The 72,089-nt window shown below is 38.5% G+C and overlaps 1 protein-coding gene and 1 long non-coding RNA gene across 18 annotated transcripts in view; both read left to right on the top strand.

Annotated features, from left to right (window-relative positions):
- The window catches only part of ARID1B (AT-rich interaction domain 1B), a 257,557-nt gene extending 249,221 nt beyond the window's left edge, over nucleotides 1-8,336 (top strand). For 12 of the 15 annotated variants that reach the window (XM_026088579.1, XM_026088580.1, XM_026088568.1 and 9 more), the window contains 3 exons: nucleotides 1,683-2,472; nucleotides 3,372-3,502; nucleotides 5,260-8,336. In XM_026088579.1, the coding sequence (XP_025944364.1) occupies nucleotides 1,683-2,472; nucleotides 3,372-3,502; nucleotides 5,260-6,972 (2,634 nt within the window). In that variant the 3' untranslated portion in view covers nucleotides 6,973-8,336. The remainder of the gene's footprint in view (nucleotides 1-1,682; nucleotides 2,473-3,371; nucleotides 3,503-5,259) is intronic. The other 3 variants (XM_026088578.1, XM_026088574.1, XM_026088572.1) reach the window with 1 other exon arrangement.
- An 8,681-nt stretch (nucleotides 8,337-17,017) lies between these two features.
- Nucleotides 17,018-71,712, top strand: LOC112976868. Of its 3 annotated transcripts, XR_003257199.1 has the most exons (5): nucleotides 17,018-17,246; nucleotides 18,621-22,238; nucleotides 22,319-22,375; nucleotides 68,816-68,898; nucleotides 71,355-71,712. It is a non-coding gene; the product is annotated as an uncharacterized LOC112976868 (long non-coding RNA). The 3 variants fall into 3 exon arrangements; XR_003257197.1 differs by lacking the exon at nucleotides 18,621-22,238; XR_003257198.1 differs by lacking the exon at nucleotides 17,018-17,246 and having other exon boundaries at nucleotides 17,280-22,238.
- Nucleotides 71,713-72,089: the final 377 nt, after the last annotated feature.

Genomic DNA, 72,089 nt, shown 5'->3' with positions numbered 1-72,089 from the left:
TGTCTTTCTGTCCTCTATGAAGTCTCCTAATTCCACTTTGCAGGTAGAGAGAAATGTATAGTGTGCAGTCCTCTGTCACCTGCCGAAGCTTTACACAGGAGGGGGAGGGAGTTCAAATGTATCACTGTGCTCAGCATTTCCCGTTGGTTACCATTGGGCATATTGCCACTACATATACAAGGACACTGAATTGCTCTTTAAAAAAGGCACGTGCTTCATTCCTAAGTGTCTATTTTAAGCACTCTGAATCACTCTGGCAGAAACAGGCATCATCTTTTTAGGTGTGGCAACTCCCAAGTCAGCTCTTAATGTATAAATTGGCCATAAGTGCAGAATTTACCACAGCAAGTAGCTTATGTAGTGCTGAAAACAGGCATAGTTTTCATTTCTCAGATAGCCAGACAGGTCTATAGCAAGTTTAAAAAAAAACAAAAAAAAAAAACCTACTTTCATGCAACACGGTAGTTGTGGTTTTACGTGCACCAAAGTTGGAAGATGAGTTTATGATTCCCAGAGCTGTTTTAACTGACCCATATTGAATACATATAGGATTTTATCCGATGTTAACTTTAGTACATTAGTATACATTGTGCAATGTGACTGAGTTAAGGTTTCTGGGGGAGCCATAACTTTGAATTTACCGTAGATCGTATATTCAAAAATTGCACATTTAATGCACGTTTTTTGCTTCAGAGCACTCAGTGTGGTTTGAACTGTGGAACAAACTCCCACAGGAACTAAGGACCATCGCGAATCTCACCACCTTCTCCTCAGACCACAAGATGTCTTTTCTGTCCTACCTTCTTAAACACAAATACATACAAGCTTATACGATTTAAAAACAACTCACCTCCCCACAGAGTAAAACAGCTCACCTCACGCAACGTTCCCCCTTTTGGGAGGGTGAGAAAGAAAGAGGGAATAAACCATACGTGGCAGCTGCTAGTTGCATTGCTTAATTCATTATCAGCAGTGCAAGTGTGTGTATAAACGGGAGCAGAATATTTGGGTTTGACCATTTCTTAAAATAATCTCATATTAAATCAAATGTGATTAGGGGAATTTGGGGAGAGGGATGGTTGCCCAAGCAGGACCATGTTTCTGGCAAGTACACAAAGAGTAGCAAACATAGCAGAATGTTTTCTCCTACTAGTAAATTTATTTTGTGTAGCTTATGCTCTGTTGTAACATCCAGTGTTTCAGACATGTATGCTTGCAGCATATCTTGGTGTGTTAAGAGTTTATTCAGTGCTTGTCCCTGAAAAAGATTAAGTCACTGAGTGGTTTTAAATTGTTTTTTAGGGGACTAAGCATAAAAAAGAAGTGAAAACATCTTAGTTGCTGAGGACCATTGCCTTTTCATGCATGTCATAAGTGACAAACAGAATTTTTTCTGACAGATAGGAACAGAAAGGGAAAGGGAGAAAATGAGAGCAAGCATAAGAAAATTTAGCCCAAGGATAAGTTTCCTTTTAATATTAAGTTATAAGCACAGAAAAACAGAGGCTTAAAAAGAAGGCACTGGATCAAGCCTAACCATAGCAGTGCGAGCCTGACTCTGGAATCAGCACACTCCCTTCAGAACTAAGACCCTTCAGCTTTTTAAATGAGCTTTCAGCCAGTGTATTTATATTTTATGTGGAGTGAAAGTGACAAATCTTCTTTCCAAAAATTCTTTTCAGAACTATAAGCGACACATGGATGGCATGTATGGGCCTCCAGCCAAACGCCACGAAGGGGATGTGTATAACATGCAGTATGGCAACCAGCAGCAGGAAATGTATAACCAGTACAGCAATGCTTACACTGGGCCCGACAGGAGGCCCATGCAGGGACAGTATCCATATCCATATAACCGGGAGAGGATGCAGGGCCCAGGACAAATGCAGCAGCATGGAATACCTCCCCAGATGATTGGTGGCCCCATGCAGTCGTCATCCTCCAGCGAAGGTCCTCAGCAGAACATGTGGCCAACACGAAATGATATGCCTTATCCTTACCAGAATAGGCAAGGTCCAGGAGGCCCTGCACAGGCCCCACCGTATCCAGGGATGAATCGCACTGATGATATGATGGTACCTGACCAGAGAATAAACCACGAAAGTCAGTGGCCTTCTCATGTCAACCAACGTCAGCCTTCTTATATGTCATCCTCAGCCTCCATGCAGCCTATCACTAGACCTCCTCAGTCATCCTACCAGACACCACCCTCTATGCCAAACCACATTTCTAGAGCTCCAAGTCCAGCATCCTTCCAGCGCTCTCTGGAAAACCGTATGTCTCCAAGCAAGTCTCCTTTCCTACCCTCCATGAAGATGCAGAAGGTTATACCCACAGTTCCAGTGTCACAGGTCACAGGACCTCCACCCCAGCCACCACCAATTAGGCGCGAAATTACCTTCCCCCCAGGCTCTGTAGAAGCATCGCAACCAGTCTTAAAACCAAGACGAAAGATTACCTCAAAAGATATTGGTAAGTGTCAAAACAAAAGTCAAATACAGAAATAGGCGGGGAGAAAAGGACTTCAATTTTGATTTCCTTTTTACGCTGGAAAAGTATTTTGACAAATAGTTAACTTTGGTAACTATAATGTGATTGTGTTCAGTAAAAATGTAGTAACGTCTGCATCGGTGAGGATGATGGGTAAAACTCAGCCCAGCAGATCTGACATGAAATGAAAGCAATATTTTATATGGAGACCTGAGGTCTCCAAAAATGCACATTTGCATAAAGATCAAGCTTGTTTCAGACTTTCAAATTTCATGTGTTGAAAGGTCCTTCAGAAAGTCTGTTCAGTTGGCAATACAACATTTATTTGAGCAAAGTTTTCTATGTTCTTGTTCCATAGAAGTTCACAAAGGATAATACTGTTCTGTTGTATACTTACAGTCTCTGCCTGCTTTGAATGGCCCATTTATTCATTCAGTATTATCTGTCATGTTTGTTTCTCCCCATATTCTTTCCCAAGTATCTTCCTATCTTGAATTCCTGTTACCATGTGTCATAGTTCCAAGCTTCCATACTTCTGACAGAATATTCTGCTTTTATTTATGGACTGTTTGTTTTGCTTAACTTCTCAGAAGTTTGTAAGAACTTTATTTCAGCTTCTGCAAAGCCAGGAAGAATGGCCCTGTTCAGATACTCCCCAAATTTAAGGCAAAGCAGCAGTTTTTCTAGAAAAACTGCACAGGGCTAAGTGAAACCATGAAACCACGGTCTTGAACAAGCAGTGTTTATGAACACTGCATAACTGAAACAACTTCATTTATATTCTGCATCCTCAGCATGTCATAGCTTATTCTTTGAAAACTCATTAATGGTCTCCTAGCATGTACTAATGCTGTTTTACTTTCCCTCCTTTCTTTCTCCAGTAACTCCTGAGGCCTGGAGAGTGATGATGTCTCTCAAATCTGGTCTTTTGGCCGAAAGTACCTGGGCGCTAGACACTATTAATATTCTTCTGTATGATGACAGCACCGTTGCTACTTTCAACCTCTCTCAGGTAGGTGGGAAAGCAGTATACCTCTCAACCTTCCAAGGAAAGAAAATGGAAATAAGATACATGAGAAAATGCTGAACTCTCTTAAAATTGATCATCATTAATATAAATTTGAATATCGTAAAACTTCCATTTTTAATGATAACAGTGAGCAACAAGAGATAGCTTTGGGATGTAATAGTGGAAATAATAAGTTTAAAATAAGGGTGTCTCTTGTGAAAAGGACCATGCAGGAGTATCAGAATTTCAGCAGTAGCAAAAGGCTAATGTGTTAAGTCCACATTTGTTATAGTACGAGCCCAATCCTAAAAAAACAGCAATATGTTAATAATTTAGTTTAACTGGCTTTTCCAAAAAGGGCTTTTCAAAATGTTGGTTTGAGACTGTCTTTGGGTCACTACTTGTCATATTTCACTAGTCCAACAGTAGGCTGCTGTAGTTTCTTAATTGCATATGTTTTGTTTGGTTTCTCCTTCCAGTAAATTAACTTTGCACAGAAATATCAGATTGACAATTTGAAGGCTAAACTCTACTGTCTATCCACAGGACACAAGTAATATAGGATTTAACTGTGTATGCTTTTGCCTCACTACTTGCCAGCATTTCTCAGCCCTGCTCTAACCATTGGCTGTTAAGTGGTAGTAATAAATAGTATGGTAATATAATGTGCATAATATAAAAATTGTACAAACTGAATATTCAATTTATCTGCTCCATTCATTCTTTAGTTACTAATAGTGTAACTCACAGCTTTTTTTTAGGTATAATGACCTTTTTTTTTTTTAAGGTAGACACAAATTGTACATTTCATCCCACCTATTTTTAGAAATGGAGATATCTATAGCATGATTCATCTCATCCTAAAGTAGAGATCTAAAATAGGTCAGGTGAATCATACCCTAGAAATGGCCTATAAAAGGCCATTGATTATAAAATGAATCCAGACAATTAGGTTGGGTGTGCAACTGTTGCAGGTGTCTGAAGCTGTGAGGTGTATCTCCTGCAAATTCTACTAGAAATTGCATTAATGCATCCTCTGTAAGTCGCACAGAATACCAGCCTTTAGATTTTTTTGGTTACTTTTGTCTTGAACTTGATTTGCACTGGAAGCAGGACTCTGTATGATGATTGATAATTCTTGCAGTTTATAAATGTAAGTTTGTTCTTAATTCTTTTGGAGTTTGGCAGTCATAAGAGAATACAGAACATAGACACGATCATCTAACTAAGGAAAACAAAAGAACTGTATGAAATATGATTTAAATTAACTTTGGGTGTAAGGACAAAAGGATATGTTTTGCTGAACACCTATTAGCCCACAATTAAAACAACCATTAAAAGCCAGACAATCAGGCTGAATATAGTAACAGCAAAGCATCTTTAATAATAAAGCCACAGAGGGTAAATTAGTATCAAGTCCAACCATTGTCTTTCAGTAAGAAAGTCATTACAAGTTAATTAAGAGGATTAAGCCCAAATGAAAACTGTTTCTGAAGGGTGACTTACAGCACCATGCTCCAATAACAATTTTTAAATATTGACAGCATGAAGAAAACTATTCCAACAGAGATGGACTATTAGTCTAGGATGTCAGAAAATAGAAAAATTTCTTTTGATTAGCTTTTGCCAGGCAGGATCTAGTGTTAAGTCCAAAGCAGGAGGAGGGAAATATGCACAGATGTATGTTTCCCTGTTCCTAATAAAATTCCATGCAGTCAAAAATATTTATCTGATTTTTATGTTCTTTCTTCTCCCCTCAGTTGTCTGGATTTCTTGAGCTTTTGGTAGAATATTTTAGAAAATGCCTGATTGACATTTTTGGAATCCTTATGGAATATGAAGTGGGAGATCCAGGTCACAAAGCACTTGATCACAAAGCAGCCAAGAAAGATGATAGCCAGTCCTTGGCAGAGGATACTGGGAAAGAGGAGAACGATGAATGTATTGACTATTTTGATGAAGATGAGGAGGAGGGGGAGGATGAAAAGGTAGAAGGAGAAGAAAAGAGCATTGTTTTTTCCACTCCTGGTGCCATTGCTGATCCAAGTGAGAGGCCAAAACAAGCCAGTAAATTTGACAAGCTGCCAATAAAGATTGTAAAGAAAAATAATCTGTTTGTTGTTGACCGATCTGACAAACTTGGACGTGTTCAGGAATTTGATAGTGGACTTCTCCACTGGCAGCTTGGTGGTGGTGACACGACTGAGCACATCCAGACTCACTTTGAAAGCAAGATGGAGATTCCTCCACGCAGGAAAGCCCCTCCTCCCTTGAATTCTCCAAGCAAAAAGAAGGACCTCGAGGGGAAAGGTGAATCTGAGGAACAACAAGAAAAAAGTATAACAGCTACCATTGATGATGTCCTCTCAGCTCGGCCAGGAGCATTGCCTGAAGACTCAAACCCTGGTTCCCAAGCAGAGAGCAGTAAATTTCCCTTTGGGATCCATCAAGCCAAAAGCCACCGGAATATTAAACTGCTAGAGGATGAGCCAAGGAGCCGGGATGAGACTCCTCTATGCACCATAACCCACTGGCAAGACTCCTTGGCCAAACGCTGCATCTGTGTGTCAAATATCGTCCGTAGCTTGTCTTTTGTGCCTGGCAATGACACCGAAATGTCCAAACATCCAGGCTTGGTGCTGATCCTGGGAAAGTTGATCCTTCTTCACCATGAGCATCCAGAAAGAAAGCGAGCGCCACAGACATATGAGAAAGAGGAAGAGGAGGACAAAGGGGTGGCCTGCAGCAAGGATGAATGGTGGTGGGACTGCCTCGAGGTCTTGAGGGATAATACATTGGTCACATTAGCCAACATTTCTGGGCAGCTAGACTTGTCTGCTTACACAGAAAGCATCTGTTTGCCAATTTTGGATGGCTTGCTGCACTGGATGGTGTGCCCATCTGCAGAGGCACAGGATCCTTTTCCAACCGTGGGGCCCAACTCAGTTCTTTCGCCTCAGAGACTTGTGCTGGAGACCCTGTGTAAGCTCAGTATCCAGGACAATAATGTGGACCTTATCTTGGCCACACCCCCCTTCAGTCGTCAGGAGAAACTCTACGCTACTTTAGTTAGGTACGTTGGGGACCGCAAAAACCCGGTCTGCCGAGAAATGTCCATGGCGCTCTTATCGAACCTTGCCCAGGGGGACACATTAGCAGCAAGGGCAATAGCTGTGCAGAAGGGAAGCATCGGAAACTTGATAAGCTTCCTGGAGGATGGGGTCACTATGGCCCAGTACCAGCAGAGCCAGCATAACCTCATGCACATGCAGCCTCCACCTCTGGAGCCACCTAGCGTAGACATGATGTGCAGGGCAGCCAAGGCCTTGCTGGCCATGGCTAGAGTGGACGAGAACCGCTCAGAGTTCCTTTTGCACGAGGGTCGTTTGCTGGATATCTCAATATCTGCTGTCCTGAACTCTCTGGTTGCATCTGTCATCTGTGATGTACTTTTTCAGATTGGGCAGTTATGACATAAGTGAGAAGCCAAGCATGTGTGAGTGGAGATTAGAGGGTCACATATAACTGGCTGTTTTCTGTTCTTGTTTATCCAAGGTAGGAAGAAGGTAAAAAAAAGAATCTTTGCTCCTCTGCCCCATTCACTATTTACCAATTGGGAATTAAAGAAATTATTAATTTGAACAGTTATGAAATTAATATTTGCTGTCTATGTGTATAAGTACATCTTTTTATTTTATTTTTTTTAACCAAAGTTGCTGTCTAGTACATTCAAAGGTCACACTTTTTTTTTTCCATAGATTATCCTTTTCAATGTTCTTTTCCATGTTTGTATTGCATATTTTTTGGGAAGCGAACTAGTGACTTTTTAAAAAAAATGTTATGGCAAACCATTGTATGATGGAAAAAAAATTTCACCACTTTGAAACGAAAAGGTGACAAATTACCAACATACCAAGTTCCTGTGTGTTTTATTTTTTCAAATAAGGAAAAAATATAAAAAAACTTGTATACCATCACCCAAAGCTCTGTGCAATAGAAGATTCTAGTGATGTAGGTGTAGGGGATCAAGGAGGGTGTCAGTCAGTAGTCAAAACTATATACAAAATGATATTGGTTTCTCCACAGGAGAAATGGTTACATTAGGCTAGGAGCAAAAAAAAACAAAAAATTCAAGTTAAAAGATTTTTAAACAAAACCTGATGATAAACATCAATTGCTTCCTCACCAGAACTGTCTTGTCTACATCTGTTTTTTTGACCTTCCACAGTGACAGTTCTTCACAATTCCTTTAATCATTTTTTAAAATATTTTTTTATTGCCTAAGGGCCGTGATGTATATAGAAGTTGTACATTAAACATACCCTCATTTTTTTTTTTAGTACAAAGTTTTTAGTTTCTTTTTCATTATGTGGTATCTACAAAGTGATAGTAGAATTATTTTTTCTTTCATTTGGGCCATATCTCCAGAAAATATTAAAAAAAAAAAAAGGAAAAAAGAAAAAACCCAACACAGAAAACCAACAACTGAGGGTAATGTACAAGTTTCTGTATGTATAAAGTCATGCTCTATTTCGGGAGAGCAGCCGATCACAATTTGCTTTATAAATCAAGGTGTGGAAATGGTTACGTATGGATTGATTTAAGAAAATGGTTACCAGTCTACAGACAAAAAATATATACAGGAAAAAAAGGAAGAAACACAACTTCAAAGATTTTTCAGTGACAAGAATCTGCATTTGTATTTCAAGATAATGTAGTTAAAAAGAAAAAAACTTGATGTAAATTCCTCCTTTTCCTCTGGCTTAATGAATTTCATTTATTCAGTATAAAATCTTTATATGTTCCACATGTTAAGAATAAATGTACATTAAATCTTGTTAAGCACTGTGATGGGTGTTCTTGAATAATGTTGTAGTTGCAATGTGGGGTATCCGAAAGCAAACTAATTACAAGAAAGAGCAATAATGATTATTCTCTTTCCCCTACTTTATTATGACCTTCAAAAATACTAATCTGTTGTTCAAGTATTGCAGAAGCGTGCTCTCCTTTTAGAAAAACCTTCTCAGGTCACAGAGAAGGGTTTTGAATTATTATTTATAAAACCAGGGAACCTCAAAGGGGAGGATGTGGTTGGCAAATGATAGTTCTGACTATGCAGGTATCCAGTTTCAGTGCTATGTTTGGGGGTCTGAAGATGGATGTTAGAAAAAGTGACACAAGATTTTGTTAAAGCAATAACCCTCTTGAAGAAATTGATCTGTATTCACTACCTGTAATTCTTTGTTGGTTAAAGGTGCAAATACCCCCGTGATATGGGTATTTAGAATAAACACCCACCCGCTTCTAGATCCTGTATGTGTCATTGCATGGCCTCTCATCCTGGGATCCCCCATTAAAGTGAATCAGGCTTTAATAGAGCACATCCATCATTATAATTGGTGGGAGATGGCCGTTTCAATTTCAGGTATTATCTGGTTTCAGATACATCCACTCTCTCCCCTGCTGATATCTTGTTGCTGAATACTGTTCAAGCACTAATTTTTGCTGTTTCATCTTGGATCATTGACTTTGTTAGTGTGATCATAAAAAGCTAATAATAATCAATTTCTCTGGAATTGCCACATAATTACACTGTTAGTGAACGTTCTCCTCTCCAATCACAATGTGGAGGTACTTGAAAATTACTACCCCCCCTTTGGCATACTGCCCATCTTGTTCATATAGATTGCTACAACATTAATATATGGAAGAGAATTTCAGAGACAGGTAAAGTATATACAATTATAAGCCAAGTTTGAAACGTGACTGCCTAGTGTCACGAAAAGTAATTTTTCCTTCTAGCTTTTCTTATGCAGTAATCTCTCCACTCCCACATCACCTGCTGCAGCGGTCTTTCTTTCTCTTGCATAACAATGCATTCAGAAGTATGTGGTGAATTATAACCCACTTGTAACTCTTCATCACAAAAGGAGGCATATTTCAGGGATGATTTTTATGGCTTAATACTAGGCAGTGTAGAAGTAGTAGCCCCTACTAGACACATTTCTTACCAACATTTTACTGCTTGATTTTACCCCATGGATACAAGCAAGCTATTAAATAAACCCTCAGCTGAGCTACACTCACCACTTTCGTCAAGGACATCTTATATCTATTCTTTTTTTTCTCTTCAGTATTCAGACCCAGAGTACCTGGTGGGGGAAGCTACACCTGTGGCAAAGCAGATATGATACTGCGAGCTGCCAGAGCTTTAATGTTATTCAGGTCTGCTTTGAACCTGGCTGAGCAAACAGGGTGGGGGGAAAAAAGACACCAGGCAACCAGCCACATGATAGCCACATGTAACATTGCCACCACTTTTCCAGTTGGGCCAAGTAATAAGACTGGTTAACTGGCTGGGGAACTGGTAGAGTGGAAGAGAAAGGTTAATACAGATTCTGCCTGAATGTGATTTTTTGCTGTTCACTAGTAGCAAATGATCTAAACCGCTAATTAATGTAACAGCACATTTATCAGAAGAAAGGCAAAGCATAGAAACTCCAGTTCCCTCTCTTGTCATTGTATGATTGCACCTCTCCCACTAATGTTCTCTTAAGCCTTAAGGCAGGCTTACGCCTTAAGTAAGACTTACTAATGAGACCTGCAAACTTAGCATGTTTTGACTGAATCCTGAATAAATCTGAGCTGCACTTGGTATAGTTCCTACACCAGATATTTCTTCAGTTTAAAAAAAAGGTACATTTTCCCAATGATGTGAGCACAGATACTGTGTGGTGAATAGTACTAATGAGAAGGTGTGCAATATAGGAAATTCCAAAACCACAATGACTTATTTAGGGGAAAGCAGCCAAACAGTATTTTAGGCAATAACCAAAACCAAAAATACTTGGCTACTACATGTTAATAAGCTACCTGTTCTTTTGGCAGGCCCAAGCAAGTAATTGCTTATAGATTAAATGAGCAGCAATGAGATATATGGAGTCACTGAATCTTACTGACCTTCAGAATTGCTTCAGGAACTGAGAGGAATATCCCTTTTGGCAAGGAAAATAATCATTTTGTTCCTTGTTAACCTCATTTCCTACCTTATCCTTTGCAAAGAAAAAACATCCTGCTCAGAAATACCATGTTTTCAACTACCAGAAAGGAAGGATGCAGAAGAAAAATTCATCCACATGCTTAAAGCCTTTACACTCTCTCATCCATCTTCTTTTGCTGTTTTACACCACAATCAGTGAATTCTGTGCCATACACCACTAGTGTGGGTCCATTTTCTTTTCTGCCCTGCAGATGTCCAGAAAAGATATTTACTCATAGAAATATGCAACAAAAACGTAAACTTGCATTAATGACTCCTTCACAAGACTTTTACAGTGCAATGCAAAGTACACCTCTTATTTTGAAAATGATATAAAAACTCCTCTTAGTAACAAAGATTCAAGTGTAGCTGACATCTGTAACAAAAACACTTCCACCCAGTAAACATGCAGCCTTTACAGGGATAGGTGGAAGAGGGAGCTCATTTCAGCCTGTCTTTTAACCTATTCTCATTGCGCTTCAGTTCAGTGTTTCATTGCGAAGCTGCTGTTCAATATTACTTGGTAGCAAAGAAATAATCACCGACTAGCTCCTTCACCCGATTACAAGAGGAAGAGTTACAGGTATCCATAGTGCAGATGCCCAAGCTAACTTGAGCACTGAGAACTGAATTGAGGTTGCACATCACAACTAGTTTACCTTGTCAAAAACCTGCATGTTGGTTCATTACTTCGCAAGCAGTAGTGTACCCTAAATATGTGTGTGTACATTATATATATATATATATATATATACACACACATACACACACACACACACACACGCCTCTTGCCTAAACACTGTAGTAACTATTACTTTCACAAAAGTCAGTGTTTTATATATTTTAAGCAGGAAGCAGAGACTCAAATTTTGAAAAAAAGAATTCTCCACCTCAGAGGGAGATGATGACTGCTTTTTATCACCATAGAACTTCTGGTAATATGCTGGAACCCCCACCCACCCAGCCACTCACACAAAAAAAAAACACACACAGAAAGCAGTCCCTGCTGCAAAGCGCCTATGTGCTAAGTCATGAACAAATAACTGCGTATGGTGACAGCGGACAGGACAAAATGGCAATAAAAACAACAATAAATTAAAACAACATAAAAGACAGGAACCATTCTTGAGGCAGAATGGAATTATGAAGCGTTAGAATGTGGCCCCACATTACTTAAAAGTTTAATTTTTCTTAGGCTAGTTTGTGAAATTTCTGGGGTCTGACCCATTCTGCTTTCTCTTCCTGAAATTTTACATTCCCCACCAAGGCCACTGACTCAGCTGCTCAGCAACCACAGCTACAGAGGCACTCCCTTAACCTTCGGCTGCTTGCTTCATCACCAGCTCCCCTTGCCGAATGGCTCTTCTGGTCTACTCAAGAGTTTGTTCAGGCCATGTCCCCACTGGTATCAAAGCAGTGCCCTCTTTAATCTTGTTTCAGCTTTTCTCTACCATGGCAGTTTCTTCTCAATCTGAGAGCCCCTCATTGCAACACAGCTTGTGTAGGACACAGATGTCCCAGAAATTTCTTACTGCTATTAGAAAACCAGTGAATCCCTGTGCAGGCTGTATTCTGGCTGAAATGTGCTCCAATGAGAAGTAAAAAGGTGAAAGGAATTTTACAAACTGGCATTCCCTTAATAATCAAGCCGAGGTTCCCCCCCCCCCAACAATCCTGTCACCATTAATACAAAGTCACTGAACATCACGGGCTTTGTTTCTTCATAAAATATTATCATGATACACCTGCAGAGCCATAACCAGCCACATGTGTGGGAGCAATGAAAGAGTCCAGCTGTCACCACCTGCAGGCTCTACAGAGGGGATGCAACTGTGGCAAGCAAACACCTTGCTTAGCCCAATTTTTTTCCCTCACATCCCCCAAAGAGATTTTTCAAGGGTGCTTGAGTCTGAAGAAAGGAGAGCAGTGAGAGGGAGGAAAGGGAGAAAAGATGGGCACTTGCAGAAAGGGAGGCAGAACAGGAAGACAGAGCTGAAGAAAAAGCATCCTATGTCCCTGCTGCATTGCTCTAGTTTTACATTTGGGTCATTCCAAAGAAATTAATAATTAAACCAAGCTAGGGGAATTTGGCACTTCACTGGTAGTTGGGATAAAGAAAAGTGAAGTGAAAAGGGATTTTAAAAGGAGAAGGGGCTGGGGAAGGGAAGGGAAAGGAAAAGATGAGGCTCCACATGCAGATTGGTAAATCTAATTTTTACTTAATTATTACATTTACCTTTCAAACACCCAAAAGAGCATGAATGGGGAAGGATTAATATTGGCTTCATTGTTAAATTCACCCCCACTCATTTATTTGTATAGCACTATCAGAAATGGGTTTTCCAAGTCTGGCCACTGTTTCTGTTATTGTCAGTAACTCCGAGTACAGGAGACATCTGTTCTGGACTGCATACCAAATCCGGCTATTTACATGCCTAACTAACTGACTTGATTTCTGCCTGCAATTATTTATTCTAACAAAAGCCTAAAATGTATTTCATGTCAATGTTGTTGTACTGTGTAAAAACTGTAGGTTTGTATTTCACATTGTTTTTTAACTGGCCCAAATTAATGAGATGAAGGGGCCAGATCTTCATCTCATGCCTTCAATACCGCTCGCTACCCCATCTTGCCCTGCATTTGTTAATTTACTTAGTCTCTTCTTAATATATATTGCATTTCCATTAATTAAAGATTGTTATTTACATTGAAAGGATGATGGGGTGGAATTGCCTAGTTAGCAGGGCAAATCCCAAATGGCTCAGGCATCTCTGTAATGTTTATCCAGGTCTGCAAAGAGACTCCTGAAGGACAATCATTCTGACTTTCATTCCACTGCAGAGTATTTTTAAAAAGCAAGTTGACATATAATCATGCCAGGAGGAAGATACATGACTATCTAACATGAAACACTGTTAGTCTCATGCTAGAAAAAAGCTTACAGTATTCCATGATGCAGTTCTACTTTGCAGTTAACAATTTGCTTATCAGTTCTATGCATACATTTGCAACCAAAAAGAATAAAGAAAAAAACCCTCTACACCTAGAACATGTTTTATGTCAAATTATAACACAAAATTGCAGAGCCAACTATTAAATCTGCACTTCTCTATGAGAATTAGAAAAGAAACACTATTCCATTGGTTCTAATGGACTCCTTATAAAAGATTCTTTTTGTTTTTTTGATATGAAAGATGAAGTCACTGCACAGAATGAAACAGAGCAACTGAGAAATATCAAGACTTAGGTACAATAAGTCTTCAACAGCAGAACTAGCACTATATACTTTCTATGCTGTTACGGAAAACAGACTTGCATCAACAAGTTCTTTGGTTGCCAATATCCTGTAGCCACCTATAAAAGCGTATTTCCTCTGCTCCAACATAGAATACACACTGTGTTTGGTAGCATAGTTTAAATAAATCATGATATATTTGTAGCATGTGCCTCTATATTGTTAGTTCTGAACAGAGTTTCTCTCTTTAGCAGGTCTTTGAGGTCTGCAGGTAGGAAGCACTGTCCTGTCAAAAAAAAAAACCACAGGACTAGCGTCAGGGCTCCCTGATTCTGCAGTTTGTGTCACCGTGGGAAAGTTGCTTTGCCTCTCTGTGCCTCAGTGTCTTCATCTGCCAAATAGGCATGATGACAGTAATTCCATCCCCCACAAGCTGCTGTAGCTTTGATTAATAGCTGTAGTGTGCTTTGGTAACTTTGCATTGAAGGCATCATATCAGACAACTTTATATACTGCATAACTGTATGAAATTGTGCAGATGAAAAGCCTAATTTCAGCAAGGTTTTAGGGCACATGATCTGCATTACGTGGCCCTAGAGTACACAGACTTCCTGGATTCTGTTCACGGTATTATAGAAAAATTTGGTTAATTACCAACAATTAGTTCTGAAGTATGTGGCAGGCATTTTTAATATGAATCCTTTATATAAAAAAACATGTATCTCCATAGATTTAATGCAAAAACGTGACTTAAATGCCCTTTCCTCGTGTTCATCCTCCATTTTATGCAGTCATGAATGTTTCACTGGCATATCTCTTAACAGGGTAGTGGAGGAAAAAAACCTGCTTCTCTTTTGCTTTTTTCCCCCCTAATATTTACTCCTTAAGCCTCTGATGTTGCTTGCTTCCCTTCCCTTAAGGGTTAGTACCAAATACAGAGTCCTGGTATTTTAAATAACTGAGTACCCTGGATTTTGTCCATTACTGATACCTTTTATTATACAGCAGGATTCATTCATTGTGCCAGATTTTATAACCAGTTCTTGAGACAACAGCATCTCTTCAATGTTCCTATCCTGTAGAGAAAAGTGACTATAACCACAATGATCTCCCAGCCTTACCAGTGTGGAGGTGGCTAAGACAGCCTGTCAAGGAGAAGAAGAGAAAAAGGCTTCAAGCTATACAACTTACATTTCTACACCTCTTTAAAAGATGAGCATGCTACTTGTGGTAAGCATGACTAACCAACCTTTCCAGTCAGCAACTATAACTTCCTCAGCTTTTCTATTATAAGGTCTTTTAAGTAAAGAGAATTTGCTTTAAATATCAATAAAACTGCCAGTGTAAAAGCACTTAAATACATGACCAGTGTACCCTGAGGAAATAACATTATGTCCTCCATAATATCAGCTCAGCCACAGCTGATTCTGCATCCCAAGTGGCTCACATATATTTCTCAATGTAGCATACTCCTAGCTACCAAAATATGCCCATCTTGTCTAGAAAAGTCAAGCCACAGAGCCAAAACATTGACTAGTGGACCATCAGCTCAGACATATTTTGCTCTTTATGTATGGCACAAAGAAGAAAGTATTCCAGGATATTACGTGTATGGATCAAATCCACTAAATAGCTTCTTTTAAACAGGAGACTCTAAGCCCAGATATAGTGCTCTGAGCCACTGTGCCCATTTCTATCAGCAGAAAGAACTGTGCTTAATAATGCACAACTACAGCTGGTGTCATTATTTTGGCTTCAGGGAAGCTGCACCTAGATACACTGCCTGAAGGGCTGAAGTCAGATTTATTTGGCTAGCTGCAGGGGCCACAATCCTCAGCTAGGGTGAGTCACTGCACTCCTAGTGAAACCAGTGGAGTTAGGCTGCTTTGCACCAACAGCAGCACTTGTATCATGTACGTGTAGGGAGCTCATTTGTGTACTTACACTGGTTTTCCACCCATGCAATTTGCTTGACTCCAGCAGAGTGGTTCATGATCCACACTGCCATAAACGGTATCAGAGCACAAGCAAGTGCTCACATCAGAAATGTTTCTGTATGTGTTCTGCCTTTGATGCTCTGCAGTTAGAACTTGTCTTTTTGCAAAAAAATACTGTAATACATTTTGGCATTAATCTTGAAATAAATCCCTATTGTATCAGTTTCTCTGCTCTGTACTCCAGAAGCTTGATAGTGCGATGGAACTCAATTTTGGTATTTATTCACATAAACTGGGAAATAGCAAGAGATTTATTTTATTAGCTTATTTAATCATTAGCTGCAGTCAGACATGTTCTTCTGGCTGTGGTCTCATCAGGTGAGGAGGTTACCCTTCCTAGCCTGTTCCTCCCAGAAGTTATCACCTCTCTGCAAATCTGACAGCATTACTGCTAGTGGTATAGTTTCTAACCTAATACAGGCAAAGTGGGTTAAGCACTTAATAACACATTCAGGTTTTTGGTTTGCTTTTTTCATCCAGGGCATTTTGACAGCTACTATGACTGTACGATGAAAGCACATCTCACAGAGTTATTCACCCATTACCCTATGAAAAATGATTTGTTGCTAGCTGCATACCGTCCAGGAGCTGGTTGACTTGATTTACCTCCCAAAATATCCCAATACCCAGCATAAGAAATAGCTGGCATGCACTGGACCTTCGGCCTGACTGCACAAAGTGCTGCACAGCTTCTTACCCGAGGTACAGGCAGAGGACGTGGTGCCAGCATAACAAACTCATGCCAAAAGGGCACTATAAAATACACTGATAAATCATTATATAAGGAAATCACACAACTCCTGCTAAATCCTCCCAATATAGACAGTCTGACCTGGGCTCTGCTCGCTTGGCTTTAATGTCTGGACCTGCCATTTGTGAAACTATACTGTCTACTTGCAGGAACAGAACAAAGGCTTCTCATTCACCTAGAGAGGGCCAGCCAGTAGGCGCCACCACAGAGATAGTATTTCAGGATCTGGAAGGCCACGCACATGGTTTTGGACAGCGGCGCCATTGAGCAGGCGTGGAAAGAAGCTGATAATCCCCGAATTTCTATAAACTTGGTATTTCCTCTCCCTCAGCAGCACTTGTTTTTCCTCAGGACTGAAAGAAATTGGGGGGAAGACTGTTCCTAACTTCGAACTTTTTTAAAAAATTCTTTTCCTCCCCAAGACAGTGAAGTGGGAGATGACGAGGACACACGATGAGAAACACCCACCCTCAGTCAGAGTTGCAGGGCCCTGCTCTCTACAAGACTGCCCTGGAGAGCAGCTTTCCACCCCTCCTCCTGCACCCTGCGTGCAGGTCCCGCCAGGGCAGATGTCCCCACTAAGGGCGCCCCCTCCCCGCTCCGCGGAGGGAGGGAGGGAAGGAGGGAGTCCCCCTCGTACCGCTCCGCCCCGCGCGGCTCCCCGCGGCGGCCGTTGGGGCGCGCCTTCGGGAACGTTCTCGCCGGCAACGGCCGCGCGGGAGCAGGTAGGTGCCGGGGGGGGGGGTGGGGGGCAGCGGGCGATCCTAGACCCCGCGGTCGGGGCAGCCGCCTCATAAATAGGACAATATTTTCCTTTAAGGACCATTTCTAGGGAGCCCCTGTGGCACAGCATGGATTTTCCCCCCTCCCCCCCCCTTCGAGCACACATTTCAACTGCTCTCGAACACATAATTCAATTATCGTAAGCTCAAATTTACTGTTTAAAATGGTACTTAGGTTTAATGTTTTTCAATACATCTTTGTTATTTGAAATCAATTCATAAAACACTTTACATGTATTATTTAAATTAACTTTAATTCGAAGCCTTAGCAGAATCAATATTTAGCAGGTTTCTGCTATTTGTCCAAGTCTATTTACATAGGGAAAATACTCCTTCCACTGTTGCATTTGAGGCAGAAATGGACATAATAGATTCCAGGAGTTTTAAGAACCTGAGAGAACCGGGGTTTGGAGGTGAACAGCATGCTACTAGAGACCCAGAAGTGTTCAAGCACACACAATGCTCCACTGGATTTCTTAATACACAAGTGTTATACAACCCTTATCGACCTTTTTAATGAAATTTCATCAGCTGAGTAACATCAGTGGTTTCATGAAAAGTCAATTTTTTTCCCCCCAGCAAGAATGGCAGAATCAGGTTAGGGTAATCTTTGGTGCACTCAAAATGGGAAGGCAGGTATAAAAGCTTAGGTATATCCTTGAATTATTATTATTTTTTCCTTTCACTTTGATGTGTTTATATGACAGCTCTATTTATGGCCAAAGGTTTTGTCATCAGTGTTTTTTGGTAACCCTGCAATTAATGCACTGTGTCAGACTTGAGCACATACAAGATCAGTTTGTTCTAGTTAAATTCTTTTTGCTCATAATGAAAGAAATATGAATAGTATTCAGTCGCAGAAAGAACCACTTTATCATCCTTAAACTATATGAAATCTTCAGTCTTGACCTCATGTTTAAATGTAGCTGATAATAAAAAGGGTCTTAAAATATTATGTAAGACCCCTTCAGGATCTTAAGCGACTGATAAATTTTATTATGCAACACTCAAGATCAAACAATGATTTTACTATAGCGAATTATGAAGACTACAAGCAGAACAATCATCTAAACATAAATTTTCATTTTCTAGTTTGTTTGTAGGCAGAGGTGTTTGTTAAAGTTAATATTAGCATTATCAGCTGTAAATAATGTAGTCAAAGTTCAAAGTGTTTTATATTACTATCTTCACATTTTCCAGCCTTCTTGTAGTTTCTACGTGCTGTTTTGAAAAGAGTCAGACAAATAGTGAATCATTCTGCTGTTAATTGTATAGTAACAGATGACTTGTAATATTTTGATATTTCTATAATTCAAGGCATCAGGTGGCCACAGAGTCTTTGTCAAGCACATCTTCAGTGTTTTTGTTACTTGAAACAAAACAACTGTTGCAGCAATATACACTATTTTCCATCATTTTGTCTAAGTAAGTAAATAAAAACTTGCTACAGTAACAAAGATCTCTTGTAAAGACTCTCAGATGAGATTATAAATCAGCCTGAGTGCTTTCTATCTGAACTGCTTCCTCAGCAACTTAGTATGAGAGATTGTGCACTGATACAGGTCAGTCTTCAACTCTCTGATGGAGGTTCCTCTTAGATGTTGGCTTTCAGCCACAAGGCTTTGTATGGTCTAGCCCTCCTTATAATGCTCTTTTCTGGGCATAAAAAGGTTTGCAGCGCTCTGAGCCTCTGTGTAACTCTTCCTCTCTCTAACCTGAAAAAAAGTTGACAAGAATTTAGCAGACTTAGAGGGCATGAGCTGGTATGTGGCTTACCAGTTGCTGGTAACTGTACCTGCATTTACTCTTAGCTCAATTCCATTGTTAAATTGTGTTAACCTAAACCACCTTTGCAGGAGGCATCACACTCCCCATAAAAGTTGTGGGTATTTTGAACTTTGAATTGGATAACTCATCCATCACATTAAGAGAACTTCTGTATTTCATTAATTTGTCATGATAGTGGAGACAGCTGAATCAATCAAACTTTTTCAGAGCAACACTAAGCAAAGATAACTATACTATATTTTCAGTGCAGAAGTTTCAGTAACTGAGCTTGAAGAAAGATTTCTATGTTTTTAACTTTGTTCTCCCATATTCCAAAGAATATTTTCAAGTTTTGAAGCAAGCCTCGTATATAGGCAGAGGTTTGTTTTGTTAAGACACAAGTGGTTACTGCAAGTTCTCTTTCTTGTTTCCAATTTTGTAAGTGCTTATCTGCAATTTTGTTTTTTGTCTGAAAAACTTCAGTTTGGAACTATCAGGTTTTTTGCAATTTTGAAATACTTTTGTAAGTAAAAATACATTGCTTCAGTGTTGAATAGTAGTAGATAACAAGTCTGTAATACAATCTTAACACTGATATTTTAATGTAAAGTGAAAGATGTGAAATGAATCAAAATAGACAAAGTTATTCTGTCAAAACTAAATATTTCAAAGTTATTAAATATTCCGATATGATCAAAACAAAACAGTAAATTCAACTGGTTTGTTTTGAATTTTCCACCAATGAAAAACTATTGCTTTCAAATATATTGCAAAAACTTCTCAGTTGCAGTGAAAGTTCATTTCCTGATTGAAAAAAAAGAAACTTCCATCTCCCAAAAATGTATTGACTAGATTTCATCAGGGAAAGGAATAACAGAAGGAGATACAGGAGAAATTGCTGGAGAAGCTTACTAAAAAGTCACTGGTTCTCCCTAAACAGTGACAAACGTTATTTCAAGCAAAGAAAAGGCAAGTGAACATTACAACACTCTTGATAGAACTAAGCATACTATTGCCAGTACATCTCTTTTTTTCTAGGAATTTCTCATCAGCCGTATGAATTGTGCAAGTCATGTTAGCATAGCAGCAGGTAACCAGCCATACCTTTGCTTCAGCTAATTACAGCTTTAGGGAATTTAGAGCTTTACAATTCCCAGCTGTCAAAGGCTCTTTATCTTATTGGCACATTAACTCAGTTCTGATCTGTCATATATTTGAGTCTAGCTGACAACATTCATATGGCCATAAAAATAATCAATAGCCTCCGATTCTATTGAAGTTGTGCTAAAATATGCAACATGCCATTAGAAAGCTTCTGATATGCTACTGCCATTGAGATAGGGTGTAGGAACTTACCTTCACAGTCAAAGGTAGCATAGAAACTTCTGTACTTCTCTCTTCCATGCTGACCTGGAAATTCCTGTGCCCTAAGAAGAGACACCACAGCCATCCAGTTTGCTCTGAGGCTGCCAAACAGGGAAGGTAGCTGCCTGCTTGCCTGGTGTGGGTGCCTGCAACAGGTGAAACACATTGGGGTGAGCCAGCACTGTCCCTCAGTGTGCTGAGCAGGGTCAGCTGGGGTTGCAACTACTGTGCCAGGAGGGAGAGCTGTGGGAGTACAGCCAGCAGGGAGGGCCCAGCACAGGGTTGAGATGTGAATACAGCCAGACTTCAGTTAACCAAAAGAAATACTCCCTAAGGACCTAGGGGGACTAGTGAAATGAGTGGACAGGTGGAATTTCTGGCTATACAGGAGACCATGGAAAACTGCTGTAATGAGAGCAAAAGTGCCTGGACTTTTCCTGCATTGCTGCTTTCCTGAAAGGACCTGCTTTGCAAAGGCCCAGTGAGCATGGAAGAGCTACTTATTAATACTTTTAAAAAATTTTCTCTCCTCTAGCAGATCAGTTTTCTCTTCTCTGAAAGGTTACCCTGTTCTAATTTGGATGAGACCTGTCATTAGAGAAGCTCTTTGGGCTGTTCTGATATGTTCATTTTAAGGAAAAGGCATTGATCCATTTACCTTAAGGTGCTGACCTGCTCAGACTGCTCTCACAAATGCTGACCCTATTCTAGAAAGTTCGTTTAGGACATGTCATTCATTCCCACCTTTTAAAAGACAGTAACTTAGGAAAATAACAGAAAGCCAGACTAAGGTCCCATTTAAATTGTTATGTGATGTGGGAACATTTGCCATACCAAGCAAATGAAGGGACTAAAGTTGCTTTTCCCATAGTAAGTTTGTGTTTTCAAGGAACCAGAAATGATTTGGAAATACAGAATGGGACCTGGAAATAAACAAGACCAGAAATGTGGCATTGTGATAGATTGTTGCAGACTTAGAAGGCAACTCAGGAGAGGATCAAGCACATGCTGAAGTCATATAATTTTAAGCAGAATTTAAGCATATTTGTAAAGTTCAGCATACTGCACTTCCTTTGTGCCATCCTTTTGGATCAGAAGTTGCCCACAAGTAACAGCCACTGAACACTTCTAGACACCCTGGGTTCAGAAAATATTCTACTTTCTGAAGCTAGTTTTAAATGATTTAATATTATGAAACAGCAAAGTTATATGAGATTGATTTTTCCAGTTTTTTTACTTGTTGTTTCTGTTCTTTTTGCAGACTTTTAGAAGTAGCTACTCAAAAATGTAAAAAAATAGCAGTCTTGGTGTGGCTTACTTGCTTCTGGCTTCTTGTTTCTATCTTATTTTTATTGAAATTCAAACAAACACAGCTTTTATTTGATAAGGTACTTACCAAATAAAATAATACTGAAAGGAAAGGAAAAAATCCTTTCAACTTCAACAGAGAGGTGAGAATTTGACGTTATTTTCCTCCTTGGTTTGAAAAAAGTCTCTTAAAGGAGAGCAGAATGTCAAAGGAGATTTCAGTCTAACAAGCTTTAATTTTTTGTGGTATAAAAATAAAGTTTTCAAACCCCTTTTGTTCACAGCTAATACATTATATTTGTTTAAATATCTGAATGTATAATTAATAAACATTTTGTAAATCTTATTCTGAAAAAGTGGTGTTGAAGGGAACTCTTCTTTGAAGTGTGGATAACTTTCCCCATGGCCTCCTCACCCCACATCTTCTTCAGATCTTGCTGAACACTTTCCTCATTCCCCAGAGGCTCTTTCACTGCATTGAAGATTCTAGCTAAAGTAAATAAAGATGTTTAAATGTTTTAACTTCATTTTTGGGGTAGCACTAAATTAAAACTGTATGTCTTTTGGTTTTCCAGACTTCCATGGCTTCAAAGTTCAATTCACTAAAGAACTATTCATAATTTATAGCTTGAGTGAGTATCCCTTTTTCTTATTTGAGTTTTAGTTCTCAAGAAAGTGGAAGAGATGAATGTTATGAACAGTGTGTACATATAGGTATTGTTTGTGGAAAACACCCTGGGGCAAGGTATTCAAGCCTGACTGGTAAGTTAGTAGACTTCCATTTTGGAAAGTTCACCTGGAGACATCTGAAAGGTGTTCAGCCCTTTGGAAGTTGGACCCCTTTAAAACATTTCATATTTGGTACCTAAGAAGCTTTATGAAAATTTTGTTCTCCTGGGGAGCTAGTGCGTGTATTTATCCACAGAGCAGGGACTCTCATCATAAACACAACTGCATTAACCAATTAACGTGCTTCAGTCACAGCAGTGAAGAGTCAGTCCATAGAATAAAAATGAATTCTTCCTTTTTTTTAAATAAATTTCCTGACACTATCAGCAGTGTGACAACATGAGAAAGGGGTATGGAGGAGGAAGGAGGTGATGAGATGCGAACTCCTGTTGTTCAGGAACTAGGTTCCAATCATAAAGTTCTTGATTCTTGCAAGTAGGGCAGATACCTGCGTAAAGCCCCATTTAAGTTAATGGGATTCTATATTGGTCCATGAACCCGCATTTGTGCATCAGTATCATAGGATCGGAGTCTGACATTTCTCTTGGAGAAGAGGAGTCGAGTTGCTCTTAATGCTAACACTTCCTAGTCACTGCTGTCTAAGCCTGATTTGAACAAACTAGTGGAAAAAGATACTCTCCCCAGCTACCTAGACTCAATGACCTGTGCTTTAGAGCGCTCATGCAAATATCAGCAAGCCGAGCTTTATTATCTACTGAATTAGAATAATTAAAAAGAACAAGAAAAATATTTGTATTAAAAAAATGCCAATCTAGGAAAGCTTTTCAAAATAGTATTTATAGGAAAGTGCAGATGCATAGCATTACTGATTAGTTTAAAACACTGAGTACAATAATCTGTTATTTTAATTTGTTCTACAAACTGCTGGCAAAAATCACAGAGAGATGCTCTCTGTGGAGAAGCAAACGTTTCCTTGTAATTGTTTTGAGTTTTGTTCTAACCTTCAATGGATTTATTCTTGCAGTGACAAGAACATAATTTTTATATCTGCACTTATCTTAGGGAAGTTCACATAAAAGAACAAGGCATCTGGGAACTCAGCAGAGTTTTGCTTTGACAAATGACCTCATTGACCACGTTGACAAACACTGACTATACTGACAAATGACCAAACCGCAGATGTTCGTGTTGCAGACAGCTCTGATTTAAGCCACCACTACCCACCAACTACCTGTTGCTGCTCTTTTCCTGCAAGATGCCATTGCCACTGCTCTGCTAGGAGGTCGTTTTTGTGAGCTCTCCCTCATCTGCTTCAAGTAAAATGAGCCAGAAAAAGACACTGCATATTACAACTATTTACACTAGCCTGGCTGATATTGCCTGAATCAGATGACCAAGCTCTCATACAAACTACTGCAGCAGCAGCAGAATGACATCAGGAGGATGACATCTACTGCCAGCCTTGGTGACCATGTTGTGTTAGAGAAATTCCCTCCTGCCTGTTTCTTGTACTGACCTTGCCCTCCTCCCTCGCCCAGTAACATCCAGATACTGTTCACACTGTCTGCTTCCCTAAAGCAGAAGTTCTCAGAACTGGAGGCCGCGCACTGCTGTTGCAAAGCAGCAATGATTTGCACACTCCTCTTTTACTTCCAGGTAATGAATTGAATGGTTAGGTAACATTGTATTAAATACTGTCCTACCAATTTCTTAAAGCATTTGCTAGTGGTTACCACAGGGATAGAAACCTGTCGAAGTTACACCTACTGAGAGTATGGCATAGCAATTGGTTACCTCGTGCCTTCCCACAGATAGGTTGTGTGTATATGTACTCTACAACCTGCAGTCATAGTTCATTAGGAGGGTAGGCAGGATTTTTCTGAAGGGAGACACAGGGGTCCAGGTAACTCCTAAAGGGAAAAAGGCCTCTGTGTGTGAAGTTTCCACATCACCTGTGGAAGGAGACTGATGACTTATGAAATAGGCATTGGATCAGTTCAGGTGATGTTTGGAAATGGGATCAACAATGAGCGTTTACCAGTATTTTGATCTGAGAAGAGAGAATTTTCTAATTCCTAAAACTCACATCTTCATTTTACCACCACATCTCATGAATTTATGGAGTACAGTACAGCAGTCTTGCTTCCTCTGCTTATGGATCCTTTGATTCATCAAGTGGACTTCACCCGATGCATGGGGTAGCCGAAGAGGGGAGAGACTGTGGCGAGCACGTGCTGTTCGGTTGCAGGACAGCACTTCCTTTCCTGCGCTGTGACTGGAGGCACCAGATGCATCACCCATATAAACCGCAGTGAAAGTGTCCATGAGCAAAGAGTACTTTACTCTGAAAAGAAACAAGTGTTGGAAATGTCTTTGTGCAGCTGGTGCCTTGCGAAAGAATGATAGTGTAGCTAACATTGATCTTAAGGCAAATTCACTGAAATCTTTGCTAAGTTTCCCAATGGCTGCTTTGTGATAAAGCAAATGGTGCAGGGAAAATTCCTTTGATATTCACTTGTGCATTCATGCAAGCACCAAATGAAAGCCAGCTATTTCATGGATTTTCTCAGTTTAAATTTAGTCTCGTAATTTTAGGGCTTGGGGGAGGGGGTTTAATGCCTTCTTAAAAATTACAAATTTGCTTTGGTAAATTGTTCTTTCATATTAAAGAAGATGATGGTTTGGATATAAATGTTGCCTTGCAGGTTTCTGAGAGGCAAAAAAAAAAAGAAAAAAAAAAAGAGAGTCTAGGACTTTCCTAAGGAAGAACATTGTAGTTTATATTGTTCATAGCTTTACATTTGGAACTACATTAGGATGTTCTTCTGTTAGGCAGTTACTCTCATTTTGGTGTTAATATGGCTTTGTCCAGTTTAGCTGCACCTTTTTAGCTTAATCATTTCCCAGCAACCACAGCTAAATTGAAGAGAAGAATTCTTACACTAGATTAAATGTGCCCACATGTGGGAGGGGGAAATGGGTGGGGGAGGTAAGGAGAAAGGAGTATTATTCATATAGTTACACTGATATTTAAATGTATACCTAATGTTACAAGGAAATTTTTGCTGTGTAGATGAGGTACAAGAAAGAAATTATTGCTGTCAGGGGCTGGGGAGAGTAGAGTTCAGATGCTGTGGATGGGACACAACTAATATGGCTAGAGAGAAATGGACAGGAGGATAAATGTGTGCATGAGAGGGAAGTCTGTTTAATGTTGGTCCTGTTGGCTTTGGCCCTTGTTAATTCTCTGGAGCACTGGCTTTTTCCTCGTGCTGTTTAGTGCAAGGTCAGTGACTGCTGAAGAGCTGCATCCATGATTTTCCTGCTCAGTCCCCCATTCTCATCTCCCTCGTTGCTCCCCTTACACTCTCTGGTCTGCTCCAGCCTCCTGCCTCCTGTGTTTATCCTGCTTGTGTTTTCATGTGTATGGGTGATTCCTGTCCCTTACAGATGGCGTGGAGAGAGTAAAATTTTTCTTTCCCATTCTTGTTTATACGTGTCTTCACTCAGGCCTTCTGACAATGCTTCAGAACAAATATAGATCATTAAAAATCTTGAAAATAAAGCATGTCGGAAATCAGATCAATGTAAATAGTCTTTCTGTGGGAATAACTCTCCTCACCCCAAAGCAATTTTCAGCCTTCCTTTTATTTATTGATTTCTTTCCTTCCACCATTAGTTAGCCCTGTCATAATGTCCTGTTATTCTTCTACTGTGTTTTGACCTAATTTAGAACTTTATTCTGAGAGTTTGAATACAGGTAACTGGGTACTACATTTGGCATGTGGTGCCATAGAGTAGAGTTTATGCCTGAGACTACTTATTTCGATGTGTTACTGAGTGCATTGCATGAAAATAAGTCTTGCTTTGCTTCTTGCAAATGATGTCAGTATTAGGGGCTTGCAATACTGCAGTTATTTCAGGGCAGTGTGAATTTCCCCACGTTCAAGGTCTTACAGGTTCAAGGGGCAAGGATCCATGTCTTGTTACTGGATAGTAAAACACCACGCACATCTTAGGTAGATATGAATAATAAATGACAATGCCTCCATGGCTTTTTCTGAAACAATCCATGACTGCGCTGTATCTATAGCCATGTGCATCTTCTTCAGTTTCTTTATGGTGACAGAATTACTCATCTTTTTGGTTCACTAACCTTAATAATATGAAAGGAGACAGAAACATAAGTGCATTTCTAAGCGTACATAGTGTATCGTTACTCTGAAACTGATTTCACAGAGCATCCATAATGTGTGGTATCACAAATGCTCTGTTGAGACAGTGTTAGAAGAAAAAGAAGGTTTTGCAGTGACATTAATTTGAGTAGAAGTGGGAGTCACAGGAATAGAAAAGCAGTAAGAAAACAAGAGGCCAAGCTTAGAGACTGCAGATATGTAAGCCTTGTGAAAGGCTGGATAGAGAATATAGTCCGTCTTTCTCATGTGAAGGAATAATCTGAAAGCAGCTTTTAAACCTTTAAAGATCATCAAATGCACTCAGAGAAGACAGTAGAAAACTGGAATTGTCTTGTTTGTATTAAGCAAATTTGCTACTTTTCATTTAAAGAAGCTCCAGAAAAGTTGTGATAGCAAACCACTGCCCCAAGGCATTTAGCAAGGGAGGGGCATGACACTCCAAGCAGTTCCTGAATCAATATCTTCTGAGCATAAAGAAAGAAATGAAATACTGTGTACAAGAATATGTGGCTCCTGTTGTTTCATTTGCACACTGCTCAGGTCTCAAATCTATTAACACAGCTCCAGGAAGTCTTGAATTTCAAATGTCTGACTGCATTGAGCTTCACACTTGACTAATCAAGTCAAACAATGTCTGCTAATCAGATTTGCAGGTGAGAACCTGTCAGCATGTGGGCATAGGCCATGTAAACATGCAAAGAGATTCAGATAGCTACCCGGCAGTATTTGAAATACAGCCTGACCAAGAGAGCTGAGTGCTGGCTTCCTAGGCTTCAAGCACACTAATACAGGGATTGAAAGAATTGTGCACATTTTCTTCCAAGTACTGTGCTTCAGGTCACCTATACTTTAAAAATATTTTTCCTTGAAAAAATTCTTCAGGTAGTGCATATTCTTGGGCAATCTGTACTTCCAAATAGCATGACCAAAATCAGAGGTGAAAACAAGGAACTTTTGGCAAAAGAGGAGGAGGTTATGGGGGATCAGAATCACAGAATCACAGAATCGCTGAGGTTGGAAGGGACCTCTGGAGATCATCTAGTCCAACCCCCCTGCTCAAGCAGGGTCACCTAGAGCACATTGCACAGGATTGCATCCAGGTGTGTTTTGAATATCTCCAGAGAAGGAGACTCCACAACCTCTCTGGGCAACCTGTTCCAGTGCGCTGTCACCCTCACAGTGAAAAAGTATTTCCTCATGTTCAGAGGCATCCATAAATGGTGTGTAGCACATTACATCAATTCAGACTCCATGTATAGTTGCCTTTGATCCTGAGTGTCCCCCTCATTGCTATACCGTATTAAATATCTCTCTTGTAGTCTGAGGGGACAATGTTGCCTTCCTACTCCACATGCATTATGAGTTAATGCTTGTAAAAGTCCTTTCGAATGCTGACCTAAGAGGGGTGACAGAATTGTAAATTAATCTGTAAGGCATGGAAAAGTACCCATAGTCATAAGCAAAATTATTAGATATGGTTCTAGGTAAAATATATTTCTAGAAAATGTTCCTGAGTGCAGCTGCGATTCTACTATATGGACAAACCTTACAAGTGGTATAGAATAAAAAACACCTCCCCCTCATTTATCAAAGGTGTGAAGGGTTTAACTTTTCTACAGCTACAGTCCCAGCACGGCCAGTAGGCCAATAGTCCACCATGTTTTAGTTTATTCTTTCATTCACTATAAAGCTGCTTTTCCTACAGTAAAAGTGAGTCCTGACTCTTAGAACTGATGGCAATATTTAATAAGTGAATTCTTCCAACATTTGCTATCAGCAGTCCAGGAAGCTAGCTACATGTAGAGGCAAGTGCCTGCCAACAGAGAGATCGAGAGAGAAAATAAGATGGTCCACAGTCACAATACATTCCCTTTGCACTCCCTCTTCAAGTCTAGTCTACCACTGGCAAAGTCTACAGTAGAAAAGGCCACCCTTTGCACATAATCTACAGGAGGGTTATTCCGCTGCAAACTGCAAAATTTGAACATCACTTTTTTTCAAGAACAGTTTAAACAGCTTCTGTGCTTTGCTCTGTGTCAACCTTTATGGAGCTTTTTTACATACAAAATTTAATCTACTGAGATTCGAAACATTTCCGTAACTCCTCCAGGAAAATTATAGATTGCAAGTTTAATTGAAAAAGACTTGCTATAAACTGATCCCTAGAATTATTATGACTAATTACATTTCTCTTTTCATAATTAACAAACCCTAAACTATTTTATACATTATGTGTTTGCCCTCAGTTCCAATGAAAAAATATAGAATATGTTTTCTTTTCTGGGGACGAGAATAAAAATTATATTTAAAGGCATTAATATAGTCTAATACCTTGGTTAATATTTTTATTGTATAATTGTTTGATGGATATTTGTAAGTGTAATTTTTTAATGTTTGGGGAAGCAAATAGAAAACCGAGGGATGATATTGCCTACTTCATGTTTCTCCATAGTGTTGCAGGGAAGAGAGGGGGAGAATTATGCAAACTATATTTCCTTTCCATGCCTAAATCCTACAGAGTCCAGGTTCACTGCTTTTTCCAGTTTCCAGCATCATGGGGGAGAGATCTGTACACATTTGTAGAAAATGGTGGGTTCTTCTTATTTTAAAGCAAACATACACTGTTTAATGCAGAAAAGAAAAGATGTGACTCATTTTGTATGTTCATGGCCAATCATTCCCTGCTTTCTAGATTTTGTATCTCTATTAATTCAGTAATGTTACAAAAGTAGTAAATCAGGGCTTAATTTGATCTCTGATGGCCAAGGAAACCCCACTAAAATAACTCAGCAATAAGATGTGGCAAATTTATGATCAAAAATTGCTATGGACTCAGTTAAAATAATGCTCTGTAGAAATGTTCAGCTTGACTATGTTAACTATAGACAGGGTTGGCTAAAATTCTTATAGGGCTAAAATTTCCCTACAATGCCTTTCCTTTATGACCTTTTTTATTTTCAGTAACAGGATTATTTTGTTGGTTTTGTTTGTTGGTTTGTTTTTGCATTTTTTCAGCAATCCACCCAAATTTTGCACAGATTCCCCTTTCCTTTCTGAAAAGAGAATTCACTAAACAGATTTCCCAAAGCTACAGTTTTCCTCTTGAGACTGCAAACACAAAAGCACTGTCGTTCCCAAAAGATGCGTTGCCAGTCTCAAGAAGTCTTTTCTGCATATTCGGAAGGGGATAATAGAGATAGAAAAGAAGAAACATAAAGGGCATTGAAAATCAAGTTAAAATCCAAAATATCTGATAACTGAACTAATATCTGACAGTGAATAATCCTCCTGGCTTCACTAGTTTACTAACAGCTGAATCTTGCAGTTTTAACTGCACAGACAGAAAGAAGAGAAAACGCTAAACTAACTGAAATCAAAATCACATGACACTGGGACTTTGGCTGGTATCACCACCTATCATGTTGTCATCACCCTGGAGACCTTCACTGGTTTTGCGATAAAGGATACTTTTCTTCAAGCTGTAGCTTCTGATGTCATATAGTCAACTTTCTTTTTAAAAGTAGACTTCTTTGATCTTACACTTGTTGGAAGAACTTGAAAACAGAACACCTCCTTTAGAAGTGACTCATCCCAGATTATTTTTTTAATCTAATAATTTGTAATGCAATCTCATAACTTCTTGGAACCCAAATCAATGCTTCTGTGGTTGTTTTGTTTGATATTTTGCTTTGCTTTTTTTCTTTGCTGCTTTGCTTTGCTTTGCACGTGCATATTAGTGAAATCAGGACCTTGGGATTCTCTTCTTTCTAACTTCAAATGTTGGAGAGGAAAAAAAACAAACACATGTTTTACTAAGAATCTCTAATATACGAGACCAAGTATGCCTTTGCTTATGGATTTTAGATGGATGATGTTTGTATTACAACAAAATCTCACCCACTCTGTGTGATGGTATTAATGCAATGCACAGATGAGTGAGCCATTGATACACTAACACTGCTCTGCATTTAAAAAGCTGCAAATGCATGACACAGCAACTAAAAATGATTTAACCCTGACCTAACTGTGACAAATTTACATCTGGATGACAATGTAAAACCATCATGTTTTCAGATACTTCTGTTTTAGTACACTGTTTAACTCAGTTCTAATGCTTGGAGCTGCACAACCTGCTGACCCAGTGGGATTTGCTTCAGGTTTATACCTCCTTTAGCTTCATGAACCCACAGGCTAGAATGGAAACATACAGTGTTTGTTTCTTAAGAGGAGTGTTAAGTGCATCAGCTGTGTTCGGTGATAGGCATTCATCTGGTAGCTTCCTTCTAACTGGCAATAGTATGAATGGATAGTTCAATCAGGTGGAAATAATCTTGTTAATGTAGTGTATTTAACCTAGTGGGCCAGGCACCTGGAGAGCAGAATGAGTACTCATAGTTGTATCTTAGAAATTTTTCTAATTATATTAGTAAACTTAATATCAGCACAAACTCACAATTTAACTCAAGCAGTGTCTGCTGAGAGTCTCCACCTCTGCAAGGAGCTCTCAATCCCTTACAGTAGGTAAGAAATAGTCCTGAAAGGAGCCAGAAAACCGTTTATGAACACATAGTATAGGCTATATGATTGAGAGTGAGTGGGGAGCGTGGAGGCACACATCCCAGAAGACTCTGTTGCACTTTATCCTATGGAGATGCTAGGCAGTTGATTGTGATTTAGGCTGTTCCTCATATCTGTGTACCAATACCATGGGCCACTCTAACTGCTGTGATACGAAGATGATAGAGTGCTATCCCTGCCTATCTACAAGAGTAGAAAAGATGCAGAGAAGAGCAACAAGAACAAGAGAAAGTATGGAATGACTTCCGTGTGAGAAAGAGCTAGACTAGGAGTGTTCAGTCTGGGGAAGAACTGCCTGAAATAGAGACAGTCCAGATCTGTGAACCTTGAGAGACACAGGGAAGTGGATAGGGAATTGTTGCTTTCCCCAGTCCAAGAAATAGGTGCTGCTACTGGAACTAGCAAGTAGCTGATTGAAGGCAACAAAAAAAGATACTTCTTAACAAAATGTTTTGTTAAAGTTTGAAGCTTCTTTATAGGTGGTAGTCTGAAGTTTATATGAGTTCAAAAAGCAATTAGACAAATTCCTAGAAGAGGAGTTTTCGATGCTACCTCTGACTTTAAAAGTACCTGTGTTCTTATATCCTACTCTAGGCATTTGCTGTTAAGACACAGCATCATGTGCTAGATAGATTTTTGTTATGTTCTCTCTGTGCTGCTCCTCTTAAGGCTCAATTGTAGCCTGCAGTTCAGATACGTGATTGCGGTGTGATGGTAACTACAACCTCACAGGGTTTGACATAGGCTGCCAAGCCCATCAGGGATCCTGCATAATGTTTGGCAGCTGAAAGCTCTTATCTACAGGGACTGCAGTTAAGCTTCTGAAGTGTAGTGCACCCTAGTGAATTCAACAGGCAAGTTCAGGCAGGTCCAGCCAAGGAGGGTATAACTGGCCTACTCCTCTGCCGGAGGCTATAGCCACTGTATCAGGGGCAGCACACCAGTGTGTGTGTCTGCATCTCTCCTAGTTCAATTCACAGCTTGGCACTGTAGCAGAAACATCCAGTAATGATGCTGAGGTGGGCTGAAGTGCGAGCATACATTGCATTCTATGGTAACCTATGGCAGAGAGGTGAATTCGGACAGATACTGGCAATAACATCATGCTGCAGCTAGATTTGTCAGCATTCATCGGTCAGCTCCCTTAGATGTATGACCTCAAAGAGCACTTGTTATAAGAAAAGTTCATTAGTGATGATGAGTTTCAGTGTTGCTTCTGCTGTGTCTTGTAAAGTTTTGACTGCTCTAGCAAAAGGGCTAAGTCTTCAGATTGCACAGGCTCACTTTTGTTTTTGACAGGATGCTGACTTACCTTTAAGTCATGTATTGCTTTTCTTTGTATATTCCTATCCTCCACGATGAAAAAAGAGACAGCTCTTCTTGAAGCTAGATATATTTAAACTATCATCTGGTGACCCTATTACAGATCAGCCATGGTTTTCTATACCACATGGTATCTGGGAGCAGGCTGTTAATGACTGTAGGTTGCACCATAAGCAGTACGCATGCTTTCAGTTCTCTTGCGCGTCATCAATTTTCATCTGATTCTAGGGAGAATCTATAATGCAAAAATTCACTCGGTTGATTTTTAACCTCGTGAACTGATACTTGCCTTGGGAGATAAACAGTGCCAGAACCTCAGCACAGAAACTACTGTATATCTTTTTCTCCAGAATGACACCAATTTGTTATAACTCAGATTCCAGGTAAGTCTTTCAGTTAATAAATCATTTAAATACATATTACAGGCTCAAAATCTGTAAGAAGACAGGTTATTAAGGGAAAGACTTACCTGGCTGAGCACCAAAACATTGTTAGACATGTACAGTGCAGATAAAGACTGTTTCATGTATTTTTTTCCCCCACAAAGGCAGGAACTGCTGAAGTGATCATATTTGTGATCCTTCAACTATTCTGTGTGAGGAGGAAAAAAAGCTCTAGTTGTCTCTGCACAAAACCAAACATCCTCATTTCCTGAACTGTCAGTCTTGCTGATTCAGAACCCAAACCATGAGTTGAGTGTGTCACCTTGGGCATCTCCTTCAATCCCATCTTCCTCTCTCCCAGATGAGTATAATAATAACATACCCACAGGATACTTGGTTAATCCATACAAATGTGTTATTACCTGCTCAGTATTTATTGTGTTATTGTAAAACAGATGACATTAAATTTACGGTGCTTGATGATAATTTGTGCAACTAATTAAAAAGTGTGGTGGGTTGTACTGCTTTTTGAAACGCTTAATCAGTCACACAAATGCTACCTCCATTCATGAAAACAAATGCAAAAATAAATAGCTTCTGATAATTTATGTTTTAAAATAATAGAAAGCCCAAAGAAGTTAAGTGTCAACCTAATGTTAACTTTCAGTATAAAACAGTTTGCTGAAACCAGGAAGCAATTAAAACATACTGTTTTATAGAGTCCTTTATAGCAAAATAGTTTTTTTAGGTCTGTGTCTGCTTTTTTGGAGGGTGAGACACAGTTCAGTTTTGCCCAGGAAATAACAAATGATATTAAAAATGCATCAAAAGTGCAGCTGTTTTCAGGAGGAAAATGTGAGTTTTGGGGGCAGAGGGGGTGAATAAATCCAGCAGAAAAAGCTTTCCTGGAGTAATTCATTAAGGAAGTTACTTCTCTCCTTTTGGGACCTTGAGTGTACTCCAGTATAAACATACTTTTCATGCATACTGGCTCATCCAAAGTGTCCCTCTTGTAGAGAAGGTATGGTTTTGAAGTACTGCCTTGTCTCGCAGTGAGGCTCTTGCCCTTATCACCTAATGCTTAAGAGATCTGCTTTTCTTTACTGTTAAGACATTAAGTAATTGTCAGCTCTTTTTCTCAAGAGATACATAGGAATAATCACAAATCTGATTATGCTAATAAATATAAAAATCACACAGAAACAGCAGGCCAGACATAATTCCTCTTTACTTTTCCCCTTTAACACATATCCCTTATCCATGTAGGGAGCCAGTATATTCTCTGAATTTATACTTTCCATGGCTGCTTTACATGATGGAACCCCTGCGGGAACAGAAGAGCTTTGAAATAAAATCATATGTGGTATTGTAGTTGGATACAGTATTGCTGTGCTGGAAAGTGTCAGTGACTGCTGTCAGGCAGGCCTGTGATCTCTAAACCATGACAGCTCTAGTTAAAGGTGTGCTAACCACCCCATATTCTGGCTGAAGGGAAGGTTTTATTAAGCCCCTTTATACAAACAAAATAGCTGGAAGAGCAGGAGCTCACCCAATAGCGAAAGGTTTCATGTCAGGGCTTGATTCAAATTTGGATTTGGTGCCATGAGGGATGCTCCAACTACAAGTATAGAGGCTAGGTGCTTGTTTGGCTCTAATAGGGACCAGAATAAGGGAGAGGACTTTCTGGGGCACAGAACAGGCTGGGAAGATTATCTTGCTGATTGTGAGCGTGAATATTGCCTATGTTTGTTCTGTGTTTGGAGACAGAAGGTTGCGTGTGTTTTCACTATGTGAAACTGCATCAAAGAGCATACCTGACTATATTACTCCTTTCTCCTCCTGATAAAAATACTTCTTGATCTCCCTTAACTGCCAGCACTAACATGTCCCTTGGGCCAAATAGCATATCCAAATGGCAGAGTTTATTTATAAAATTTCAGACAATGAAAGAATGTATCTTAATAGTTTGTGTTAACATTAATTAAAAATATGTCTGCTGCTAGCAATTAGTCACTCAACATGAGATTTTTTGGGGAGCCCCTAATAATCTTCATACACAATATTACAGGCTTTTCACGCTTTCCTGGCAATTAGAGTTTACTGAATACTGTGTGTTGTTTGTATTTGAGACCCTTTGCAGAGAAAAGATGGAAGATAAGTGTCTTACGAGTATACAAGGAGGAGGTTTGCTTCATGAGAAGCTGGCATATAATATCCTTACAGAACACTGCTGTCTCTCAAAATGATTGCCATCTCCTAGTTTTTTCAGTGGGACAGAGAGCCCTCCCCCTTCAGAATGAGTTTTCCAAAATTGTTGCCATCACCCGCTTTTCTCCATGGGACTTAGCTCACAGGTCTTCCTAACAAAGAATAACCACCATCACCATTTGCTCCTTCTTAATGTTTTTCTCCAGCACCTGATGTCAAAAGCAGCTGTTATCCTTCCTGAAAGCGGCTTTACTTTGCTTCCATTGCACAGAGAAAAAAAGATCACATAGAGTGACCACAAAAAAAAAAAAAAAAAAGGACACAGTGGTCATTCCAAAACGTGTTTTGAAAAGAAAGCAATTCTTCGTGAGCTTTCCTATATAAAAGAACTTAAGAAAATGAAAATCCAAAATCAGAGCACCAAAACTGTCCTCAGGTTTTTTCCAAAATGAAAAACCTAAATAAGGAATAAAAGAAAAAAACTGTTAAATCTGTCTTTAAAAGATTAGGTACTCTGTTTTAATCCTAAGTCTTTGATATATCTTGTACTACATTATTGATATGTACTGTCAAAATTAATTTTGTCTCATTACATTGATTGGGAATTATTTTACATTTTTAGTTAAAAGAGTCTTTTTAGAGTATAGAGCTTATGCTATTAGGTATTCCCATTTACTTTTGTTCCCCAGGTACATTAAACAAGAGAATATGCTTCGTTTTTATTTATGCCTTCATTCCTTCCTGCTGCCTTAGCAGACCATCTCGTCACACCCAGACCTGCAAAGAAAAGAACAGGGTCATGTGCAGACCTTTAGTAAGGCTACTATGAACTTCTGTAGAGGCATCCAGAGAAAATGAATAACAATAGAGCAAATTATATGTAGTAAAGTTTACTCAACAACTTAACCTTCTTCCTCTATTAGTTCTCAGAAGTAATCCAATCATTATAGAACAGGATACACTAAATATATATATATATATATATATATAAAAAAATATAAATATATATATAAAAAACATTCTTTTCAAATATTTCACACTTTGGGCAATTAGAGCTAACTTAACAAAATATTTTATGATGACACTCATTTTCACTTGATTCCCAAATTGGACCACAAGTTCCATTATCATCATGACTTTTTCTTTTTAAGTAGTTCCAGCTTCAGAATTCCACATATCTATTATTTTTTAAATATTAGCATGGAAAAAAAACGTACCTGCAGTTTCTTGACTTTTTGGAATACACTGTGTGCAGCCAGCTCAGATATGTTAAAGCAGAATCTAAATATGTGATTTTCAATAGCTACCCCTATCCTGCCCCAATAAGCAACCTGCACAGCAATCAGTCACTGTCAAAGCCTGTTACAAGACTTGTTGCTTTTAATAATCACACATCATAATATATGCTAACATAACATTGCCAAGCTAATGATGTGAACTAAATCTTCTCAACTCACTTATAACTGAAAGCAGATCCTACCAGTCCCCATTCACTTTCAGGGACTCCTCTTTAACCCACAGCAATAGGAAGGCAGAGGACAGAAAGAGCGGGGTAAGCTGAGATTGCCTTGAATCTTCCCCTGCAAAGGCCACAATGACTGAGCAGATGTAAGCACAACTGGGTATCCCTGTGAGCTCCCTTCACTGCTCCTTGACAAATTCAATCATCTCTTCAATGAGGGTGAAGGAAAAAAATCAGGCCAAACTGAAAAATCAGAACAATGGAAAGGAGTAGAAAAAATATTAGAGAAAAAAAGGACCATAATGGAAAATACCAAGTATGTGGCTTAGAGCAGGAGTGGTAGGTTTGGTGGGGGGGGGGGGGGTTGTTGTTTTTTTTTACTTGCAATGTAATGACAGCTAGTTAAGTATAGCTGGTGAAAGTTTTTCTACTTTTAAATATTAGTTCTTAATGTTATAATTTTTACACCTCCAGATGGATTGAGGGCATTTTTCAAACATGAATGAAAAGAATGACCTGTGACAGCCTATTGGCATAACATTGCAAATCTTGGCTTGTCCTGAGAATGTGTCTTATTGATGTAAATGGGACTACTCGGATGAAAAGGGATATATAAATGAATACAGGTTTGCGTATCTGAGTCTTAAATTAGAAAACATAATGAACAAAGAAGCAAGCTAATGAGCATTATAAAATATTTGAAGCTAATTTTTTTCCTAATCTCATATTTTAAGAATAAAAAATGAATTGGTTGCTCTGCTAGAAATCTCAAAAATCCTTTTCTTAAAATAACAGATTTGCTACTATTTAGATTAAAGACCTTTCATAAAAGCCAAAAGATCCAATGATGCATTCTTCTGAAGGATTTTATAAAACATGTTTGCTTCTTAGATTTTGTATTCCAACTTTTCATTCAGCTGTCTTTCTATTTTAATTCCCAACCCTGTTAAATAAAATGTTTTTAAAATGTTTGTATATGTTTTAATAACAGCTAGAAACATACTTTTTTTCTTGTGAGAAAACATTGTCCCTAGCATCCTTCTTATGGGAACAAAGAGCAAGGGAGAAATTACTGCAGCTATAAATCAGTTTTGTGTTTTTGATAATTTAATACATTTTTCACGGGTTGCTTTCTCTGTTTGGCATCCTCATAACAACTCAGTTGGCATGCAACTTTGCAATCAATCTCATGTCTTTCCTCCACCCCCTCTTCCTTCCCAATATCATAGACTTAAAAGGAGTTTAGGTTCCAAGAAGTGTTTTGCCAGATGTATAATCTGAAGACTCATCTTTTAATCACTGACATTCACATGATCCCTTTTCTGCAGATTAAAAGTTATTTCATTTTTACATTATATGGACAGAGCAATGAATATTATTGTAGGGTTAACAACTCTATATGGTTATGCTGATGGGCTAACTTAATCCCCTGGAAGGGGATAATAAGGTAATAAAGTGCCAAGGAATTATCTTAGTCGTGCCTCTCTGGTATTCTGACAATTGCACCCTGTTCTAAAACAGTTTCATCCAAAGCCACAAAAGAAAAACTGACTGTAGTCATGAACTGCACAGCTGAAGGAAACATCCATGTCTGTGTCAGTCACTTTAATAAGTCACTGGAGGAAGGGAAGTAGAGGAACAAATTAAAAACAACAGTATTTTTTGCCCTTTCCCTCAACAGAAGAAAGTGAGAATAGTTGCAATTTCATTTGCTTTTAAAGCACAGCACTTGGTAATAAACGTCCCCTGCAAATGTGCTGAGCAAACACCTCTGCTTTCATCAATATGTGGGAGCTGTTTATTGCCTCATAAACTTGGAAGCAAGTGATATAGTCTCTTAAATCAATGGCAGCATGGACATCCTAGGCACTGTAGGAGAACAGTACATCCAGACAATGCTGGTACTTAAATTAATGGCTCTAGTAATGACTGAAAGGTGCTTTGTCACTAGTGAAAAAGTTAGACATAGATTAAAGTATGCCTTGGACACAATGTATATATGTCATTATAAGGATGTGTGTATGTGTGTATTTCATTGTAGTTTTTATTATGTTGGCATGAAAGCTGACTATTCCATGCAGATTTGATTTAAATGTGGGTTGGCCTACCAGTGTTAATAGGGTCAAACTGTATTTAAGCCTCGTCTATGCATGAACCCAGTTTCTGAATCTACAGGGAAGCTGGGGAAGCTCTGTTAGCCTTACCAGTTTCAAACCAGATCAAAGAGCTAATAATAATCTGAATTCCATGGCATCTCTTATCTGAAAATGATTTATAAATACTAAAAAAATAAGCCAACATTGCACTGTAAGTTTCCTGTCTGCAGAGTATCCCAAGCTGATCCTGTCTTCTTTATCTGATGGGAACAGAGTGCACAGCTGGTAGGCATTGCTCCTGGTCTGCAACCTCTAGTGTTTAGGATGTCAGTGTAGGAGAAGCTGTGACAAGGATCAAGGAAGGTTGACTGGGCAAGGACTGTGCTGCTTTCTGCATACCTGCAGTGTCTGTACTGCAACAAGGAGGACTAAGATCTTCCTGAGCAACTGTAAGTTTAATAACAGCAGTGAAGTTGCAGTAGCATATGAATTAGACTTCCGCATAAACTAGCCATCTGACTATATACCCAGGGTCCCAGGCAAAATGGTACAGCTTGTGTTGCTGTCCATGCTGTTGTGGCAAACTAATTTAGCAGTAGTACAGGTACACCTGCATCTCCTGCTGTTACATCTTCTCAGCGCGATGCAACAACGCTGCTAGAGCATCCCCCCTTTTGCAGAGGAACAGCACAAAGGTAGCATGCTATTTACATTCTAGTGCCATGGCAGTTTGCTGTTCCACTTCACAGAGCTGTCTTTCACTAGTGTGGCTTAGTCACAACAAACTAGTGAAGGAAGAAACATTCCTTCTCGGCTCCTTCTCATCCTTTATCCGAAAATGATTTACAAATACTGATGAAGTAGCTTACACTGTAGTGGATGTTCCCCATCCACAGATTGTTCCAGGTCAATTGACCTTATGTATCTAGCAGAACAGCATAAAACACCATGACTGCAAGCATAGTACTTTATTTGAAATCATTTATACATTTATTTCTGGCATATTTTTTTCCTGATACATTGAATTTCCAAAGATCCTATGTCCATATTTACTGCCAGAACATTTACTTTTGCAAGCAACAATATACTACTGATGATGTCCAAGGAGAGCACTGTGTATACTCTTTACCAAGCCTATGTTCAATCCTGATTTTAATCTTTAACTTCAAGTCCTCTTTGAATTAGCCATGTCTGTTGAAGCATTAAAATTGTTTCCTAATTGGCAACAAACTGTTTCTTTCGTTCAAGTAGCTTAAGATCTGAGTGGGCTTTCTTCAAACTGTGCCAGGCAAAAACCTGCTTTGATACTGAGAATCAGCAAGTAAAACCATTATCTCCAAAAGGTAAATACTTGCTAAACTTCAAATCTCTCATAATACAGTATGTTAAAAAAAGAAGAAAAAAAGGTAGTTTCTGGGTAAAACCCATAGTAGTCAAATTTAGAGTTCAGAATGTTTTAAATGACATCATTACTAGCATTCAAGCAGTGCTCAAAAACATATAAACCAGCTGAATAGTCTTATGCCAGTGTTTTCCTTATTGCTAAGAGGTAACAGTGAACAGAAAATTAAGCATGCATATGTAACATAACACAGCTGCAATAAAGTGCAGCATAATTTCAAGCTGCATGTGCAAAAGCCCTGCATCACTGAGCATTGTCTTAATAGCCCTTCTCTGTGTGGTCCTGGCACAGCCAATCTGAAATACTAGGTATGTGTTTGATTTAGCATGTTGCTAGAGAGCAATTGAGAAATGCAGGGAAATGCAGAGAAGGACAATAGGAGGATGAACTAGCCTGGAAAAATTAACAGAGCAAAGTATAGGCAACTTAGTGAAAGAGTAGCTGAGACAAAATGTAACAAATTGTAAATGTCTAGAGGTTGTAAATGTTAAAGAGAAAGAAGAATTTGTTAACTCATAATACCATTACCTTATGGTAAAGCAAAGACAAAATCAAGAAGATGACACTAGAAATAATGGAATATATTCCCAGAAGGAGTAGCATAAGACCCATCGATTGGGAATTGAAACTAGTCTTGACAGGACAATAGAAAATGCATACCAAATACTGTTCTCTGTTACCAGGCTTTGATTTGGGTGATGTAACATCATTTCTCTCTTGCTAGCTCTCAGGGAATGAAATTAGTGCTTGATTAGTGCTTTCTCTTTATAGAAAAGAAAATAATTAATAAATTTCTATTGTCTAGTGACGCAGCAGTTTAATATTCGTATTTCTGCTTGGAGAAGAATTGCAAGTTTTTTAACAAGGAAAATAAAGCTTTTCACATGGGAGAGTTGCCCTTGGTCTTATCTCCTCTTCCCAAAGAAAGCAGTCTCTGGGCAGAGTTCAGGTGCAGCATCCTTGAAATGCAGAAGAGGAGTGCTGTAAATGCTGAATGTGCCTATGTTTCATATTGTTTGAAAAAATAGATTTTACAGCTACAAAGTGAACAGATGCAGAGCTATAACAATATTGTGTCAGGTTCCCAAGCACAAGCACACAATACCTCTCTGCTTCCATAGATGTGTCCAGAATCCTGTTCTTTTCTGTCACTAGCTCTCAATTCAACACCATGTGATAGCAATAAGCTCTGCTTTGCCTATAATAGCTATAACTAAGTTCTTGTTACCTGTACACTTCTTTCCACCTCATCTGCAGTTCGTGACAATTTCAGTCCTCTTCTCTTCCTTTTCCAGTCCTACCTGGGTATGCTTTCTTCTCCACTCTTTCAGCCCTGGTGCTTTCACAATCCTGCTCTACCTATACTCTACCCATTTCTTCATCACTCCTGCCCCAGTATTCATCAGTTTTCTGTGTTTTCTCCTCCAGTGTTGTTTAGATCCATCTGAATTAGACGCCTTCACAGACACAGCGTTCAGTCAGCTCCCTTTCAGTTAGGAACTAGCTGTGCTTAGCCCTACAGAAGTTAATGGAAGTGTTGTCTTTTATTTCAGTGGGGCCAGGTTTTCAGGCTTATGCTTCTAAAATTTCTTGATGTCTGGAAAGCAGGAAATTATGAAGTCCCTAGACAGTACAAATACAGTGATTTGTGCCATCCAAAAAATCTTGCCTGGTTATGAAACTATTACTTGCTTGGCTTTTCAGTACAGTAAGAATACTTTGGCAGGCTATCTGCTAAGGTTGACGAAAGTTAGATAAATAAGGGCTTGCTGTGTACTTGGATACTTTATCATTCCATAATGTGTCTCGCTATATCTATGTCTTCTGCCAGAAGAGTGTTGGCCGTGGTTCTGTCTCATTTCTAAATGCTGGCAAGCTAACTATAATCAAGGTATTCCTTTTAACAGGATTGATTTGAAGCTAAATGGAGCTCTGTACTCCTTGCAACTTCAAATCCTTCAAAAATGAGGGAAGGTTCAACTTTGAAATGAAAGTGGTAGCATTGTAGTTTTTCCCCCACTCCCAGTATTTCCCTCCTTTTTCCCTGTTCTTCATGGTAAGCTTCCTTTCCCTCTTCCTTCTTCCATACTTGTTCCTCTACCTTGTTATTCACCATGCTTGAAGGTTCTTTGACAGTTCAACCCTTTTCTCTTCATTCTTAAAGCCTGATTTCTCCTTTCTCTGGCCACAGCTTGTGATCTCCTTGTCATTTTCTCTAACCTTGAAGGACTTGGTGTGCAGAGTAAGGGGGAAGACTATAGCCAATAGATGCTGAACATAAAAGTTGAAAAAGAGTGGGTGTAACTTAATCAGGGTAAGAGGAGAGTGAGAGAGGATAAAACATATTGGTTGAAAACATTGGTTGAGGCTGAAAAACAACACCTGAGGGAAGAAAGCAAAGAGGAAAAGAAATGAGGAAAGGAAGGAGATGCGTTAAAAATAATATAAAGTCTTGGTTACCATTTGGTCACCTAGTGTTCCTATCGACATCCATGGAAGGTGAGGGTCACTCTGTCCTTTAAATATCAGGTCTGTATTTTCCTGCTATTCCCAAGTGCAATGGGGATGTCAGTTTTACTCACTGGTAAGTAGTTGACTACCTGCAAAAACTGTAGCTGTCTCTGACATCTACAGATCAGGAGCTTTCACTCTCAGTTGAGCAGAAAGGAACTTCTTCAATGGGCAGCTAGAGAGATAAGAAATCTTGTAATAAAGATTTCATTTCTCAATGAAATAAACATTCATGCAGTCAGGAAGCAAGCTGAAGGCATACAGTCAGCAGATAAATCCTGCAGCTCCACTTTCCTTATCCATCTCTGCAGCACAATGCATTGAGTTGTCATCTGGCATTTGTGTATTCATTCTAATTCTTTCTGCCTTGTTATTCTGTCAATTTCTTAATCTATTTACACTGACTTTATTTTTAGTGTGTCTATTGTGACAGCAAATCCTAGAATTGCCTTGAGTGTTGTCTGAAAATGGCCATTATCAAATCATAATGCCTACCCAGATGAGGAACTGTAAAGGCCCTAGGCATCAGTAGGAGTCCTTAACAGCTGTCTGCATTTTAGAGCTGCATATGAATTTCCACCTTAGAGGATCTGCTTCAGTTTTATAAGGTGAATAGGAACTGCATGTATTAAAATTTGGATTAGTGGCTCAACCAAAATCTTCACTTTCCCTCTCTCTCTCTCTCTCTTTCTCTCTCTCTCTCTCTCTCCCTTTCTCTCTCTTCACATTAATAAACTTGCTATCTCCATCTTTTGTTGGTAAACTATATAAAAATGCAAATGATCCAGAATCCAATTAATTTCTGGAAGGTTGCAGCTGTTTTGGGCCCTATTCACAGAGACATGTGGTGTGCGTGTATGTGTGTGTGTGTATATGCATGTGTATGCATCTGATTGCTAAGAAAATCAGGCCTTATTATTGAAGCCTTGACTCTCTAAATTTGAGCTATTGTTCCTTGCCAGTGCTGATGCAAACAGATAATTTCCAAATTGTATTCCACGTTTATTAAAGTGGTAGAAAATATGGCTAATTTCAGACAAAGCTGAGAAAAGGTGGAGCTTGAGAGCTGAAATAGGAGTTCTGGGAAATCTGTTTCTATTGCAACAAAGAAAAGTTTATCTAAGATCTCAAAAAGCATTAATTACTCTGAGGCATAGGCGAATTTCTTCGTTGGCTTTGTCATTCTTCATTGCTTTATTCTACTTCTGTGAGTTGTTTGGCTTCATTTTGTGTTTTGTTTTTTTTGCTTCTATCTATCTAATGTGTAGTTATGAAATTGAGACCATCCTGGGAATATTTTTCATTACCTCAGCTCAGACTTGGATCAGAAATTTATCTAGACCAAGCAGTTTGAAGAAATGCATGTAATTGGCCCTGTCATTGGTTGAACTTGGGCAAGACACTCAGAACTCAATTTTTAATCTGTATTTTTGTATTAGGGGCCTCCATTTATGGCTGCCCAGTTTGTGTCTGCAGGCGGAAGCCCAAACATCAAAGCACACAAAACTAACAGCATTGTGAGCACATTGGTCTTGACCTCCTATGTATCTGTTCTCCCACTGTAACATGCAAACCATGAGCAGCAGAATCAACAGTGTCTTATTTCCTATAATATTTGTGTCTTGATGCACTCCTGTTTGCCTTCTCTGCTGTCTAATAAGGGTTAAGCTTATTTCCTTCAGCAGGATATTAGTAATCTCTCTCCCCTACCAAGTGAAACTCATAGGAGCTTAATATCCATAAGACCTCTCCCCCTCTGCCCTTCTATCTCTTTAAGTAAGTTGGCCAACAGTTCAAAATTTATACAAGGGAAAGGGAGCCAGGGACTGACAGCAGCATGGTCATATATATACCAGGCTGAAAAGGAGACGCTTTTCTTAGTTGTAAAAACCTGGGAATCTTATTTCATTAATTCTTAAAATAAGATTTTGTTATTTTTCTACAGCAGTCACTAAGAAACACAGATGCTGCTGACAATGAAGGGTGAATTTACAAGCATCATTTGTCATCTTTATTGTGATACAAGCTTTTGGTGAAATTTTAGCTATCATGGAAATCCTACATTTAAGGTACATAGCAGCCTGTTAGATATATGAAGAACAAGCCCTCCTCGATTTATTATCGTCAGCAATTTCAGCAGTGAATGCATACAAGCCTAAATTCAGCCTTGTGCTTATGTCAGGTCAAAGCACCGTATAAATCCCACTTGAGCCCTAAAAATAGAATTCCAAAGTAGAATTTAAGGCCTTGTGATAGCGTCTGGTACAGACAAGAATTTAACAAAGAGGAGACAACTTTTACCAAGGTTGTGATACCTCCTCTAAATACAGTCTAGCATGGCTATTCATTGAATGATGTGCTGAGGTTCCTTGATTAATAATAATAGGTTCCTCTGTGGGCAGTAAACAGAAGGCCGCTCTCTCCCCGGGAAAGAGCCAAAGCTCTTGATCAGGTAAGCTGGGTTTTTAAGTTTAATATTTTACAGTGAGAGCTTTTTTTCTTTTGGCTTTGTTGTAACTGATAATGCACACAGATAATGCATATTGGGAGCACTGATAACAGAAAGAATAAGAAGATTTACAGCAAGAAAAATGAGGATCCCATCTCAAGCACTGTTCTAGAAAGACTGGAGGAGAGATAGAATGGATAAGGTTATGTGGGGATGGGCTGGATTTAACTTGTCTTGCTGCCAAAGCAACACTGGATATTAGTGCCTTGCAGGTGAGCTTGCCATTACAGGATGAAATCAGTGTGGCAGACATTGGGTAGAGCCCTTGTGTAGGATACTTTATTTCCACTATATATATACACGTCTCTTTGAATAAAAAGAGTAGCTGTGGTTGAGGCAATTGCTCCATTCAGAAGCCCTGAGAAAGCACCAAAGAGTTCCCAGACCAACAGCTCTGGTAGAGACAGTTGGACGGAGAGCAAAGTCCCCTGTTGTTTGCCACAGTCCAGTGTACAGAAACTATTTTACAGAATTATGCAATATATTGTGGCTTAAAACTGAGGGTTCTTGCATGCAAAGAAACAGAATTTAGACAAGTGTAAGTAACAGCTCCATCTGGTGATGTCATCTTTATAGCAGTGTATTTAAGTCTCTTTTATATAGCTCCCAGTCTTCTTTCAAATTTAGCTCCTTTTCTTCTTTCCCAGTTGGCTTCATTATCTGAAATCATTCAGATTTCATTATAGTGAACAAAGTATAAATATTTCTTTAAGATAGAAACTACACTGGAAGATTATAGGAGAGCCTGGCAAATTGTCCCAGATCACTAGATAAGGTGAGCTCTGTCATAATTCATCTGAGAGTAGAAGGAGGAAAAGTATCTCTCTCTGGTATAAGAAATGTCCTGTTAAAGTAATCAAAGAAAATAAAGAGATTGATTCATGTGARTTAAGAAGAAATATGTGAAGCTATATAATTTTCTTAAAGGGCCTACTTCTGCAAGGTGTTCATTGCCTTCTGTCAGCTGCTAGTTATCCTTAATCTGTATTGACATAAAAATTTGAGATACACATCATTTCCTTGAATCATGTAATGTGTGTGTTATTCATTCATCCTTTCCTCCCTCATCTTAGTCAGTCAAGCACATTTTGAATATCCCAGGTGGGTCAATCTGTTACAAGAATCTAAGATCATATGAAGAGCCATTACTGGTAAGACCGAAGGCCCCTCTAGCCCAGCACCTGTCTCTGCATGATACTTCCTCTAATTACTCTCCCAGTCTCCAACTATGTTCAGCTCAAGAGATGTCCTGAATTGATGCAGTCTCTGTGGTTTTGATAACTCTCAATAGATAATTCATCTGCTTGCCTAGTTTCCCCTTTCAGTCCATGCATTTGCAGCATCATCTGGAAATGAGTTTCACAGGTCTACCACCTATTGTACAATTTTCTGTAGCAGCACAGTGATATTCTCTGTTTTGTTCTCTATTTATTTCCTGATAATTTCTAACATTTGACTTGCCTTCTTGACTGTTATTGAGCATCAGGTTGACATTTTCATGGGACTATCTATTATAACCTGAGATCTATCTCCTAAGTGGTAATGATCAACTCCATCATATTAATATGTGGAGTTAGAATTGTTTTTCCCATGTGCATTGCTTTCCATTTATCTACATTGAATTTCATTTGCCATTTAATTGTTCAGTCACTCAGTCTCATAGGGTCCTTCTGCAGCTTTTTTTTAGTCACTATTTGTTCTTGCTATCCTGAATAACTCAGTATCATCAGCAAACTTTCTGACCTTGCTACTCAGGCACTTTCCAAAATTGTTTGTGGACACATTGGCTATCCTAGGTGCCGGCACAGATTCCAGTGGAACTCCAAAGGTAGAACTCCTTCTGTTGCAAGACCTGTACCTTTCCTTTCTGTGTCCTGTCTTTTAACCAGTTATATATCCATGCAGGGATTGTTCCCTTTATCCCATCACTGCTTAGCTTCCTTAAAATCTTTTTATGAAGGACTTTGTAAAGTCCTTTGGAAATCCAAGTAGATTATGTTAACTGAATTAACACCATCCACACACATGTTGATCTCTTTAGAGAACTCTAATAAATTTGTAACACAGGATTCCCCATTATAAAAGCTATGTTGACTTTCCCAAGTGGATTATCTTTATCCAGGTGTGTACTAAATCTGTTCCTTACTTAGGTTACTAATTTTCTCAGTAGATAAATATGACATCTTCAGAGCTATTCCAACAAATCTCTCTTTAACATCTGACTAAGAGGCGTTCATTTGGATGTTTGGGAAGGAGGGATACTAATACTTGACTTTTTAGGTATGTTTTTTCATGTTGAACCCAGTACTCTTTACTATGTTACAGACCACACAAAGATGGATATACCAGACAGGGTGAAGGAACTACCAATAGCTACTGTAGCTCTCACTGCCTGGGGTGCACATGCACTGGTGAATCCATGTCAAAGTTGCATGCATCCCCACACGCCAGGAAGCTTAGCTCATCACAGATGACATCCTCAGCAACTTCTGTTACCACTCAGTTTAGCAATAGGAGAGCGATGCAAAAGGTGATGTAAAAATCTACCTAAAGAAGGTCATTTGGAGTCCACAGCTCCCCACGTGTTATGCTAAATATTTGTTACACTGTCACTTTATCTGTTTACTTTGTCTATTTTGCGAATAATATAATGCAACAATAGCTTATTGATATGTCATGTTATAAGTTTAGCACTAGAATTAAGTCCTCCCTGAAAAATCTGTTGTCATTTTACTCAGCGTGGTAGAAAAGACATAAGAACAACAATGAAAAATGCCAAGAAAAAAATAGAGTTTTGAGGGTTAGTTCTTTTCTTCCTGTGTGTATGCACCCTATTAATGTGCCATCTGCTTCTAGGACATGGATTCATCTATGTTTTTTACCGAGTTCTAGCATGATTACCTTTTTCCCCCTCAAAAGCCACAAAGGGGCTAAATATAGGTTTACTTCAAATTCTAGGGAAAGAGGCGGTCCTTGCCCTAGACACAATTGTTCTTTTGATTTTGTGAGCATTACCACTAGCATTAAGTGTAATTTACTTTATCTGATGACAGCTTGCCGAACAAGATCTTAAGTTTTAATAGGATCAGGAACCGAGATGGTAAGTGGAGAGAAGAGAAAAGCATTGTGGGTGGAATTCATCCCACCCCATTACCCCTTGCTTAACTACAAACAAATTGAGCACAAAGAAGAGATTACACAGTCTCCAGGAGGTGGGCCAAGTTAGAGGGCATCGGTGCGTCCAGTCTCCAGGCAGGAACAGAATTTGACACGCTCCTGCATTTCCCCTGGTGGTTTGTTGCCCTGCTATAGTATGGTTGTGAACTCATTACTCAGATATATGCTCCTCTTCTCTCTATTCACCATTGCCCTCCTAATTACCCTCTAGTTTATGATAGCTAGTACACGTTCATGCGGTTGCTCTGGGTACCTGTTCTGTAAGCCATCCACCCTTTACACAGAAGAACTTTTTTTATGTCCCATACTATCATGGGCAAATTTCATAGTGTGATAAAGACCTTCACCAATCAAAGCATCTAGTGTCAGAGGAGAAATTGGTTTCTCATTCAGAGTTATGGGACTATTATGACCTCCCACATTACTCCTGGTTCATTTGCAATCAGCTTTTTCATTATCTTTCAGCTACACCGGCCCAGAATTATGTTAATTGCCCATTAACTACAGTTGGGTGATTCATTTATTCTTTTAATTTAGAGTATCGAAAATGGATATAACCTCTATTTTGCTTTTAAAACTTTCTGATACAATCTGTGCTGTTACTGAGGTGAAAGTAAAAACAAGATATCAATAGAGCCATGTCCTTCACTGTGTATGGAGCTTCCCTGGACAGCATGAGATGCTCTGTTTCTTGTCTTTCTCTATGCTGCTTAAAAGTGTTCTGCAAAGAACGACAAACGAGTTTATCGAAAGAGTTTGATTCTTTTTCTCTCCTTCTCTACTGGAGTAGATTTCTGGGTGTGTGTACTGGGATTTCTTAATTTTTTTTTCACTTTATTATTTTTATTTCTGTGTCTTACGGGGGTTTGCACTTCAAGGTTTAAATCTCCTTCTACCTAGCAAGGATTTGGATAAGCTTTCTGTGGGGCCAGCTTATCTAAAATCTGTGGAGTTTTCTGTAGGAGGGATGAGTGGCCAGTCTTACCCAGAATATCAATTCTAACATCCTTTTTTCCTTTGAATTGTCGGGATTCCTGTTCTTTGTATTCCTTTTTTGGGGGAGTTCTTTGAATATTTTCCTTTCAGATGTTTTTTCCTTGGATGCCTCAGAAATGTGGACTGGGAGCATTCTCATCTCTATTATTTACAACAGATCAGAATTTAACTTAAGTTTTCCCCTGTAGCAACAAGTAGATTTTTGTGATAATTGTCCAGGATAAAGTTCTCAGTGGAAGTGTATTTGGCAGTCCTGCAAATACTTTAGTATAACTTTACTTGTGTGAATTAGCCTAATGGCTATGACTCTATCCATTACATGAATGAATGTTTCACTTATACAGATGAACATATTCATCCTTAACTAATGGAAGACTCTGAAAGAAGAACTTTCTACGTTTGTCCAATAGCCTATTTGCATTATAATATTTAGGAACCTTAAGCAACGATCCAGGTGCCACCTTACTGAATGCTGTTCTGGCAAATAAGAGAGAAGACAGCCCAGGCCTCTGAGAGCTTATACTCCAAGTGTAATCAGACAAAAATGGTGACAGAAGAATAGGCAAAGGAGCTTGGGGTCAGGAGGAGCCCAAGAGTGCAGGGGGCACGTGTGCCCTGTGTACCAGAACACAGTCCAGGTGGCTCTGGGGTGCGGTGCCCCAGAGTGTCTAAAAAGAAGGAGAGAGAACAGCCTAAAAGTAGGTTCAGGAGAAGCCAGGTGTCAGTGTGGGACTGAGTCATTAGGGCAAGTGCGAGGCCTGGGGAATGTATAAGAAACTTTGAATTGCAACGGGAGGAAAAAGGAAGGTCACGTGGGTATTTTCCTGTAGGCAGGACAAGATTTGTAGGCAGAGTTAGTATCTTTTATTGGACCAACTTAAAATTGTAAATATTAGATGAGCTTTTGGGGGCACAGGTGCACCTTCAGGTCTGAAAAAGCTGTCATTTGAGCATGTCAATTTTTTTATTTTTAACTGTAGTTCTTGTGCAAGGAAAAGTAAGAAGTAAAAGGAGGAAGTGTTGGAGTACGAAAGAGGCAAATAGGCAGTATATTACTTTATCATACCTGGGGGTTTAAAATAACTTCTGTGTTTACAAGATTAGAAATACTATACACTTAAAACATAATCATGTTTAAGAGAAAAATGCAATGAAATGGATGTAGTCTTTTGAGCTACATAGATAGATATATCTATTTACAACAAATGCCTAAATTTCACAATATTTAAAGTCAAAGTTTGTCTTCTTTTTCTTCTTGCCATCCTTTTTTGCTCCCCTTTTTAGTACTTTGTTTTATTCTTGCTTTTTCTTTCTGCATTTTTTTGTTGTCCATCTTTCTTTAACATCTGTTTTCCTTTAAATTAACTTTAATTTCTCCTTTTTTATTCATCCTCAGGCCCTGATTTTGCAAACCCTTATACAAGAATGGTCACATAGAAGTCGATAATATTTTTATCATGTGCATGAAGTTAGTGTTGCAGGATTAGGAACAAAATATCACTGACCCGGATATTAAACTATAGTTCTTCGACAGACATAGCTTTTCAGATACAAATTTGCACATAAACTAGAAGTGTGTAGACCTGTATTGTTCTTAACACTGAAGGGTTTCATGCATAGCCAAATGAATTTTTGAGGGTTTTTTTCATGCCTATGAATATCATATTTATCAAAAAGACACAGAGCAGAAATACATTTTATGCTATATTCTCTTCTGTACAGGTTGCACTGTGATTCATGTTATATCACGATTTTGGAGTATGGCAAAAAAAGTAAGATGATTAAATCTGACTGTCATTGTCACAAAACCGTATATAATATTCACAAACTTGTTCCCTACTCAGTTACTCAGCTTCTACCCATTACCATGAATTGCCTCTATGGAAAACAGGTGTGACAGAGTGAAAAATCTCATCCAGTTATGGGTGCACTCTGGAAGTCCAGAGGTTAATCCAGCATCTTAAAACATTGCTGTTGCTTCCAGCAGTCCCTTTAACTTCTATTTACATAGTATCCCTTCCCAAACCTCTTCTTGATCTCCTAATGACAATTGTCATCTTCTTGGAGAGGGTGGCAGCCTTGCAGATTAATCATTTCTGTGCTGTGAGTGGAACATCCAAGCCACCTGTCTGTCTTCTGGCATCTTTATAGTGAAAGGCACCGCCCTGTTTGAAAAGTTAAGCAGTATCACACTGTAAAGCTGTAAATTCAGGCAAAGGGACAGCTAGAAGTTGAAAGGAAGGAAGGCCACAGATAAGCAGAGTAGCTCCAGCAGTGCTCATCCTCTATACATGAGCTGTGTTTTTGCAGGTACCCTATGTTAATATAGCTAGATTACAGAAAGAATAAAACTACAAAGATAAAACATGAAAAAATTTAGGCCCCAAGAATCATACTGATTTAGCTGCTTTGCATGGATAGATTATTTCCCTACTCCTCTTTTAGAAACCCAAGGACTTATAAGTATTTATTAAAGCTACTCAGGTATGTGTCTGCTGGAACAGTGATTGTGTCCTTGATTTTTGTATACACACAGATACACGCCAATACACACATGCAAGTGTGTTCAGCACCTGTTGAATTGAGGTCCCAGTCCATGAGTGGGATTGATTGATCTAGAGACTCCCAGACTGTCTGTATTTAATCATCACACTAATCAATGTTATAATACTGTCTCTGTTGTAAAATATGCAGAATGCAAGATATGGATAGAGTTAAGTCAACTTTGCTTCTGGAATCTCAATTATTTCATTGCTGATCATTTTCATTTAAATTTGTAATCCTAAATCTTGACTTAACTTTTTAATATAATACTTTTTCATATTTTATTAAGTGTTCAGGATCATCCATCTACCTATAAAATAATTAGAAGTGAATAGGCTGAGATTCCCAGCATTTGTAAAAGATACAGCAGAAAGCACTGGTTAGAGGTGCAGTCATTTTTCCATGTACGAAGGCTACCCTCTGCCGGACAACTGAAACATTACAGCTTAATTAGCTTCAGCGTTGCTCTTTTCTTTCTGAATAACTTTTCCCAGGCTACCTGCAGGTGCCAATGGTATGTATTTAGTGTCCTGATTCACAGCTTTCCTTGCTCTGAACACTAGCTACAGTGTTTCCCTACTGCCCCCCCCCCGCCTCAGCCACTCCAAAGACATAACATTTGAGAGGTATCGCTGACTTCTTTGCAAGGAACTAAAACCAAAACAAGCTATGGATAACTCTCATGTGGATTTCTGCAGTTCAGGTGTCTTGCTCTTTTCCTCTGCTGCTTATGGGCTTTATAATCAGAAATTTAGTTACTTGACAGCTAATACCGAAGGCTGCTGGTACATAGCTACAAGGAGTACCAGATCATCCTCAAAACCTGACACTAGATTTGATCCTGGAACTCACACATAACATGATTGCCTGAGTTTTTGCCCTGAGTATCAAGGTTGCACTGTTCCCAGGCAATGGCCCAGGAGAAAAATCACTACATGGTAACAATGCTGCACTTCTTACCTTACATAGCCCTTCTTACCTTCTTCTGAGCCCTGTGCCATCAGAATAAGCTGATCCTAATGCTGGTTTTCCTGCATCTGCTGTTCAGTTGTATGGAAAGGATGTATTTGGAAAACCTAATGCCATTTCTGTTTTTCATTCTTTCCCTTAAGACTCCCCTACCCTTTTCAGGGTGACTATCTAGTTCAGGAGGAAGATGAGCTGAGCGGACTTGTATGTAAAATTAGTACCAGCCATTAGGATTTTTAGCTCTGACATTCAAAGATTTCATGGTCCCTGGATTAAGTTTAAGCAAGATGACTTTTTAGTCATAGTTTAGAAGGTAAGAATAGAATACAGCCCTGAGAGAGTGTAATGCAATGCAATCAACATGCCAAAGAGCCAAAGAAAGTGTAATTTATGCCAGTTTGCACTACCTTGATGCATAAGCCCAGCAGAATATATTAACAAATGATACTTCTGCAGGTTTCTGGTACCATCTGCTATAATTTAATGTATAATTATGCCTTTAGTAGAGAATACTAAAGGATGGTTTAAAAACCTRTAGAACATATCTCAGAGTTGCAGTAATTTCTGTTGATCCCAATTATGTCTCATAAAGCCCTGTTGATTTTTTTCTTTCTTATAAAGTGTAGGCTGTTTTCATAAAGGAGCATTTGATTCTGGTTTGCAGACTTCATGAGCGAAGGGGTTCATATCACAATCAGTCATACTTATGCCATTGCTGTAATATGTATTCCTCTTATTGGGTAGAAATATAGCAAGGTACTATGTGAAAACTCATTACATGGAAAGATACAAAATTCAGTTTCACATTTGGTTATGCACAATGACAAGTCAGCTTTCTGCTAGAACTTAGATCTGGTTTTGAATGAGCCTGCGCTATTTTAGAGTTTGCATCAAAGCCTATATGAAGTCTGTCATTATAAAATGCATAAAATATGGAAGATTTTTATTCTTTGAAGTTTTTAAATAAAACTTGATGGGAATTAAACCAAAGGAAAAATGTGCTTTATCATCATTAGAAACAGGGAATTATTTCTACTTCCCTAGAGCAGAGCAAAATAGCTCTCATGTTATTGGTTTTAAATGTTCATGTTGCCATCTTTGTCAAAGTTTCTGTTTTCCTTTGATTTATCAAAGTATTGGAAAATAAGTGCTTGGGAAAATACGTGCTTGCACCTCACCAAAATGACTAGCACATACAAAGAATCATTAGATTCAAAAACTTTGAATGATTGTTTCCAAGATATAAAATATGCTTTATAGGCTCTTTAGCTATAACTTCAACAAATTACTGTGAACATTTCATACTGTTTTGAACCGCGGTAAATTTTGATTCTTATTGCTTATCTTCAAAGCAAGAAAATAAAACACTATACTATAATACTTTGTTGCCAACTGCATAAAGACATTCTGGAACCTCAAATATGCATCAGGTATACCTTCACAATGCCATCAGGTATACCGCAATACTTTCAAAATACAGTAACATATAGTTGATTGATTCAAGTAATAAACAGTATTAGACATGCTATTTTAAGACACAGGGGTATAATGTGATCAAGAGTGAAGAAACTTTTATTAATAAAATATTAGAAGAAATCAGAATAGGCATATTTCATTTTTTTCAGTGTTCATTTTTTTCTTTCTAATGAATTCTAACAAAAGATGGCAGAAATGCTACCTGAAAGTATAGTTCCATGTGTCTTTGCTATGGATATATTCATAGTCTTTTAGCACAGAAATATGGCTAGCCTGAAAAGAAACACATAAAAAGTTTCTTCAAAATTCCTAGGTGATATACATCAGCATTAAAGTGAGGCCAGTTTATACCAGAGGATCTGGGCTTGTTTCTGATATCCTCCTGCTTCATTTAAAAAAAAAWTTTTTTAATCTTTTCAAGCACTATTTTTAATGAAAGAAAATAAATACATTAATGCAGATCAGGCTTTTGGAACTCGTTAGACAAATTCAGGTTTCAGAACAAATGGGTAAAGAGTAGCTATGAATGCATTTTGGCTGAAAATAAGAAGACACTTCCCAGTCATCAGGGAAGTCCATTCTGGAGCAGCTTTTCAGTCAGAACAGTGGGAAGAACAGCAACAAAATCCCTAATTTATGAGACAGGGTATATAATGTGGTACTTGAATTTGCAAGATCTTGGTCTTGAGAACACATGACATTTCTTCCACTCCTGTGTTCCTAGAAATAAGGTGCATATTTGTAGTGAGAGCAGCTGACATGGCTGTTCATGGCCATGAAAACTTGCTGGGAGAAAGATGGTTCTAACATTTAATCCTGGCAGTGTTTCTTGACCATACCCTTCCTTTGGTTTTCCATACCTTGACCCTCCTTTTAGATGAGCTTATAACAGCCGTCAGGCACCTGTGAATCCTCATAGCCGATCTTAACACCACTGCTCAAACCACTGGAAAGAGCAGATTCCCAAGAGTTACCTAGAATTGGCCCCTCTGACTATGAGATAAGTCTGCTACTTCCCTAGTATTTTTGGCCCCCTCTGAGTCTTGGTAGCACCCTTGAGACCCAGATTTGGATCCTTATCTACCAGTTTTCCTTTTTCATCTTTTGAAGTCCAAATCTGCAAGACTGTTAAGCTAGTTTTTTGGTTTTGGATTGTACTGGAAGAGACATCCCCAGGTATGATGTGGAATAATCTCTTGCCCTGAAACCAGATCAGCTGTAAAAGCTTAATCTGGATATTCATTTCCTCCTGTGGCCCATTTTGTGGTGGCTGCAAGATATAAGAAAGATGGAGTCTGTCTTTATAATGTCTTTCTTTTTCCTCATCTGCATTCTAACAGATTTGAGCAGGCCTAAAGGTCACTCTGCATGTAGCTACAGTAGCTTTTTAAAAATCTTTGAATGTTAATCCAGCTTTGAACTGCTTTACATTTGCATATTTGCTTAATCAGAAGTGTGTAAGGTCGGCACAGAAGCTTCATTAGGATATTCATGGCTGAGATTGCTCTCCTCATCACTTCTCTTACTCCATTCAGCCAAGCTCTGCACAGACTCCAGACCTCCCTCATGCCCCTGCTAGGAGGAGGGGCAGGGATAAAAACAGAGCCAGAAATAAGTGGGGGCTTGAATTCTCCAGTGAGCTGGGGGAGAGGGGGCTTGTATCATGCCAACCATGTTTTAGACTATGCTATTTTAGATAGTGAGAAAATCAAAACAAAGTCTGCTTGAGAAAGCAGAAGGACAAATCTGCAAAAATCAGGAAGCTGAGATACACAGGTGATTGGAAGCAAGATATTTTGAAGAAACAATAATGATTAGACAGCAACGATGCAAGAATGCATTGCCTCTGGGGCTGGATTCAAATTTATCCCCTAGAATATTCTTTCTCGGGAGGCAGTATTCTTCAGAAATCTGCAGCAGCAGCTAATAACTGTCTGACTCCCACTTGTATAGTTGTGCTGTTGAACATGCTAATGTCTCTGACCAGGCAGCATTGAACAAAACAGCTATCTCCATGCATCTTTCTTTTTAGTAGGTCTGTGGGTCTTCAGGAGGAGACAGTGTCCTTACTCTAATCTTTCACATTCACCTGCTGCCTTTCTAAAGATTTGGAGCTTATCGGCGTCTTCAGTTGATCCATGTTCTTCACCCACTGAGAACATCCATTGCTTCTGCTTCACTCTGGTGCAAAGCCAAATTCAAGGTTATAACTGAGCCTTTGATTGACTGTGTAATTATTTTATAATATAGGAGGGAATTTAGAGATGGAGAAGAGAAGATGCTAACAAATATTCAAGGACACAGCTACATGCCTATTTTACAAAACTTAAAACTGATGAATGTCAAGAAACAGTTGCACAGCAACACACGCCATTCAAATGTTCAACCTTTTGTACCTCTGGCCATCATATGGGATGTATGCATCCTACTGTATGTTCATTTGGCTGGCAGGACAGAAGCTGTCATTCTCTGATACTACCTTTGCTTGTTTTACCATTAACATCACATATTGACTTATATCATTTGATGCAAAATAGCAGAAAAACTCTATTTTGGGCCATGTGCAAATCGTATCAGGCATAAATACCATGCTTACGTTTTTTCTTAGATTGCATATGAACATACAACCCATTTCTATTGCAAGAACTTGGAGTTATACTAAAGCTAGTTAAGGCTTTGAACTTTATATTTCAGAATGAATAAGGACTCCAGGGATTATAGCCGCTGCCCTTTAGGGACTGCAAAGGCTGTTTTATGAGGATGTTTGAATACCATTTCTTCAAAGTAGTGAAACCTGAAGAGGCTTTCTATTCAAATTTTAAGAGGATGTTATAGACACTGTGGAGGCAATATAAGAAAACTTGTGGTTTTGAGAGTACAAGGCCCATTAGTAGAGCTAAGAGGAATTATAGAACATATATGTAGAAAAACTGAACATCTGCTAAGGATAAAGAGGCTTTTTAAATGGAAAGTAGAATAATGCTAACAGATTGCCAGCATGACAATAATAATAAAAAAAAGAGTAAAAGTTAATTCCAAAAGCTGTCTTACTGGATGAGATTCTGGTGCTCATCATATAATATTTTGGTCAGAATTATTTTTCAAGATTTTTTTAACAATTATTGTGCCTCTGCCATTGTCATTTCTTTCAGATGTCACCTCCTTCCTTGCCATTCAGCCTTCTTCTAAAGCTTTTACTGGATCAGGCTTTGCCTGTCTTTTCGTGAGATTTCATTGACTACAGTAGTTTTGGTAAAAAGTGATTAAAGCCTGAAGATTTTAGCTCAATGTGAAAGTAACCATGCAGAACTGTAATGGGTTTTCCTGTTCATTGAGGTCATGACTTTCAGAACCAAAGGCTCCAGACACAGTCTCCACCAGGGTCATGGCTTGCCTGATTTCACTGCTGCTGAAAAATAGTCCACGTCTCTTCCCTACTGTGTGCACTGGGCTTGCACCAGCAACTGTGATGCACTGGGTCAGGGAACCAGACCAGCTGGGAAATAGTCATTTTGGAAGAAGTTGTTCTTCAGCTTGAACCTTCTCCTGATTTGCTCTGTTGCACAGCTGCACAACTGAAGCTGCTAATTCAGCTCAGGGGATGGAAATACTTGGCTGCAGGAAGGGGAGGTTTAGGGGCTACTTTTACTGTGGCAATGTCACCTTAAATGAATGCCACATTAAAGCCTCAGGTAAAGCTAGCAGGAGTGTTAATGAGGACTAAGCAAATGGTTCAAGGCTGGCACATTGCTAGAGATAGGTCATACGTAGAAGCTCAGAACTAATATGTCTCCATTCTAACCCAGACCTTCTCTTTCATCAGAGCCTAAACTTGGAAGCAATGTGTTTTCTTAACAGCACTTAAAGTGAGACATAATAAGAAACATCATCATTCTTGAGAGTTTTTGTCCTTGAAAGTATTTGGGCTGAAGCTTTTGCAAACAGTTTTTGTGATTTTTGCCATTATTGTATCCAGACTGCTTTTGTGATTTGGCCTTGAATTTGAACAGCCAAATATTAGCTCTGAATACTGCCTCCTCACTAGCTGAATACTACCTCCCATGCTTGTGAGCAGTTGCAGATTCTCTATATCTGACTGATGAGGCAAAATGGATGAGTTGTTCATACAACAAGATCTAGATTTATTAACTTCTGGTTTTTGGTATAACTGTCATTTTATCATGATGAATTAACCAAGAAAAGCTTTAGAAAATCTGAATCAAATATTTTGCCCTATACTTTCTTTGACTATAAAGATGTATTCTTATCCCATGATTCAGGAACCTTTGGTGATCAATAGAACATCATGAGACTTTGCAAAAAATTGCATACACATTTGCACCCTCATGAGTAAATAAACAAATAGATGAAAACTGAAGTAGTAAAGTTAGGTTAATTTTTTTGATAGTTGGCTTTAGAAGAAAACCACTCTGGTATCACTCACACAAGACGGTCCCTAGATTTTTTTCAGAGGGGATGTGGGCTTCTGTGTTAAAAAAGTGTGGACAATACTGCAATAAGCTGCTCGTGTAATAAAGGATTTTCAGGAACATGTCTTCAGTTTAATGGTAATAGAGCTTATAACAGTTAAGGATTCAGCAACTCACAAAGTATTTTGTCTGTCTAGAGCTCAGCAAGGAAGACAGTTCTGAAATAGAAATCTTTTGATCTTAAAATGACAAGATCTGAATAGTAAAACCCCCTCTTGTAAGAAACACAGGCTGTAATTATGGCACATCTATTATTTAAAATGTTCTTGAAAATTCACATAAAAGCTGTTCAAAACAAAGGACAGGATTAGGTCAGGAAGTGGTCTGTAAAACAGATTTTTTTTTTTTTTTTTTTTACTGATTCCTGCCTTCTTTACTCAAGCAAGTGTTTGCTTGCAGTAATTGCCATTCAGTATGTTAAATGTTTGGTCCAAATAGCTTGATTCTTTCTCTTTAAAAATGGATTCTAATTAATTCTATTTTATTTTAAAGAAGATCCTATACATGTACAAAGTTTCTGAAGAGGCTTCTTTCCTATACCCTCTCCTCCCCGGACAACTAAGCCATATTTGCTCCTGATTGATAGCTAGTAAATCTGGCAGAGTCACTGTTAACATGTTAGCCACAGATATTATAAATGAAATTCTACAATATAACTGTCTCACAGCAGACATCAAATAACCTAGGAAAACAACTGAGCTGGAGCTTAGTCATATTTGATAATTAATGTGTGATGGTTTCCAACCAAAATTAATTTAGTGATGGAGTAAAACATATGGAATAATGCTTAAGCTTACATCAAAGGCAAATATTGAATACATTAGGATACATTATCTCTACTCTTTCTGGAGTACATTATGTTCTATTAAGATGTGATGTTCCGAATTTCTGCCTGGGCTTCTCTGAGAATTTGTATGATGGCTCACAAATGTGTTCCCCAGTGCCCTCCTCTGTAGCACTCTTCCAATTCAGCTATCATTTTTTGTTTCAGCTGAAGCATTAACACTCATTATCTGTCGGTGGAATAAAAAAGAAAACAAAACAAACCCAAAAAGACCCAACAACACTTTTTTTTTTAGATGAAACATCTTTCCTGGATGACACTTCTGATGTTATCAGTAGGAGAAGCCTTCAAAGAAAATGGGTATCAAGTCTGAAACATTACATAATGCTGAGTTGAAAGACAAAGTGTTTTCTGGAATTTTAATTTTTTTTTTAAGCAGCTGCCTTTAAGTGAACACAGCCATCACTGTTATAAAATATTCAAAGCCTTATACATATCAGACAGAGCTGCAGTTACTAGGGCAAACAATCTCRTGTATCAGTTAAACAAACATTTGAAAAATTTCCTGAGCCCATTCTAGGTCCTTACAATACCTCTAATTTTAATTGATTTTTATCCAGTATCCTTTTTTTTAATGACAGTTTTCAACTTTCCAGCATTCTGCTAGCTTTTGTGGGGAGTGGGTAAGCATGAAGTCATGGAAGCCCAAGATTAAAGACTTCTCTGTGTCAGGTCATTAGCCATTCCACTTACTGTACTGTAGCTCATTTTCCCATTCCTAATTGATCACTTCACTGATCAGACATTATGGAGAAAGCTTAGTAACCTACACTTTAGCTTTGAAATGCAGTAGAGACTATAATTATCTGAAAGTCTTCAAAGATGCCTGAAATTTTCAGGAGGTTCAGTTCATCAAGGAGTCTGGCTAATCGAGAGAAGGGAGAAGAGCCAGGTTCCCTAAGGCCAGAATTTTGAAGAGAGATCTGGAGAGAGAACAAAGGTGTCTGTATAAAATTTTCTGTCCAGAAGTCTTGTGGGGTGTCAGTACATATTAAGAGGAGGTGCAGAAACCCCTATTCTGAAGATAGGTTGGCAAAACTAAGCGCATGAAATACCTGCTTAGCCATCCCAGGTTTAGGAGTTATTGAATCCAGGAGCTTGAAGTGGTTCACAGAACAGCTTTTCTGCCTCCTGGGATTAGAGTCTTTCCCCTGTTGGCAACTATGTCTATCTTAACATGTATTGTCTTGTCTGCCTTGCTGGGTCTCGAAGGGTAGAGGGTTGTAGAGGTGTTTGTAACATGGAAAGCTGAGGAGAAACAAGGTCTGAGATCTGCGTCGGGCTGGAAGGACCTTCCCAGTCAGTCCTCTCCTGTGTGAGAGGATGTGTGTGCTGAGGGTTCAGTTATCACACTGTGCATGCGTGCATGTTTGTATGTGTGTGTGGAAACTGCCTGGAATCTGTTTTTTTCTTCTTAAAAACCTTTCCAGGGCAAAAACTTTCAGGGATGTAAACAGTCTCAAACTAACCAAATGTGATGGCTAAGGGGGACTGAGGCCATGATCAGGGTTAAGGTAATAATGCCATTACACTGCCCTCGTAGTTCCATGAGGCCCTCGTGGATGTCTCGCATTCCAGTTTAGATAAACTGGCCCTTGAAAACTGAGGTCTTTACCATTTTCTCTAGTATTATAGATCCTTCCAAATAATGTATTCTGTCTTTGCTAATGATTCTCCTACTACCTGTTAATATAYATCATACTCATCATCTACTCTGAAGACTGTTTTCCACTGCTGTGCACATTGTGATAGCAAGGATAAGAGACTTCCCTTTGAAGGCAGTTTATAAATCTTATTGGGCTTCTTCATGATGAAAGGCACTATAGATATATAAGAGATCAAAGCTGTGTAAAGATCAGTGGTATTTGTTTGCATGAGGTTTCTCTTTCTATTCCTTCTGAGGATTTTGAGCTTCAAAGTTTCAGCTTTAAAAAACTCAAAAAACAAAAGAAAACCCTAGAAAAAAACACCATGTTTCAGTGGGTTCGAGGTCAGGCCAGCCAAGTGCCACATGGTTCTCACCTGGACTCATAAACTCTTCTCCAGCATTCTTCTATCTGCCAGCAAAAGCTGGTGCTAAGAAAATTTTTGGTCTTCCAGAATGACAGTGAGGGCCGACAGCAGGAAGTTTTGCAGGGAAAGAAAACTGCTTAACAACAAAGGGCAAAGAAAAAGCTCAACTTAACTCAGAACATAAGTGTTTCTATTTGTGATTTGTCAGACTGCTAGCAAAATTATTTTCATTTGTGAATATACATTAGGAATTGGTCTAAAAATCATATGAACTTAATTACACATTTTGTGATATATTTTTTGAGGCATACTTTATTTTTCACTTAAATCAAATGTCTATATATTGAGAATTTCAATGTACACTTTTGTAGATATATGTAGCAATTGGGAGTAGAAATCCTGTACATTCATTGCAAAGCACTAGCTGAAGATAATACTGATTTTGACTGCATCGTACTTTAGTACTGGGTTAGTGTTTAGCATAGAGTAAGTCATCCCTGATATTCTAAAATGAACTTTTACTTTTCAACAGGATCACTGCAGATTTTTTTTTTAACCTCATAGTGTGTTCTCATAAACGATATCAAAATAAACCCTTGACCAACAAAAATACTTCCTATATTAGATCCACACTGGGGTCACACAAAGACATCACTATTGACCTTTTTATTACCTAGAGGGAGAATACAGACAGCATACAGAATGCAGACAATCAGTAGACTTCAAATATTAGAAAAAGGTAACAGAAAATGCAATAATAATGTAATAAACCAATATTAAAAAAAAGAAAAAAGGCAAGTGACTCTGTGTGCCCAATCTGAATATCCCCCTTTAAAGTCCTGCAAAAAGTGTGGGTCGGTATTGTCTGGTTATCCATCACCAGTAAAGCTCTCGCTGTGAGCATCCAAAATGCACGCATCTAAAGCCACTTGCCTTTTTTTTTTTTTATCCTTTTTAAAAAAAAAGGTTTTGATGAAAGGCAAAGAAAAGTAATAAGGAACTGGTGTGGATCTATGTGTGTCTCTGTAGAGCAATGGAATATGAAAGCAATGGGTCAAACCCAGACATACCAGTGAATCCCAGACTTTCTGCATATCATCCACACACTATTCTTAAAATAAAAGTCATACAAAATAATAAATAAGCTGTGTAGCGAAGCAGAGTAGAGAACAATAACCTGTCCAGTACACTTTATCAATATGAAGTCATAGTCCGACAGCCAAAGGGAAGGAAAGGAATCAGGAATTGAGTTTAACCAGGTGCTATTGCTGCAAAAACTCAAGAGGCCTTACAGAAGAGAAGAATGTAAATTAAGTCCAGTGGCACAGGATAAAAAAAAGTTCAGTTTTCAGGTGACAATGTTTCTTTTGGGGGAGAATATGGGAAATGTTTCTTTACTGGAAGAATCCAACCAACCATGAAAATAAATGTTCTCATTCTGGGTTATTTGATCTGTTTGGTTGGTTGGGTTTTGGGGGGGGGGGGGGGGGGGGGAAGTGTGAGGAAAAATATAAACTAGATGCAAAGCATAAAGCATAAAATTTGAAATAGGTCTTCATGTCCCAGGAGGCTGTCCTATGGTGTATTACAAGCAGGAGGTGTCCATCTCGCCTGTCAAAGCTATCCCACTTCATGTTAATTATTCTTGAACTTTACCCTTTCCCATCCCAAGTGAGTATCCTGACCATGAAATTGTTGTATCAGTTTTTCAATTTTTTTTCTCATTCTCTCTGGTGTAATGAATACTGTATTATTTACATTAAATGAAGCAGCTTCAGCAGGAAGTATTGTAACAGAGAGTGTTCCTCACCCTGCATGCGAAATAGCAGCATGGTTGGGGACACTTTCCTGTGATTCAGAAGACTGGATTTCAAATCCCTACTCCCTGTCAGGTCAAATGGCTTTTAAAACTGCCATCCCAGTTTAGTATCGTAACCATTGGTTATTAAGTTAAATGGAAGAAAACATATGCATCTGTTGCTGTTAGTCTAATGGCTGTACAAAGCTTGTGCACTCTCCATATGCATGTGTGTGCGCACACACACACGATTCACATACTTGTTCTGCTTTCGACAACCCATTCACCTTCCCTAAGGGGAGTCCATCGCCTTCGGTTTGTGTTGCTGAGCCTGTGGTGCAGACTGCCAAAACTCCTCAGAGCAGCAGCGACCGCTAAACACCTCGCCTTGGGGAGGAGAGCCTTACGGCAGCAGGTGAATGACACCATGGGCGTGTGGATCTTGTGGACAAGGAGTACCTACAATAGGGTTACTAAAAGGCTTGTGTCCCCCCCTCGTTTTCTCTCACTGCCAGCCCGTGGGGGGGTGCCAGCAGCCATTCTAGAGTCCTCAGATCCTCAAGGCATTTAAAAACCTTTAATCCTTAGAGTCAGAGATTTCAAAGACAGGAGGTGCCACTGTGATCTTCTGCATAGCACATTCCCAGAAAGAAAAGGTGTGATGCTTCTTGCTCCGGCAGCACTTCTGTGTTGTCTGTACAAGCCCTCTGACTTTCTTGCTGTCTGTGCCCAGTCATCAGCACACTCACTGCAGAGAAATTTATTAACTGGCTTGACAAAGGGTGATGGAGACCACCGTAACTGTTTCTGTTATGGATGACTTGAGGGAACGAATACTGAATTTGGTTTAGTTCCCACATCCACTGCAAACTCCCTAAAAAAAAGAGAGAATTAAAATGCCATGGAGGAATTGTGGGAGGCATTATTGTAATTCTGCATTTTTCCTGCGGTTCAGAAGAATTTGTTTTTATGGTTTTAGCTCCCTAATCCCATCTGTTCAGCAGGGAGGTATTAGCTTATTTCCCATTCTGCAGTGGTAGGAGGTGCTGCTAGATGATCAATGCTTACAATTGCAAAGAAAATGTGTGTTGTGGCACAACCCTCTAAAGCTAGTGCTGTCTTCTCCCAGTTGTCATTCTTTTGTAATCGAGGGTTAGCAGTCATAGAAGAGGAACTGTGCCCATATCCAAACTGGTAATTGATAGGTGTCTGCTCTCTGCTTTGCTGGTGACCAGAGGCAACATCAAGCTGAAAGAGAGTGGGATGCCCACTTGGCAGTCTGGTGAACAGTGGAGCCTCTTCTCTTGAAGCTCCTATTAGTAGTTAAACCTCTTTCTTAAAATAAATACTCAGCCAAACAAAACTGATGATTTTTGGACATGGAGAATTAAAAAACTTTCTCTTACACTTTCTGTTTTGCAGTCTACAAAAGCTTATTCATCTATTTGCTTTCAGAATTTCAGGGTTAGGCCCCAAATATGCTTGACTAAAGTCTCTGCAAATAGCTTTATTTAGATGTGAAAGGAAAAATAACTTGTCTCGTTCACTCTGTTCTGAGTTTCTAGTGCTCAGTACCCATGAAATGGATCAGGAGATAATGTCTTTTTTGTGTCTTTTAAAGTCTGTGAAAAATGTCTTCCTGTTTAATAGGTTGATTAAAGCTGTATATGCTCCAGAAGATACATGTGATTATTTATCATACTCTGCCCAAAGATAATGACAGTAAAGAAGACAAGGTTGAAATTTTGTGTGATTTCCTCTCTTCCACATCCGGGGCATCTCGAATACTACACACAGATGGTGCTCCGCATAAAGGATCGCATTAGCTGTTAAACATTTTTTCTTCCCATTAACTAATTTAACAATATGTTCCTAGTATTTAAAGAAATAGACAAATCACACAAAAAAACTTCTGTCAGCTTAATTCTGATTGCTAAAATAGACCATTTGCCCAGATGGGATTGCTTACTGGCCTAACTATCAGGTTAGAAACATCTAGAAATTCTGCACCCACAAGCTCAGATTCTAGCAGTGTTGATTCAGCTCTTCATCTTTAATTGAGTTTCAGGCATTTAACTCTCTGGAGAGTTTTGAATGACAGCCTAAATATCGAAGGCCAGTCTGCTCTGCGTGTGTGTTAGGTGACCTGAATTTTCAAAAATGATGAGCTCTTGCGAGTCTGGTTTAAGTCAGCAGAAGCTGTAGGTGACAAAAATCACAGCAAAAGCCCCTGAGACTTTTTCACCAGAGTGGGTGGTGGACCAAATTAAACAAGCATTTCCAATTTTTTTTTCATTTGTCACCTTCCACAGCAAAGACACTGTTAGTGTCCTTGGGACTGGCTGCGTTGGGGAGTTTTTCTTCATAACCATGAAAACGGCAGTGTAGCCTGCACGTAATTCTTTCCTGTACATCCATTTTCCATACTGAGCTCTCTTCAAGCACTGTTTTCCATTCCTCTTTTTGTTTCCAAGCAACATAGTAGTATGTAGAGAGCCCACATAGTATTAAGTAATAGCCTACAGGCTAATTTTAGGAACACACGTGGTCTCCATTATTCTCATAACTAAATGTGACCAGGAAGTCAGTGAAAATCACTGTAAATGAAATTTCAGAGGCCCACTGAAAAGGGACGTGAAACAACTTGAAGCTCACTGCAGCTCTTCTACATTACGCACTTCCAATAGCCAGTCTGCAGTCAACCCCTTGTTGTAGTGTAACTCTTTGCACTAGAAAAGGTGATAGTGAAAATAACCTTCCTTCTCTGTGTTTTATTCTTGCACTCCCTGATGCAGAAAGAGTAATCAGTTTCTTAAACAAAAGAAAAAAACAATTAAGAAGCCACTAGACCCACCAGCTTTTTGTTTCCATGTCTACCTCTAGCTATTTAAGTCTTGAAATTCAGTTTAGTTTTTCAAGGTATAATGTCTGTTGGGTTTTGCTTCATTTTATTTGTTCAGTTGCGGTAACTACATACACCATGGTATTTAGCTACTGTCACTATACTATGTACTTTTCCCCTATATTTGTTCAGAGAAGGACATGTTTTCTAGGGTGTCGTGTGGTTTCCAGTAACTCTGTGCCAAATATTTTCCTAAACAGAAAAAAAAATATCACAAATCCAGCAGAATGTTCAACTAGTGAAAAGAGCTGCACAGTGCAGGAAAGAAAATACAAGAACTCCCATGTTTTTCATTTGGATTGAGACTTAATTTACTTTAAAATTATGTTCTCACTCTTTTATATAAACCTTTATCTAGAGAAAAACCTGTTTCCAGCCAAAAGCACAGAATAAAGCTTGGAATAATAAGACGATCTATGAATTTTGCCCTCTTTGGAAGATGTTTTATGTTGTCTTACACCTTAACACTGATTTACTAGATAACTCTGTACTTGCCTGTAAGCGTGATTCTATTTTAAAGATTTCTATCTGTAAATTTCACTAGATTTGGATTTTTTGCCCATAATCTGATATTTCCATATATCTAGGTGCCTCCAGATTTGATTCATCCTACCTATCATAAGAGAATGTTTTATAATACAGTTAGACTGATCCCGTGGCTAGCTCTTACCAAAAGGGACAGCCCTCTTGTGCCAGGACTAGCACTTGTCTGACCCTCTGGGCTCTAAAGCACTGGAAAACTACTGCTCTTTTGCAGGGTTAGCCCCCTGCCCTGTGTCCTCATATGGTCACTGGGCTGATGGGAGGGCAGCAAGAGCAGGGCAGCCTTTTTTAGATGCAGCCCACAGTTAGGTCAGTTCAGATGCTTTGTAAAATTCTAGGATCAGACGTTCATTTTAGTACCATGTAAGTCACTCTTTGAATGTTTCTATCTGTCTTTGTTGACTGTACAGGCAACTTAGATGACTGATTTAGATTAGATTTTACCAAAAGTTATTTAATCCAGATAAAGCCAGGTGACCTGAACCCCACCTTAGAAAATAAAGGTGAGCAACCTTAAGGACATTATGAGAGTTGCATTTATTTTGTTTAGCACTTGACTAGCTTTAATGTAATGAACAGTATTTTAAACTTGGTAAGCCAGCATTAATACATGTAAGCATAGGCGCTACAAGCATCAGCATGTGCACAAACTAATAAAAATATGAAATAGTACCATTTTTTGTGTATGATGGCAGTATGCACCACAATTTATTTAATACTGGATTACAAGCATCAAGCTATGGAAAAAATGTCAGCTATTACACTTCAGTTTCTTTAAAGATATTATTTTTGTGCTGTCATGTTTCATAGGGAAACCATACTTCTCTATTATTCATCTGACATTTAAAGGTTTTTTTTAACATCTTTCTTAGGAGTCTAAAGATTTAATCACAAAGGGCAGATTTTAAGAGGACTTTATTAAATCTGACAGCTGACTAATTGGACTGTGTGCAATTAATAAAAAAACTTGATAATTGAGCATTCAGCAAAGGATTGTTCAGTGATAGCATTTTTTTTTATTTCTGCAGTTTTACAGATCTACAATTCTGCAAATACAATGTTTGACTAAGACATTATTCTTCCTAGTTTACGCCCACACTTCAAGAGATCACTGCAGTGTGAAAAATAACATACTGCTTAGGATTCTCTGGTTAGAACAGCCACAGGAACCACGGAAATACAAAAAGCTATACCTGACCATGTATTTTCTTAGTTGAAAACATTTGTTGTATAAGACAGACTGGATATCTCAATATTTTATACCATTTTCACTTACAATTTACATTTCTATACTATAATAGCAACTTTTATGCAAATGATCAGATTTGCTATTGTAGGATCCAATTAAAAAAAGCTACTACTGACGAAACAGAGTGCACTTTGTAGAGATCTCTTCTGCTGCTCTACAGAGAAGCTCAGCAGATCATTCCTTGCATTCTGGATGCTTCTAGCTTTCCCTCCAGACATTCAAAAATAGTGTGGTTCAGATACTTCCTCTGTTGCAACTTTAAATATCTCCTTTATTTTTAGAAGAGTCCACTGCATGCTTTATTTTCAGGTTCTTTAACAGATCTGTTCCAATTTCCTTGATGGTTATATTCCTAATGGGACATGTAAATGACACTGAAAGTACTATTGTTTCCTAGAGAAATTTCCTAAAATTTCTCTTGAGAGGCAGGGTGGGATAAGGGTTTATTGTTGTATTTTCATTACACTTACTACTCAAGATTGGTTTCTTCTTCAAGTTTGCGTAAGATACAGTCTTTTTTCAAGATGGATACAGCTTATCTTGGATTTCCTCACAAATCAACTAGATCAAACAGGCTGAAAAAGTACCAGCAAAAATACAGCATAATATAAATTATTTTTATAAATTCTCTTGTTGTTAGATGTTCACTGGCATCTCCAGGTTCAGTGAATTCAGTAATTCACTCAGTCTGAGTTTTCTTTTCTGTTTTTCAGATGGGACACTTCCAGTAGTTCCCCTGCCATTCTTGCTGAAAGTGACATCTCCAAATTATTCTGCTTCTTTCATTTGGATTTAAGTAAGTCTTCCCATTCAACACTAGATTCACTTTTTTTAGGAATTGCTGGAAACACTGATTGCATTTTAGTTTGGAATTCTTTCATCTATAAAAGAGATTAAAATAAAATCAGTCAACTGTTGTAAGAAGGAAATAAAGTAACACCATGAACCCTGGGCTTATTCCACAAAATACGGCTGTGTGAGGTAAAGAAGAAGTAAAAAGACCTTAAAAATAACAGAAAATTAAGTCTTTCCCTCTGATTATGTTGATTCAAATAACTAGGCAAAAAAAGGGACCCACAGCAATTCCCAGTTCTAAACCATCAGACTGGGGTGGTTAATTTGGACCACCTATCTGAATGATTCACTACAGTTACACAAACTACCATATATACATTTGAAATGTTTTTTTTGTTTGGAAGAAAATTATCTGAATAGAATATATCTGAATTTGGGCTGTTGTGCTTTTTTAAAAAAAAAACAAAAACACTTGCTGTGGTTTAAAGGCCCAATGGGTCTGTTCAAGGATTTTAAAACAAGGAATAAAAAAATATTGCTCAGCTCTGACTTAATTTTGGTTTATCCTACAATATGGATATAGGTGACAAAACAAAATCTGGTTAAACTTTAAATAATAGTAGAAAGGAAAACAAGATTCCTAAATATATATTACAGCATGCTTTTCTTTCATTGTTGGTAAATTAAAATGTCGGCTGCAAATAAAAACATTTCTGGTTTTACATTCTGTGTATCAATACATAAATACCGATCACCAAATCTATATTTATTGTAACCATGTCTGATTCAATAGTTTTGGCAGGTTAGAACTGAAATTTAATTTCTTTCTTTAAAAATCACTTCTCTTTAAAGATAATATCTAGATTTAGCAAGGTCCTTTCTTCCAAGTTTTTTACATATAGGATCTTTTTGAAGTATAGATGTGGAAAAAGTAAATCACTGAAAATCCTATTACATAAACAGCAGGATGTACTAGGGAAGTTTTGGACTACTATTTTTAGGAAGCTCTACAGACTCTATGACATTCATGCATGGAAGACAGGATGCGATATTCAAGCACTGGATGCAGTGACCTCTTGAATACCAAATGCTGTCTCTGTCAGTTCATCCCATGGAGAGGTTCCAGGAAATCTGGATATTCTTAACTGCCACAAAGGCATTCTCTCTAATATGCCTACACTTTGTGTGTTGTAGGTCATCAGTATTTTTACAAATACCTTTGGGCATTTTCTGTTCAAGTTCTGTGTAAGAATAATTCTGACAGAGAAGTGGCACTTCTTTATAGAAATGTTGCTAGAATGCAATTATTCAAGTTACAGCTGATACAAAGAATGAAACAATTTACAAAGAAGTTATGAAATCTTTACTAAGATGAAAACTAATTATGATTATGAAAACACTTTAGAATTCAATTTTTTGTGGAAAAAACCCTATGTACTACTAATCAAATAAAAATACATATTATATGAAGAGATGATAGGAGGAAAACTCACAGCCAGCTTACCCTTTTTGCTTTATCCCACTTGTGTTTTTACGTAAAAAGTATTTCACTGTCTGCTCTATATTTACCCTGATCAGATAGCTGTTGTTAATTATTCTTTCTCTTTAAAAAAAAACTTGGCAATAGCCTGCAATAGTTCCTAAACAAGTATTTTTGCTAGTTATTTAAAATCAAAAAACTCTCACAGAGCACTAATATTCCCAAGGATACTAAACACCAACATCAGAACTGACGTAGGGGAACAGCCCACATTACCTTAAACAATTGCTGACAATTAAATACAAGTATTTACAATAGAAAATGCTTATAGGATCTTTAGTTCAGATGTTTTTTCCAGGCCTCTTTAATTAAGTTACCCCATTTCTCTCTTGTGTGAAAACTGTTCAATATACTTTACATTTTTTAATTTCTAAAGAGTCAACCAATCTCTTCTACTCTTTCATCTTGCTCTAAGTATAAAACAGGAATGGTCAGATCCTAACCTGGTACAAACTGCTATAGCTCATTTGGTATAAATGGAAATAAAACATTTTATACTAGTTAATGAACTGGTGCAATGGGGATTTTTTGGGTATGTTTCTAAACTCAAATTTTTAGTGTCAAATTTAAATGATGCACTGATAAGCCCTACAGGACACCTGAATTACTCCACTGAAGACACAAGATACCAAAGAAAATGAGAAGTGATTATATAAGACCTCCAAAAAAGGGTGATGGGCGGGGGAGCCATTCAATAAACTGCAATGCTTCCTCACTCTTAATATCTACCACGTTATTACCAAAATGCCAAACCCTAGAATGCACAAAACAGTCTTGTGTGGGAAATAAAACACCACAGGTCTATTCTGAAAAAAATTATGTTTATCTAGAAAGTGCTAAAACACTGGTAGTGGATGTAGATTTAAGAATCTTTGGTTGATTCATCTCCTCTCAGAATGCTAATTTATCTTCTGCAGGTAAAAGCAACTCATTTTCTGGAAAAGCAATTCTTCATTAACACATGGACAAAATCTGGAATGTTCAGTATCTTCTTTTTGCTTTCAAGATTCCCTGAGAAATTTCCTCAGCCTTGCCATCTCAGATTTTGATGTTTATTTGTAAAACCACTTTGCCCCTGATGCCAGACTCAACATCTCATTTATCTCTTTTCACTCCATCATTTGTGCCCTATTCCATGACCCCCCTCTGCACATAATATTTTTCTCTTTCCAATTCACAAGTTTGACTATGTTTTATATTTTTGCACAAACTTTCTTCTTTTGTGATTCCCATTCTGGATAGTGAGCTTAATAAATCAGAATGCCAAGCTGATCACCACTGTGCATTGTCTTCTCAATGTTATGTTTCAGATCGTCAGCTATACAAGAAGGACATTATCTATAGTGACTGGCGTGGCCCTAACTAATACATAATGTCTTCACAATATGTCTGAGCAGGGCCAGTTTACTCACAATACAAACACCACAGCTATTAACTTATATAAAATTTTCATTTCTATACAGCTTAAAAGATAGTGCACTCTATTATTTTTCTCCACAATATTTTTTGAGTTCCCACTATTAATGCATTAAGAAACATGTCTAATACTAGCCACAGACTCTTATTTTCTCTCTTTCTCCTCTCAGTGAGAAAATGCAGTGCAGCATTTCATTATGGCTTTGTTTTGGACTTCTAAGGTATCTATCTCCCCT

Source organism: Apteryx rowi, unplaced genomic scaffold (assembly GCF_003343035.1).
Source record: "Apteryx rowi isolate R43461 unplaced genomic scaffold, aptRow1 scaffold_775, whole genome shotgun sequence".
In the NCBI taxonomy this organism is placed as follows: Eukaryota; Metazoa; Chordata; class Aves; order Apterygiformes; family Apterygidae; genus Apteryx; species Apteryx rowi.
The sequence above is the reverse complement of the archived record's forward strand: the minus strand, read 5'-3'. Positions and strand labels throughout refer to the sequence as shown.